This window comes from Pinus tabuliformis, chromosome 9, assembly GCF_031772625.1.
Source record: "Pinus tabuliformis cultivar Carrire ecotype Pingquan chromosome 9, CPIR1, whole genome shotgun sequence".
In the NCBI taxonomy this organism is placed as follows: Eukaryota; Viridiplantae; Streptophyta; class Pinopsida; order Pinales; family Pinaceae; genus Pinus; species Pinus tabuliformis.
In genome coordinates, this window is record NC_142307.1 from 1995719360 (window position 1) to 1995791448 (window position 72089).

The following is a 72089-nucleotide window of genomic DNA, read 5'->3' on the forward strand; positions in this document are numbered from 1 at the left end:
ATTACTGTAAAATACTGAACTGTGCTTACAAACAGAAATAGAAATAAATAAGCCAGGGCGATGGTAGCTTATCTCTGAGAAGAGATGTGGCAGCTACATGCCTCTGAACTGTTCTCCACTGTGTTACAATGAGGCTCGAAGGCCTATTTATTGTTGAGAAACAATGGAAAACCCTTCACATCCCGAAACCTAACCCTAGAAGATGAAACGCCAAATTGTGGGTCCCGTTTGGGTAAATTGGTACATCAATTTCCCGGGGTCGTAACTTTGGCATACGATCTCCGTTTGATGCGTACGATAGCTCGTTAGAAAGATCTATCCGAGTACTACCACTTTGGGAGGAAACATGTTGCCCCATATTCCCAAAAAAACGTCGTTTAGGGCCTCAAAACGGCTCCGGAAGTTCAGGACCCGAAAAACTGCTAAAAATAGTAAATTGTGCTACACTTTAGGAAACTAAAAAAGCTAAAAGAGACAGTTGTGGGGGTCCAAATGGGATAGGTGGGTGGCCACCAACATCCACCTGGATCAGTGCTAAGAATGAACTGTTGGGTATCCTTAGGTAACCTGTCAAACACAGAGCTCGCGACTAAATCTGCAAAAACCCGAGGATTCATAAACATTGGACATCACAACTAAAAAATTCTAAGGATGAAAAGTGTTCTCTGCTAGACGGCCACGTGTAATTTATAGGTGAATTCAAATTCAAATTCGACCATTCCCCCCAAAATCCGTCCATAAATGCTGATTTGGCGGAAGATCTCCAAATATTTCAGCCTTAAATGCCACCCCCCCTCCTCTTAACCATCTCCTCATTGTCAAATCATCAACAGTGACTGTAACGGTCATTTTCTGGCTGTGCTGCGTGATACCTCCCTCCGTAATGCGGCTCCCTTTGTACCTCTTCTGGTACTATGACATCTCCCTTTTTCGCATAGCCCCCTTGTCGCTTAGCTCTACAAATCGGGTAGTGTAGTTTATAGTCCCACGTTCCCTTGTAGCTGCCTAAAGTGCTAAGAATATCCTACCATCATGCAGTCATTGGGCTGGATCCCCTGTGTATGGCTTCAACCAGCTTCCATTTACCCTTCCCAGAAATGGATCTCCATTCAACTTTGCAAGTTAAACTATGTCACCATATGTAATTTCTTTGACGATATATGGCCCCAGCCAGTGCATCTAAAACTTTCCTGGAAATTTATCATACTTGCTATCATATACTAAAACTAAGTTATTTACCTTGAAGGTGTGCAATTTGATGTGTCAATCATGCCAAGATTTTTCATGTTCCTTCTGAACCTGCTGATGGAATCCAACCAGAAACCTATCTTCTTCGAGCTCCGTTAGCTGTGCGAGCCGTTCTTCTAAGGCTCCGCAGTTCACCAGTCCTGTGAAAGCCGCTATGTATAGACTAGGCACGATATACTCCATAGGCATTATAGCTTCCACGCCATAAACCAACCTAAAAGGTGTCTAACCTGTGAGATTTTTGCAAGTAGTTCTGTATGCCCATAATACTGCTGGTACACGCACGTCCCAATCATTCCACTACGCGTTGCAAACCTTCGTCAGCACATTCTCCAATATCTTATTAAAAGCCTCAACTATTCCATTAGCCTGAGGATGATATGGCGTACTCTTCTGATGGTAAACCTGGAACTCTTCCGTTAGTGCGTTGATCGTCTCATTGAGAAAATGTGTACCGTGATCACTCATCAATACCTTTGGGCAACCAAACCTAGTCAACACATATTCAAACAAAATTTTTTCTATTGTTTCCCCTGTACAATCTTTCACAGGTTGTGCCTCCGCCCATCTGGTCAAATACTCTGTCGCGGTGATGATATAACGCGCACCAATTTTCTTGCTTGGGGGTTGAATTGGTCCTACAAAATCAATTGCCCATTTCTCAAATGGCTGCAATGACACCTGCGGATTCAGAGGCAGCTCATCCCTCCGCGATGGCCTGCCCGTTCTTTGACATGCATCACATGCCCTACAATATGCTTTAGAATCTTTATGCAATGTCAGCCACCACAACCCAGCGCGCAAAATATTTTGCGTTGTTTATTTTCTTGCATAATTCCCTCCCGCAGCTCCTCCATGAGCTTCAGCGAGGATACTATTTCATTCAAAATTGGGCACATAACGTCAAAGTATCTCATCCGATCCCATTTTATACAAATGGCCTGCAATTACTGAAAAATATACCACGCACACCACCAATTCTTTCTTCTACTGAATGGTATATCCCTCTGGAGCTGTTCCTATAGTTAGGAAGTGGATAATATCCACAAAGTGATTATCTGCTACACGCACTGCGAAGAGCTGCGTGTTAGGCAACCCTTCCTCCAAATTAGTAGGCTCTTCTCCTGTTTCAATGTGTGACAGATGGTCTGGCCCTGCATTCAACCTTCCTGGCTTCACAATTACCTCAAAATCATATTCTTGAAACAACAACAACCATCTGCATATCCCCCCCCCCCAAACACAAGCTTATTGACTAGATACTTCAATGCAGAATGGTCTGTGTACATCTTGAAATGTCCACCCAATAGGTAATGTCTGAATTTTTGGAGCGCGTACACCATAGCCAATCCTTCGCGCTCTATCGTTGAATAATTCTTTTCAGCGTTTTACAACTTCCTGCTTGCAAATGCTATAGGGTGATCCAATTCTCCTTTGCTAGCCTGTGTTAGTACTATTCCTAGCGCAATAAATGAGGCGTCCACATGCACGTGGAATTCATTATTCCAGTCCGGGAAGACCAAGATCGACATGGTAACCATTTTCTCCTTCAAGACATCTAGACTATGCTAACATTCTTCATTCCAACAGAATGTAGCATCCTCCTTTAGCAACTTTTCCATTGGCGCGGTAATCTGAGCATAAACCTTGATGAACTTTTGATAATACCTGGTATGGCCCAGTGTTGCGAGCCGCTGTTTAACACTCCTTGGGGATTCCAAATTGATTATTACCACGATCTTGGCAGGATCCACCATGAGTCCTTTTGTTGCATACCACATGACCCAGCAAAATCCCAAAGGGGTCACAAAACAAACACTTTTTTCTGGTTCAACGCAATCTGATACCTTCGGAACGTATCCAACATTAAGCGTAGACTGTCTACATGGCGCTTGACTAGCCCAAACACTGTCCAGTCATCGAAATATACCTCCAAGAATTTGTGAATGAACTCCTTGAACACCGCGATGACTACACGAGAGAATATTGTCGACGCATTCTTGAGTCCAAACGGCATTACTGTATACTAGAAACAACCCCATTCTGTCGCAAAGGTTGTCTTACTCCTATCCTCTGGTGCGATCTTAATCTGATGGTACCCAGAGAACCCATTAGTGAAGGAATATGCTTCCTGTCCTCCCACATTGTCCAGTACTTCATCAATAAATGGTGTTAGAAAGGGATCATGGACACAGGCATCGTTAAGCTTTCTGAGATCTACACAAATCCTTATTTCGTCCTTCTGCTTCTTTTCCTAAACTACCATTGGACTCACCCAATCAGACTCCTCCACAGGTTCAATAATACCTGCTTCAAGCATCTTGTCCAACTCCAAGCAGACCTTTTCCTTGTATTTGGGATTAAGGCGATATGGCCTCTACTTAACAAGCTTCGTGTTCGATTTCAGAGTTATTTTCATCACTCCCAAATTGCCTATGATGCCTTTCAAGTCTGAAAATTTTGTAGGGAACAAATCCTGATATTCGCGGAGCAACTCAATGAATTTATCTACTCCATTAATCCCCAATCTTTGCAAACTACGACTCTGCCTTTGTGCCAATGTTTACTTGCCTAGTTTTCAATGGCGCGGTGATTTCTGGATTCTCTATTTGCGGTCCCTCTACCTTGCGGTGGCCTTCTGTTCTAGAATGTTAATATTCCTTGGATCCTCATCCTCTCCTTTAGCAGTCACATTATAGCACTCCAGGGCATGGCGTAGCTGGGTGCTCCAATCTGGTTGAATCAATTCCAAAGGATCCTGCAGTATTTTGAAGATCGCTACCTTAACCTCCTGCAGTGCCTCATTAATGCTTTCGAACCCATCTTCAAAGCTGAATGTCCTCACAAACCCTTCTCTTAAGACATCCCATTCCACGGTGCCATGGCAGAGCTCCGTCTCCAAATACCAGTTCATAGGGATTACGTCTAGAGTGTGACAGAATAGATGCACCCATTCTGGCTACAGCTCCGTTCCATATACCTTAGTCCATTTAGCCAAGTGATCACGCGGATCATTCCTCCCATCATACTTCTCAGTTACCCATACTTTAGGCCGACCAAACTGTGTTCTCATCATTCTTCTGTAATCGCGCCACTCATCAAAGCTGTCTTTGTGCGTACCCCACCACCGAGCGAGCGTAGCACGCAGTGCCCAGTCCAATGCCTAAAAACAGTAATCCTATGGAACTTCTCTTTCAAAAGCATCCAAAAATTTATCCACGTTAGTTAAACCATCATAATAAGGCAAATTTCTTACCTCCGACGACACACAATGCAGCGATTTGGTCATCATGTTGCAGTGCAATGTGGATACTTCATGCAGCCTGTTTTTCCAATGTTCCAACTCTTCGTCTGAATCCAAAGTACAGGAACTTTCACGGTCCCATGCAATTCATCCATCGGTTGTTATATTAACCTAGTCTTGGTCTCGCGCTGTTATCTTATAGATCTGGTCCAAATCATCATCGCTTTCATAGTCGCGGACCGGTTCAGTATAGCACGTCCTTCTGCAGGGTCCAATGGGACTACAATGCGGAGTGATTTTCTTTCAAATGACATTGTTGCTTCTTCAAATTGATTACCCCATTCATGTCAATAGCCCAATCAATTCCCAGGAGTGCGGGGTATGGATTGTTGTCATCAACAATCTCTATCACTTCAAAATCAGCCAGCGCGCTCGCACCTTCTATATCTACGGTTACCCCATGTAATCACCCCATAGGGATAATATTTTGCTAGTTTGCCATCCTCAATTAAATCAGAGACCATTGCAGCGCAGGTCTCCCCATCCTTTCCCATGTTTGTTTAGGCAAAACGTTTGCATCCGACCCCAGATCTAAAATAACCTGGTCCATCTCATAGTCTTCTATTTGCGCAGTGAGCCTCATTTTGCGCCCTATTCTCATCTTGTGTTTGCCTATCTTTCTGAATGCACGGTGTCCTTTAGGAGCAATGTCCTTACCAACACACTTTTTTATCAATTCTTGTAGCCCTTTCACGACCTTTCTATCACGCAGAAGCTTCATACAAGTCTCCAAAAAGGTGGTAAGCACAGAGGGGTCAACCTCTGTAAACATCTTAGCTTGAATTCCTAAGGTGGAGGCTTCAACGAAGCTTTTCTTTGCTTCCATGAATGTTTCCTTTGCGCACTCCAGATCAAACCCAACCTCCTTTTTTGGAGCCTTGCAGATCCACTCAATTTATTTAGGTCGTTTCCATTTATCATCACCAGTCATCACTCCACTTCGCAACACAATATTCACATTGGGATCCGCTTCGCGAGGCTCAACCCTCATCATTTGTAAATTTTGGATAGGCTGCTGAGGCTGCACCTTCTTCTCCTACATTTTAGCTATCAATGTAGGGCATTCTTCTATTGCATGGTCAAACTGAGTGCAGTATCGACATGACAGGCATGTCTAGTTTGTACACTCCCGTGCATAGTGTCTTGGCGTTCCGCAATTATAGAAAATAACTTGCCCTCGACCTCTCCCAGGTCCTCCTCCTCCTTGGCCTCGTCCGCGGCCCTGATATCCTCCACACACTCCCCCAACGCCCTGATCTGGAGGCCAAGTTTCTGCTTGCATTCAATACGTGGGCATTCTATCCATCATTAATTCGTAGTTGCTCAATGGCACTCATCATGGCCAATTGATTTACAGAAATCACTGAATAACTGTTGTGGTGTTTGCACGAATTCTTGCAGCAAGTGACAATTGTCTGTTACATGTTTTCTGGCTACCTGACAAATAATGCACCATAGCACGGGCCCTGTACTTGGTCTTACTGGAGTTTCCTGCCTCAGAGGCATTGGCCCTCCCCCTGTAATATAATTCACGAAGACAAGGTAGTGATCTTTATCATGCCCCTGGCTTTTACACTTGAGGTACCAAACTTCTTCGTGCGCCTCCGACTGAGGCGCTTTTTCCTTTTTCAAGCTCTACAACTCTAAGTAGAGGTTCTGAAACTCTGCGTGGATCTGTTGAACCCCCAAAAAAGCGTCTTGAATAGGTGTTTCATGCAATCTTATAGCAATTTCTAGGGCTTCCGCTTGAGTTCCTATCTTTTTCTGTGATAAAGCAACCCTTAGGTGGGGCAGGAGTGAGGCTACAAACCATTCACGATGCTGAATATCTGAGAGATTCATATTATCTTTGCGGATCTGACGCTTCAATCTTTGATCTAATTCCTAGGGCTTTTTACCGAATTCTTTGTTCAGAGCGGTTTGAGTGTCTGCTAATGATGCCAGTGGGTTATCGGTGCAGTCCTTAATTTACCATGTCAGTGTGCGATCCTACAGAGCAGTAACCAACTGCACATGATTTATATTATCATATGTAATTTATTGTGTTTTACACACAACCTTCGCAACGAACCAAAACTGATCTGGGTCCTCACTTCCCAAGCCTTTGAAAACGGACAACTTCATCGTATTCGACATGTTGAATGGCGGTGGAGGTGGTGGGGAGAAGGTGTATGTTGTGGAGGTGAATGTGGAGGTGGTGTGGGCAGATGAGGTATCTGTGGAAAACCCTACCTTATCAACTGGACAACGCTTTGCGGTGAGGCCTGGGATGCTCCCTCGTCGTCACTTAAAGGAGGTCCAATCAATGGACTATATTCAGGACCTATTCTCCCTTGATTTCTAAAACTTCTTCTGCTTTGCGTAGATCCAAACATCAAGGTAATGGCATAACCCAATTTTCAGACAAGAGCATCTTAATCCAAGTATTCAAAGACCTTAAATACTTACTTCACGGTCCTTTGAAGAAGTGACGTTCTGCTTCAGTGTAGCTGACTGAGGTATCGACCGCGAATTCTGTCATAAATCCTCCTATGACTCGATCAAGCCAGTGATCAACATCGCGCATGATCTTATCTTCAGAAGCTTCCAACCTTCACACTAGCTCAGGGGTCCACACTATTGGACCATCAAGCCTCCACCTACCTTGGCCGTCTGCCAATTCAGCGATCCACTCGTATAGTTCGATCTGGAAGGTGTAGAAGAAAATCGCGTGTATTTCAATGTACATATATCTGTCCAACCACTGTTCTTTTGTCAGGTGCAAATTTCTATTTTCTTGCGTCACGAATTCATGGATCTTTCTATCCCACTTCTCAATCTCTTTCCTTTTTGGATTCTAGTGATGCGACATCACACATCTCTTTATGCAGATCCTGGTCCCGACAACTGAACCATTTGTTGGCTTAGTGGGTCCTAAACCAGGTTCAGAGTTAGTTGTGCCAAACAAATACCTACACTACTGGCCCTTTCGGCATCAATCCACAGAGTGCGGACTGAAGTGTCACCCAAAGCAGTATAGGGGGATGCTGGAACCAAGTTTTCACACCTAGAGAGCAGTGTGATGTCTTTTTGTGATCTAGATCTGCCTTCGTGCAGATCGATAAGCCCTTATGGATTATCAACGTAACTTCCTTTAATCAGCCTCTAAACCTCCGCGAAGGTTTACGACTGGCTTTCACAGACCCTGAACAGGTGAATTAACTACTTATGTGCATCATAGATTACTCTTAACATAATATTTACTCATATCTACTTAAGTGTTCGATATTTTTAACATACAACGATATAAACTGCCTGTAAGCACTTAACATCAATTGCATTCAGATAAAAATATAGATCAAGTAAAGTCACGCATCGATACATCATTATTTCACAAAACCATCATTTATCATAGCATAAAGCACATTCATTCGTAACAGAAGTAAAGAGATAAAACACAGGAATTTCTGGAATAATCTTCTTTTATTGATATTCAGTTAAGCTTACAGACTCAAGACTTCCTGCACACTCAGCTACAGGGGTCCACACACTCAGCTGCAGACTCTACTCTAGGCCTCTGCGCACTCAGCTGCAGAGCCTTTCTTCTACCTTCTACGCTAACTTAGACTCCTTCTGTCGTACCCATAGACAACTTCTATTCTTCTATTCTCTTCTTTTCTTAGACTCTCTAAGACACACCTATTTATACAATCCCATGGTCTGTGGACCATGGGTAGATATTTAAAATCCAAACTTAACTTACATAAAAGAGGGTAAAAACCCTTTTTGACTCTTTACTTAACTACGCGCTCCACGACCACAATTTGCAGAGACTTTCCATCTTTTTACATAAAACTTGGGCTTTTGCCCCAAAATTGACCCAGGGGACCCCATCCCAATATTTGGTAGCTTTGAAAGAATGGTTGAGATTGTAGAGGATACTGAGGCTGTGGTAGATAAGGATATGGGGGCATGGGTCCATAACTTTATCCCCACCAACCTTGCTACAAATGTTGGTTCTGAAGTGGTTGTTGTGGCCACATCAACCATGGTGTGGTGAAATTCCATGGTGCATATTGTGGATTAAGAAACTGAGAAAAAATCACAACATCAAAATCAAAATTCTTACCTTGAGGCCTAGGCTGCCATGAATTCTTCGTTTCTAACAAATACAACTTCTCCATTGTTGGATCATCCCCATGGTACACTGCTTTGAGTCCTGGTAAAGAAGGTCAACTATCCATGGAGTGATATTCTACATAGATGGCATAAACAATGATGTTATCAAGAGTGAAATATTCCCTAGGGTGCTTCTTCTGGCATCTAGGGAAGAAAATGGTGAGAGCATCATGTTCTTCTTCTTGTTTCTTCTTAAAACTCAAAATTTCAAGCTGTAAACCTAGATTACTTAATATATATCTGTTAAAGAGTTCTAAGAGATTCCCTAATTCTATTCTAGTCACCCTATTATAGGTTGCATTCTAATTTTTAGGGAGATCCTAAGAGCTCTTCACTATTTTCCCTTGTCCACGAGAGTATTTCATGCAAATATCAACCATGTTGTCAAAAGTAAATGCAGATATATCACCTCCTCCCATCAAATTAAGCATATTCATTGATTCTTCCATCACACCCTTCAAGAAAATGATTTTCTTCATGTTAGGATCCAACTTATGCTACCTGGCACGTTGAAGATTATATAAAAATCTCTCCAAATAATCCTCTAGACTTTCTTCTTCCCTCTGCACCATCCTAAAAATTTCCTTTGATTCTCAAGCCTTGCAGTAATCTTGAGACTTCTTGAGGAATTCCTTTCTCATGCCCTCTTAGGTTTTAATTCTATTTTCTTGTAATCCCATAAACCATCTGTTGTCGCTACGACAACGACCCTCTAAATTTTTTTCCTAAGTCAATTTTGGATCTTACATGAATTGTCGTTTCAAGCCCCCTAGTGTCGTCACATTGTTTGTTTAATTATTATTATGTTTTCTCCTAGTGTCGCATCCTCCTAAGTCAATGTTTCCTAAGTGTCATCATCTAAACTTTAGAAGCGCTTGTGTTATCTTGTTCATGGTTAGGTGGAATCATGAATTTTATTGACTTAGAAACTAGCCTTTTCACCATGCACACACTCAAAAAGCACACAAAAACAAACAAAAGTAAGAAAATCACCCTTAAAGGCAATAATGCACTTCAAGTTGACGAAGAATTGCTCTTGTATTGAGCGCACTCCTTCGGGCTAAAGAAGTGCACCCTCCTTGAGCACACTCCTTCATGTTTAGTAAGTGTGCCTTTGATGACCTAAGGCCTCTCCTAGGCCGCAACTACCAGGATCTCTGACAACCAAGCTTATGAAAGCTTGTTTTATAACCATGCTTGTTAACTCACAGCATTCTTCATGAAACTCTTAGAACAAACATATATAAAAAAAATGAGCTTGCGCACAATTACTTACGCACCTCTCTGCTCTCGGCACTCTTCATGCAATTCTCCAAAGAACATATTAATATGTGGATTTGCGCCTTATTTAAGAATGCGCCCTTACGGTTCTATCTGACCAGGGTTCAATTGCCAAATAACACCATATTGTAAATCTAATTTTACATGGCCGCCGGCCTATGCATATTAATTCACCACCATAAATATTCAATCCGATTCATATGATTTATATTCAACTCATATCATCGCTCTGATATATATATTTCCACGCGCTTAAAGGATACCACAGATTTACCATAGATTGCCAACATACCTCTGTCCCTATGCCGATTTCGGTTAATGAATATATGTGGTGACTGCTCAAATGACCACAGCTGTAACTGCTCGATCTTCTACGGCCGACATATTTGTATACGGTCTTTGATAGGTAGCCCGTTCTACTTCCGCTTTGGTTATACAGCTGGTATCTCGGTCCTGGTTACGCTTGAAAGATTTGGACAACAATGGCCAAATGGCTATGGAGTGCACCATATTCGAGTGTTTGGCTCCTTGTATTGTAATCTGATTTCATGATTTCAATATAAGAAAAGACAGTGCCCATTCACGATTTCAATTTGCATCACATGAAGTCCATATCAAATATTAGTCTTCGTTCCCTCTTTAAATCGCATCAGAGTCCGCATCGGTTGGAATTTTCCCACGGGATTTCGATGGACAGCTTCAAGCACAAATAATGGTGCGTTGGCAAAACGCCATTCCACTCAAATTGAAGACACAACGCCGTCAATAAAGCTTCCGCTGCGCAGGTAACATACGCAGGAAAAATCCACCAGACAGGAATTCTAATCAAACACACGACTGTAACACCAGATCTCCGCCATTCTCTATGTATCTATCCTCTGGACCGATATATATATATATATATATATATATATATATATATATATATATATATATATATATATATATATATATATATATATATATATATATATATCTTTGCTCACCATACTGTTTCGGTCAATGCGCATACATGACAGCTTCAAGCATAATTGAGATGGGATTTAAGAAATGCGAAGGCACCATTCAATTTCAAGGCGATCTATCATAACACAGCGTTTCCACATGAGGGAAGGTAGAACCATCAGCACCATGCAATTTCAATCATTATTAAGATATGCGTACAATACGCAGCCAATAGAAACATCTACTTACGCCCGGCGCAGGCTATCGGCAGGCTCTGAGACCGCCAGACAACTTCAGATCTTCTAGCAGTTCCACATTAAATAACATTCATATATATGCGCCCACCGATTTAATATACCGGCATATATATATACCATAAACACATATATCATTGCACTTCAATACGATTTCACAACACTGCCCAAACAAAGCCTTAAAATCGACCTCCGCACGCAGCCTTGTATTCCATCAGGAGTATAAGGAACATGCCACGCGCTCTTGTCCCGAATCTAAGCGATAGCACATGTGACAATGATAGTCATAACCGCCCTGAAGTTAATTCCTGTGCGCGCTAGCACTTATACACGATTTTAGTTCATGGTTAATGAATCCTCGGAATTTCAATTCCAACCACTAATACAGTTCCGCTGTAAATAGACATAGAAAACCCCGATTCTGCTTAACCAAGACTAGACACAAGTTTTATTGCATATGCATTTCATCAATTCGCCCATACACAAAACGCCAACCGGGATTAATACACAGTCAATTTTTCTGCACATTAACAATACAAAACTAGTTTTATACATATGGAAACTTGGCCAGATATTCAGGTCAATGGCCTTTTTACAATTGCCCAAAGCTCCCAAGCGGAACTTCTCACACTCACTCCTCACACTCCTTTTTCCTCTAAAACTTCTTCTGTTTATACAATTTAAAAATATCATTAAATTAAATGCTCAATCCCCTTAGTATCTCAACAAATCCCTAAATCTCTCAACATCCCTAAAAGATAGATTCTCATCCCTAAGACTTAGAAACTAATTCCAACTTAGGCTCCCTCATTAATTCTAACTCTATTTTCTCTCATATTCCTTAAAAGAATATTTACAAAATCCTCACTTTCTCCTATTTCATTAAAAATAACAAATTAATTCACAAAATATTAAAAATTGTCACACCCCCTTTAATCACATATTTACAATGAAAAGAAATGGTCTTGATGCTCCTGCATCAGCCTTCCTTGAGCACATTCCTTCAACACGAAGACATGCACCCTTCTTGAATGCATGCATGAGCTTCCTTGTTGCATATGGGTGCACTCTTAGAAAATAGGAGGCCAATTAACTTCCCTTAACTAACTCATTCACTTTTTGACAAGTGGCAAGCCTATATGAAACAATTTTGCATGTAATCTGTTTTAAATTAACCCAGGTAATCATTCATTCTCATAATAATTCTCATTTGGGTTGGGTGCACATCTTTGGATCAAGAAACTCTTCGTCAATATGCGTTACAAGTAAGTTTAGCATGTTGAATCTATTGATTTCCTTTCATGATTTTAGTGTCAACCTTGCTTTCCTTGTTGACATTTATTTGCTGGTGTTTTAGTTCATTCTTGCTTCTACAAGTGTTAATTTGCTATCGTAGGATGAAACTATGCATGTTCCTTGACCCTTCATATTCTAATCATGATTGTGACAACATCCATAAAAGCTTGTAGATCTTTCTTCTTCCCATTTCTATAATGAAATCTTACTACTAGACTTGTCCTTGAGCCATTCCCTGGCAGAGCGTACTTATAGGACCCGAAGCCCGATCAACTTAGAAAATTGTGCCCAGAAAAGACAAGTTTTCCTCTTGAGTGCACTCCTTCACCATGAAGAATTACACCCTTCTTGAGTGCATGAGTGCACCTCGAAGGCTTGAATGTGTTCCCTTAATCTCTTCGGCATGTGTCAATGCACCCTCCTTGTCCTTGAGTGCATGAGTGCACATTGAAGGCCTAAAGGCTTGAAGTTTCATTCCTTTGTCTATTCGGAGTGCACTAGTGTGCCCTCTCTGTCTCTTTGAGCGCATGAACACACCTTGAATGACTGAAGGCTTGAAACCTCACTCCTTCGTATCTTCGGATTGCGCCCTTGCGCCATTTAGGTTTTCCTTCTCTTGCTTGAGTACATGAGCACACTACAAAGCCCCGAATGACCTTTGAACCCCCTTCGTGCTTTGAAAGTGCACCCTCCTTGTTTGCATTCAGATTTTCTGCCCATGCATGTAGCTATGTGCTTCCATTGATAGATTTATATTCTCAGTTATATTTAATGGTTGTTTGAATATGATTTGCTAAGATATTGCTGCAATAGTTAGGAGATTTCATAAAGATAATCTTGTCACCATGAGTGTGCTTCCACAAATAGGTGTTCGAGCTACAAGTATTGTCACTCTTTCATCATCTATTGGAGCCATGCCTCCTGCTACATGTAAAGTGGCCTCCAAAGAAGCCTCAGAAGCAAGCACTGAGGAAGCAATTGAAGTGACAAAGCCAACCATTCCCATATATGTAGACACAGTGCTTCATAGATAAGTCTACTGAGGTCACATGGAGTGGCATAAAAGACACATTTATGCGTAAACATTTTCCTGAGAACTTGGAGGACTTGGAATTATATATCAATATCAAGCGGTCTAGGATACATAGGGTCACATGTAGATTCCTAGTCATCCCCTATGCGGAAGTGATTGAGTGGATTATTACACACATGGATGACTCTCATCTTGTGCTTCGTAGTGAAAGTGGCGATTAACTTGCCACCTATTATGGAGAAGACATGCAAACTTACTACAATATGCTTAGGCCCATAGAATATGAAAATAATGAATTCTATATTAGATGGGTCAACCTCGACACAAGTGACATCATCAAATCTTGGTGTCGAGATCCTGCTAAGTTTTGCCACCGCTGATTCGCAGTTTATCCAATTAGGATTCTCATAGATGTATATCAGTGCCTTATTTCCATGTGTTGTCAGTTGCATGGGCAGAAGAACACTGAGGTTTTTGAGGAAAAAATAAATATATATACTCAATATGGTGGTTACCCATGGTAAGATATTCAATTGGGAAGATATATTTTCATTTGAGTTGTAACGTCATGTTGCACATGTTATAACATCATTCATCACTCTTGTAGTTCTGATGCTCTGGTATGGCCTTGGGAAGCCCTTTCCCATACATACTTGATCATTTATTAAAAAACAATATTTTGAATTCCATACGTGACTCTTCCCTTTAAAAAGCACGTACACATGTGGGTACCATAATACAAAACCCGCGTATATTATTTAAAATATGAAAAAATAAAATAATATCCTATTTTTTGGGCGGGGTTTACGGGTTTCACTGAAAGCCCACCTATAAGAGCACGTGGACTAATTGAATCAACTAATTTCTGGAGGTATTTTACACACCTCATGGGAAGGCCTAACACATCAAGGAGATAGGATATCGACATTATAGTCTATTCGGTCCCCAGATCAAGTCTGATTTTCTTTGTGCCTCCTGCACTCCCAGTCATAGGAAACCTTTGTTTCCTTGCATATATGCTCATCCTTCATTATATGGCATCCTGTTACACTAAAAAATGTCACCATGGCTATTTACAGTTAGTATGGCTCTATCAACAGTCATGCTATCCTCCTGGGCAAGTCTTATGCCTCTGCTCTCCATGTCAAACTCCAAAAAGAGAGAAAGTCTTTGTAAATGTGTTTATCTCTGGGTACGCAGATTCTCTCGGCCTTACCTGCGTATTTGCACCTAATGTTCACAAAAACTGCGTACTTGTACGCTCTGTGTGTAAAGGGGCAGGTGCGTACCCCTGTAAAGGTCAAAAGGCGCGAGTTTCATCTTTAAAAAGTTACTTGTGGTCATTTCTAGAGCATTCTAGAAGGTTGTTCGACGTGTATTGAGTGCCTCCAGATGGTTCATGTATCCCTATGAAAGAGGAACTTATCCCATCAAGAGAGGAGCTATCCCATCCAAAGAGGGGATTATCCCATTGATGGTGGACCTGATTAACTTCCTCTTGAGCACTATAAATACAGGCATTGGGCCAGAAGGAGGGGAGGTTGAAAGCTAAACATTTCTAAGGGTAGATGCTGCTGGAATTAGGACTCCCATTTAGAAGCTTGTGAGGAGAGATTGCCATCTTTGCTTGTTCTATTTGGAAGTGGGTGAGCTTTGTCAAAGTAAAGGAGAACTCTTGATGGACCCTGGGAGGGACTTGCACAACACCAAGGCTCAGGTTGTAATTGTTCCTTTTGTTTCCTATTAATGCAAATGAGTCCATTCTTCTCAATAACTTGTTATTTATGAGTTGTTTCATGTACTCCTTGGTCTATATGTTAAATATGTTTTATTTTATGAGATTATCAAGTGCTATTTAATCATTTGATTGTTAGTGAATGCAGGTTTCGAAGTGAAGGAGGAGCTCATCCGGATCAGCGAGGCTGGACTACTACAACTGCGTTGGACTACAGGTAGGATCTGAACACTTGATTTCTCGTATGGTAAATGCATGTTTAGAGAAGGATTGCTCTTGTTTGTCTTGTTTGTCACTAGAGAGTCTTAGGCTCCTAGGGAGGTTGGTTGTGTCCGCACTATCAACTCTTTCCGCCTGACAAAATGGCGACTCCACTGGGGACTCCATTGGTGTGAAAGTTTTTTCCTTTGTATGCAACTTTGATCTGAGAAAAGTCATTTATTTTTTGGTTTTTGGCTCTGTGACTTTGTATTTGGGTGGGTTAGCTTAGGGTTAGATTGAATTTAGTTTTTCTTGGTTTTTCCAGTAGTACGCACCCTCTGAGTATTGCACAGTGCGTACCTGTACGCACTGTTGCTGTGTGCACAGAGCGGGCCCGCACCTGTCTTAACAGGTTGCCTGCGTACCCTGCTAAAAATTAAGAAATTTCCATTTTTTACATTTTTCCTCTTAGATTTTGCTTTTTCTTAGTTTTTACTACCCAGATCCATTAGTCTCCTATCAAAGATCTTCACCTGAACTTGTTTCGATAGCATTGAGTGTTTTAGTGGTTTTCATAGAAGTTTAAGCCCTAGGGTTTGGTTTTTGAGTAGGTCCTGTAGTGACTTTGGCAGTAGAAGTTGTCAAGCCTTAGATCTCTCTGGTTTTGTCAACCTTCTTAGGAGTCGGACCTGTCATAAAGTCTACCTGTGAGAGCAACTTACCTTTGAGTTGTCTCTTTGGCGAATTTCGAAGTGCTTGTTGATTGAGTATTGAATTCCATTTTACAAAAAGAACAAAAAGATTTGAGTTTTGTTTTGACTGGTTTTTCGATTCTGCATTAGCTGGTCCTTGACTTGATTGTGGTCAAGTAAAACAACCTAGAATCATCCTTGTAGGCTTTTGCCTCGTTAGGTTTGCTTTAGAGTAAATTTCCTTTTGATTTGCTTGTAAGTCAATTTTTCATAGCTTTTATAGATTTTGAGATTGATTTTCGTTAAAATAGATTTATATGCTTTATTAAATAAGAAAAATACAAAAACATCTCCTTTGAAAAGTTTTGTTTCAAGTAGCTTTGGAGTATTTTGAAAGAAAAAGAATTTTTCGTGCACGTAAGGAGTGGTCATGTTTGTATGCTTGGAAAGATAAAGAGAATTGTTTCTTTGATTGTCTTTACTAAGAAAGTTGTTTTCTATAAAATTTGCATTTTCCAACTCTCTTAGTTAGGAGTTTCATTGAAAGAGAAAAGTAGCGTAAATAATCTTAGGTGCATCTTTGTAGTGGTTTGAGTCGAGTCTACACACCATTGGTTTCATTTCCGCTACCTTTTGTCTTTAAGAAAAACCATAAAATTAACGCTTAAAGTAAAATCAACGTAGTAACTTTTATTTACTAGGGCTCTGAAACACCAATTTAGATCAGGCTAGTGTCTTGGAGTAGGAGAGTAATTAACTCTCCAAGACAACAAAACCAAACAAGTAGCTTATCTTGTGATAGAATAAATCCAATTGTCTCATTTGTACTCTGGGAAAGCTCCTCTTAAAGGAGAAGCACGAGCTCGTGTCCGAACCAGTGAGGGGATCAATCCTCCCTCGTTGGGAACGATGCCAGACACGCACGTATTACAAACGGTAAACCTCGGATTAACCATTGTCGAGGAACCAGGGGTCACTTGTCGGTAAACCTTGGATTATTGTCAAGGAACCGGCAAGGGGATTGAGCTTGATACTCTGCCCTTGCGTGCTGTTGGAGTGTAGACTGTTCCCCCAGGTGCATTTGTTGCGGTTGGTAACCTTAGTGACCAGTATCTTTAGGATTCTACCGAGGTGACGGTGGAGGGAAGATCCCACTGTACCTGGAGCAGACGTCGGCTAGACTCACTTGGATTTTCCGGGGGTTCACTTCACTCGAGACGGTTAAAGTGGAGGAACTTGTGCCGGTCTATTCATTAAGCAGGTTGCCGGGGTAACTGTTCCACCCGCCACTTCTGTACTGAATCCGGCGATGTTGGGTTTCATCTCCAACTAGCGTTTTCGGTCTGGAAGGCTATTGTTTGTACTTGGTTTGACGCCCTAGATTCTTTAGGCGTGTGATTCAAATTTGTTTGGTTCTTTAGCGACTTTAGGTGGTTTGATTTGAGATTTTACTTTGTTTTCGTGTGTAGTAGTTAAAAGTTTTTAGCTGTGGCGGAATTACCGAGACAGTCCCGTAGACTTCGGGGCAAGTCACCTGAGATTGTTACCGGAACCGATTTGTTAAGGAAACTCCGTAGATCGCAGGGTGGATCTCCTGAAGACGTACCGGGTCAGTACGAAGGATTGAAGGTCCTTGTAACTCCTCCTAGTGGCAGTAGAGTAGGTTCACCTGAAGAAGGAGAATCTTCCTTGGTAGTCCATCCAGATTACCAAAGTCTAGAGACAGGTTATAATCCCGAAGCTGTTACAGTTTCCGAGCTTGCTGGTAGTTTTTCATCTACTAGTGATATAGGCGAAGAACCTGAAATATCTGAACCTGTTACTCCAACTTCTAGTGTTCCAGATTCACCAAGAGTAGAACGAGTTATCACCGAAAATCTTCCTACTGGTTTGATTGCTATTGAAGAACTTGCTCCAGAGGAAGAAATAGGCGTCTCTAACCTTGAAGATCAACTTACTATTGAGCTCAGGGAGCGTGAATCTATCTTTTACAGTCCTCCTAGAAGTACTACTTGGTACCTTTCGTTAACCAATTATTTAGACAACTCAGGGATAGGTTTTTCTACACCTCGTACTCCTTATCCACCTGGAGGTATTTATACTCCTGTAAATATGTCTGGTCAGTCGTCTGTGTTCACTCAATCTCCTGAATCTTTCTTACACGGCGGTCCTTCTGTTCCCACCGGGTATCAGTCACTTTCTGGTATCTTTGCGGGGGCATCTCCTCAACCCGTCGATCATGGGTTATTAGCTGGAAACAATGGTAATAAACCGTTGGGTGTAGGAGACATTTACATGATGTCAGGTTCAGTTCCCGTTTCTCAACCTCAAGGTGGCCAATTACCGCCTGGGGGGCAGCCTCAATTAACGCCTGGGGGGCAACCTCAAGGTACACAAATTGTGTTTGGGGGGCAGCCTCAAGGTCAGTATGTACCTATGGTGCAATACATGCCTCAAGGTCAACCCCAACCTCAATATGTACCCCAAGGTCAACCTCAGTATCAATATTTACCTCAAGGGTATCAACCCCAAGGGTATCAACCTCAAGGGTATCAACCTCAAGGTCAAGGTCAACCCCAGTATCAGTATTTACCCCAAGGTTATCAACCTCAAGGTCAATACTCGAGTCAAGGTTATCAACCACCTCAAGGTCAGTCATATGTTCAAGGTATGGGAACTGTACCTTTCAGTTATCAATCCTATCCTCAATCCGGTTATGGATCTCAGTATTCTCAACCTGTTACGGGTCAATACCCTGGAATGATAGTGTGGGATCCATCACAGGGTCAACAGGTGTTGCAACCAAGTATACAGTTGGTACCTCAAACTGGACAACCCGTAGTTTCTGGTCCACCCCAGCAACCGCAACCTGTCCAGTCAAATGTTCAAACTTCTGTAACTTCGGTAGTTACTCAGCCGCCAATTGCACCTAGTACTCCATCTCAAATGGCTGCTGCAACTACCACAACATCTGCCGCACTTACTTCTGGAGTATCGACAGCTCCAGTTTCTACTGTCTCTGCAACCACTCCTCAGACATCTTTACCGTTGTCTGGATCTACGATTCAAACCACGGTCCAGATGCCTATAGGCCAGCCTGGTATAAGTACGGTTGTCACTACTCAACCTCAATTTGTTCATCAACCGTACCAGGGACAGTACCAATATGGGCAAGCTGTCCAGCAGCCGGTTTACCAGTATCAACCGTATCCTGGGTACACTTATCAACAACCTCAACAACCCCAGTACGGTCCGGTTAATCCTGGTTTTCCAGGAGGATATAATATCCCTAATGCGATTCCTGTTCCTAGTTATCCTGGATATCCTCCTCCTGGGACTGGTCTTGTGACCCAGAGTTTTAGAGATCCTAACCGGCAATTACCGTTTATCGCAACTTTGGATTTACCAGACTTGACGTGCCTAACGAACGATCCAATTCAATATCTTCCGTTCTGGCCGCCAATGCCAAATAAGTTGCCCAGTGATATACCCAAGTTCGAAGGTAAGTCTGGAGAGGATCCGTCCAATCATGTGATGACTTACCACCTCTGGTGTGCTTCAAATTCTATCTCGGATGATTCAATCCGCTTACGTCTTTTCCAGCGTACACTCATTGGTCTCGCGACCAAGTGGTACATTGAGTTGCCACGGGCTTCTTTTTACAATTTTAGCCAGTTAGCTACCTCGTTCTTAACTCACTTTCAGTTGCCGGTCAGATACGATAACGACATGGAGTTATTAACTTCACTAAAACAATCGACGTCCACGTATATTTCTGATCACATTCATGAGTGGAGACGTTGAAGAAGGTTAGTGAAAGTTTTTATTCTGGACCAAATCTTAGCTGAATGGTTTGTTAAATCATTATTACCGAAGATTACTGAAGATGTAGCTAAGGCCGGAGTAGTTACTGAGGAGCAAGTCATTGCTCAGGCGCAGTACCTTGACTTAGTTTATACTCAGTCAGGTACGTTACACGAGAAGATCCCAGATCTTCCAAAATCGAATCAAATCGCTGCTGCTCCTTCGGGATCCCATGCCGCTGATGGTATGATTGGTACGGTGAACACAAAGAGTAAGAAGAAGTCTTCCAAGAATTGTACTACTCCTATAATCACCTTGCCTGATTCCCCGACAGGAGAGTCTTCTCCTGAACTTTCCGCCGATATTCACGCTGTAGAGTCATCTACGGCCAAATCAAAAAACGGTGGAAAGAAGAAAGGAAAGAAGAAGACTAAAGCAGACAAGGCTCCGAAGGAGAAAACAGAAAAGTCGGAAACCAATGACGAAAAGCGCAAACCTCGATATCCTTGTCTTATTTGTGAAGAGGATCATTTTACAAGAGATTGCCCTCATCAGGCCGAGGTTGTGAAAATAGTCAAAGGTTCTCCCACTCCTGCTGTGTTGAAAGATCCATTTCCAAAGCAGGAGAGTAAGATGATAGGTTCTTCCTCGACTGCCAGTGAAGAACCCATTTTGATGATGTCTCATGTGAGGATTGCGACTCGGTCGCAAGATTATGGTAGTAAGAATCCTGTTGATGGTAAGGAAGCAGAATCTTCTCATTCTAATCCATCAACCTCAGCTCTTGGTTCCGATCCACTACAGATCGAAAAACCTAACCCGGACTTAGTAATCAAACCGCCTGCTAAGGGTGTACTTCGAAGGTCTGCTTTTAATCCACATGCGAGAGCGGCCCAGAATTACAACATTGTTGAGGAATTAGCTGTTTCACCCTCAGCAATGTCGGCTTTAGAAGTGCTGCAATCATGCCCAGCACAACGAAAATTACTTTTGTCGGCTATCGGAGCTGTTGATGTTCAGGACTCGAATCTGATAATCTTCGATCTAGAAAATAGTACACCGCGCCTTCCCCATCAAATGGCTTTCCAGATTCCAGTGATAGTAAAAAACAGGCCTATTCATCGGACTATAATTGACGAGGGAGCTTCCACGTGTATTATGTCGATTCAGTGTTGGAGATCGCTTGGTTCTCCTTCGCTGAACCAATCCCCGACCATCCTTAAGGCCTTTGATGGCCGTGGGTTCCGTCCGTTTGGTATTCTACAGGAATTGCCTATAGGGGTAGAAGGGAAAACCGTTAGTCTGGATGTGGAGGTGGTTGATGCCCCTCTAGACTACAACCTTCTTTTGGGTCGAAGTTGGTCATATGCTATGACAGCGGTCGTTTCGTCGGTCTTCAGAGTAATAAAGTTTCCACATAACGGCAAGATCGTGACAATTGATCAGCTGACATACTTTTCATCCGACCCAGCCTCTTCAGAGAGTATCCAGCATGTCGGTAAGACGACAATCCCTTATAAGGACGTTGGCGTAGGTTTAGTTAAAGATTCCGGTTTACTGGGAACTTTTCCTTTCCCTCCAATCAACGTAGACCCTTCATTTGCATCAATTCATATGATTACATCAGACACCATTATTTATGACGATCCTTGGATTTTCCCACCTGAATCTGAGATAGACTCATTTGGCGATGCTATGCCTTTGAGTCCATATGAAATTGCTTATGAAGCCGTCATGTCTTTTACCGACTCGCGTTCAACCCAAATCGACCAAATGAATGTGGTCAGTGAGGAATCACTTTTCACATCAACCTCAGAACGGATAACGTTTCCTGAAGTCGTGTCATCTGACGAACAACTTCGCGAAATCCTAAGTGTAGACGATCTACCATGGGAAGATCTCCATCATAGATCTTCGTTTTTACCTGAGGAGGATGCTTTTGAAAACGATTTTTCATCTATTTTTACCACTGAATATGTCAAAGACGCTCAGAATCCAACGAAACATTCTGATTCAGAGTTGAATTTAGGGAATATTTCTCGCACTATTCCCATTGACATTTCAGTGAAGTCCGGAATTGAGGAAAACATTCATATAGGTGCCTCATGTACAGAAGATGAAATTCAAACTTACAAGGCCCTATTCCAAGAATTCCGCGATGTGTTTGCCTGGTCTTACGAGGAAATGCCAGGAATCGATCCTGCCATTGTTGTTCATGAAATAAAGACCTACCCGGACGCTAAACCCGTCCGGCAATGGTTGCGTCAGATTCACCCTAGAAAAGCGGCCGCGATTAAAGCAGAAGTCGAGAAGTTGTTGAAAGCAGGTTTCATTTATCCAATCCCGTTAACGAATTGGGTATCGAATATTGTTCCGGTTAACAAGAAACAAGGAACAATAAGAATCTGTATCGACTATAGGGATATAAATCGAGCTTGTCCAAAAGACAACTATCCTACGCCTTATATCGATCAAATCATTGATGATTGTGCCGGAAGTGAAATGTTTTCCTTTATGGATGGTTTTTCGGGCTATAATCAAATCGATATTCTACCTGCCGATCAACCAAAAACGGCATTCATTTGTCCATGGGGGACATTTGCTTACTGCAAATTACCTTTTGGGCTTAAGAATGCCAGAGCCACTTTTCAACGGGCGATGTCTTATGCATTTCATGACATCAAGCACATTGTGCAACCGTACCTCGATGATTTACCTGCTCATTCTTTACATCGAGCTGATCACCTTGTCCACTTACGAGCAATCTTTATGAGGTGTAGGCATTATCGTATTCGGTTGAATCCCCACAAGTGTGTTTTCTGTATAGAAACAGGTCGATTGCTGGGATTTGTTGTTTCAAAAGCCGGCATTCGCGTCGATCCCTCGAAGGTCGAAGCTATCATCAAATTGCCTCCTCCTTCGAGTTTGCGCCAACTCCAAAGTTTGCAAGGGAAAGCAAACTTTTTACGCCGATTCATTCCAAACTACGCCGAGGTCACTAAAGGTTTTACACGGTTGTTGAAACAGAACGCTCAATTCTTTTGGGACGAGATTGCCCAACAATCTTTTGATGCACTTAAGCACGCGTTGACCCATGCACCGTTGTTGCATCCTCCCAACTACAACCAGGACTACTTCTTATACCTCGCAGCTTCGCATTCCACTATTGGAATGGTGTTAGTCCAAGAAGATGAATTCGGAACGGAACATGTGATATATTATCTTAGTAGGACGTTAAACCCCACTGAGCTAAAATATTCGCATGTGGAGAAATTGGCCCTGGCAGCCGTTCAAGCTGTCCAGCGTTTTCGTCACTACATTCTTCTCCGTAAAACTACAGTTATTTCGGATTGCAATCCTATGATTTATATTTTGACTAAACAACTGCTAGGGGGCAAGTACTCTAAATGGATCGTTATCCTGCAAGAGTTCGACTTGGAGTTCGAGAAGTCCAAGTCTAAGAAATCCTTAGTTTTTGTGGAATTGATGTGTGATTTCCCGCATGTTGACACAGAAACTGTGGCAGAGGAGTCCATTGCGGACGAATCTTTGTTTCTTATCAGTACTTTAGATCCGTGGTTCGGGGATATAATCATCTATCTCCAAACCCAAACCTTTCGGCCTGAAGCTTCAAAGTCGGAACGTCGAAAAATTCGGTTTCAATCCCAGCAATACAGAATTATTGGAGATACACTTTATCGCCGGGGGGCAGACTTAGTTTTTCGACGTTGTTTAACTCACGACGAGGCTGAGAGGGTTTTGAATGATTGTCACTCTGGAGCATGTGGCGGTCATATGTCTGGGTATGCCACAGCTCAGAAGGTGTTGCGCGCTGGCTATTTCTGGCCGTCCATGTTTAAAGATTGTATCCTTGCGGTCCTAAAGTGACACAACTGTCAAGTGTTTGATCGCAAGATGCGCGCACCACCTGCTCCTCTCCATCCTATAATTGCCGTTGGTCCTTTCGCCAAATGGGGTATCGATTTTATTACTTGTAACCCTCACTCGGCCGGGGGGCATGCGTATATCATCCTCGCGGTTGATTATTTTACTAAATGGGCCGAGGCGATGCCTACATTCGACGCAAGCGGCAAAACAGCTGCATTTTTCGTATTCAATCACATTATAACTAGGTTTGGTGTCCCACAAGCGATCATCACTGACCATGGGAGCCATTTTCGAAACATCATGATGACTGAGCTTACAAGCCAGCTTGGTTTGCGCCATGATAGCTCTACTCCTTATTATCCGCAAGCCAACGGTTTGGTTGAGTCTATCAACAAAGTTCTGGTTATCATGATCCGACGAATCATTGGTATTCATCGGTCAAATTGGCACAACATGTTATTTTCAGCGCTATGGGCATACCGAACTTCAGTGAAAACTTCAACAGGGTTCACTCCTTTCCAGCTAGTTTATGGCTTGGAAGCTGTGTTACCCATTGAATGCGAAATCCCATCACTTCAAATGGCTGTCGAATTACTCCCAGCTACTTCCGAAGAGGAGAAACGTTTATTATACTTAGCTCAATTAGATGAGACTCGACGTGATGCTGCATTGGCAATCGAGACTCACGCGAAGCGAATGAAAGCTCAGTATGATAGAAATGTGACCCCTCGAAATTTTTCGGAGGGAGACCTAGTGCTATTATATGATCAAGCTAACGATAAGCTAGGTGCTGGAAAATTCGTCCCTATGTGGCATGGACCCTACATTGTAAAGTGAAAGCTAGCAAAAGGGGCCTATGAGCTGGTAGATTTTGATGGGGACTCTTTGGGTAAACCCAGAAATGGACTTTACCTAAAGAGGTATTATGCTTAGATGGTGGGTATGGAGAATTTTAGTTAGGTTAGGTTTTCTTTCTAGCTAGTATGTTTGTTAGTTTAGATAGTGTGCTTAGCTTAGAAAGTGTGTTTTTCGTCGTTATTCTGGCTTATCTTGGTTTTACTCTTGATATTGCAGATGTCGACGCCTCTCCAAATGTACATTGGATTTGCCGATGGTGCTTGTCGTAGTACACGGAATATCTCTTCCGCAGCTTGGGTTATCTATTCGCCCTCTGACGAGTTAGTTTCTATGCATGGGGTGAGCCTCGGTCAAACGACGAACAACATTGCAGAATACAATGCAGTGGTTGAATTATTGTCTGAATCTATTTCATTTGGAATTCGACGTTTGATAGTGAGGTTAGATTCTGAACTCATTGTATTACAGCTTAATAGAGTATATGCCATTAGAAATCCTGTGTTATTAAGGTTGTTTTTGAGAGTGCACCTCTTGGAACGTGAATTTGATTACATTGAATATCAGCATATTCCAAGGTCTTTAAATACATTAGCAGATGCAATTGCTTCTCGAATGTTGGACAGACATTTACGATAATCATGCAAGTAAATTTAAAAACATTTCATCACATATGTTAAACAAGATAAGCCGGTAATAATGATATATATATATAGATAGGAGTGTGTCAAAAATATACATCGTCTTCGATCATAGGTTGAAAAACACCTTATGATCGGCAAAAATGATAAGTACAAAAAACCAAAAATGTCATATGTGTCTACAAAAGTGACTAGCCAATCACTGGTGGTGCTCTCTATACGAGACCACTGCCCGCGCTACCCTACATAGGAACCTCCTAAAAGGTCCTAGGACTGCGACCACATAGTGCTGAAGTTGAATGGGAATGTCATCTATGGTGGTCTCTGGTATACCCGCCGTCAGACGCTCTAGATCCTGTTCCAGCTCGGTTAAGGTCTCTGCGGCCGCATCCTGTGGGGCTGGTGCTGGTACAACTGGTACTCTCCTCTCAAAAGCCCGAAGGTTGGCCGGATGCCGTGGACCTACATCTGCATTTTGAAAATTTGTGCTGTCAGTTTTGAGGCGATATATATAAAAACAAAAAAAAATATACATAATTTAAAAACTTGTGAAAAATGAAATACCTCTGTCATCCCACTGTTCTCCCTGTGGAAGAACCATGTCCGGATCATTCCGAAAATCCATTCCGGCATAAGGAAAATCCGGAATAGCAAAGACCTGGCTTTCTAGCCAGTGAAAGTAACCATCAGGAAATCGAACAACTGTCGCGCCCTCATCAGGATGCCGGGCCATTACAACAACCCATCTCATCAACTTAGGCTCCCGAGGAGCCCCAACTGGAACAGTAAGATGCTGGGGGATCAGCATTGGAACTCTCTCTAAGGCAAAGCTCACAACTAAAGGTCCATATCCAAAGGTCTTCAGTTGTCCGTTCTTTGCCCTGGTTAGTTGGCCCTTCATATTGGCCAACACAGCATCGCACCAGTTGAAAATGGTGCCTCGGTAGCAATCTATCGCCATCCGCATTTGGGACTCGGTGGCAATGTGCAAGGTGGCTGCGCCGCAGAGTCTGGTAACAGTAAAGGCTATCACCATAAGTTCGGGCAGGGATATGTACTTGATTTCTATCCCTTTCTCCTGGTTCTGATTGTTGCACCACTCTAGCCGGAGGCTAGCAAGGGATTGGCCACCCGGCCTAGTCCCGGACAGAGTCAGTTGCTCGCCCCTATTTGGCAAGCCAGAGAGAAAATATATGTCGGAGGGCTCTATCTCGAGCTGGTTCTCTCCGATGTAGAAGCATTGATCCTGAATGTTCCACCTTTCAACTAGCCACTCAAGGAATGGCACCTGGCCCCTCATGCCAGGTATGGCCCAGTATTTGTACAGTCCGCATGCTTTTAACGCATCAATGGAAGGTTGATGACCAATTGCGGCCAAATCAACGTCCTCGTGTTCTCTTTCTCTCCAATCTAGCATGGTGAATTCCCTACACACCAAAAAACAATAGTTAGAATTCATTTGAAAAAATTTGGTTGGTTGAATTTGGAGTTTGGGGTTTCAAAATGCGTGTTTCACGGGGTACGCACCCGGCGTTCAGAACACAGAGCGGCGGTACGCAGCTGGTCTGAAGGCGGGCTGCGTACCTCGACCTTTTTCCTATATACAAAAAGGTCGGGGGACGCAGGTCGCCCATGGGGCACCTGCGTACCTCGAGAAACATATCCTAAAACCCTAAACCCCCTAAAAAATCAAACTAATACCTAAAAATGAATTTTAAATGGATGAAATTGAAGAGGAGGATGTTGTGGAATACCTGAAAGAGACGGCGCTCGATTCTGACGGTCGGATTCTCCGCAATGTCCACAGGAAGTTTTCTTGTCAAAAGCCCTTTTCTCAACCTCAACAGTAAAATGGTAAAAATGACATGGTAAAAAGTCTTTTTATAGGTTTTTTGGATGAATGAATGCTAAGTTTGTTTATTTTTCACCATGGAAAGATGTTTTTCAATGTATTTTTACCCATCTTAAACAGGTATGAGTAATGTGTCGTTTTTGTACAGGACAAAAGGACTTTAGAGTAAAATCATCATTTTTCATGAACCAAAACATCAGAGTCATCTTTTAAGCTCTTTTCTGACTCCTAAAATATGAAAAGATTGCCGAGCGTTTCTTTTACACTCGTTAAAACGGAATTAGAAGACGGTCCCCTTATAGCCCTTTTCTGATCGTAAAAACAGGAAAAGATTGCCGGGTTTTTGTCGTTTCAAACTCGATACGGAAATAAAACGACGTGTCCTTGATCGCTTTTTACTTTTCAGGTCAGTGGCACTAATCATGAAATTACTCCTTGGTCGCAAGATCAAGCGGTTCTCCCAGGTATTATTTTATACTTTTTCGGGCTTGGGGGACACAAATTTACGAAAAAGTTCAACCTGGAGTCCTCTTAAGTTTTTCAGACTCTCTAAAATTGAAAAACGCCGAGTTTCTCCTATACCGGGCTCGTTAAAATTTCACAGTAAAGGACCTGTTCAATTACAAACAGGAACGAACCACTCCTTCCTAGGGTTCGAATCAAAACTAGGTTGGACTCATCCGAAGGATGAGCTTATAATCAAGCATATGTTATCCTCCTCAAGCTTGTTAAAAATAAAGAGGTACTTGCCAGAAATGGTGGGGGAAAAGAGAGAAGAATGAACCTATTTGTTATCCTTTGTTACAGAAGAACCTTATCACCGCTCTTGAACACGACACTTTCCGTTCACCTGGGTTGGGAAATCCTTTGCCTTAAAAGTTGATCAAACCACTTTGAAAGTCTTCAACCGTTTCCGGGTATTAACTTTGGGTCAATCGTAACCAAACCATCTGTTGTGTCGTTATGTGTTCAAGAGGTCTCTGCAAATAAACTTTCATCTGCAAAATACTTGTCATCCATTTGACCATCCCTGAGTCAGTCCTTACAACAACATTTCTTCAACTTGAACAATGATTTCGTGTTGTGGGCTTGCCTGCAACGGGTCGCTTTCTATCGACATCAACACATTATCTAGAGAGATGACTTAGAAATCATCAGTACCTTGAAGTCTGCATGCATCAATGGTGGGTTTCTCGCCTTTGACATCAGTTTACATCATTGACTTTCGATCGAAGGATTCCGTGAAATGTTCGACATCAACTCATTCATGCACATCTCATGGATTGTACTGGGTACTTTGAGAACCATTGACATTACTGGTTTTTTCTCTCACACTTGTTAACAGTTTACATCATCGACTGGTAATCAAGTGGTTTCTACCATGTTCGACATCAACTCATTTATTCGCATGGCTAGAATCGTACCAATTCGGAAGTAGCAATGAAGACCCTGGATCTAGTTCCCACCATCCAGGCTGCGAGAAGTTTTGTATTCATTATATAGTAGACCAATTATAAACAGATGGCTGCGTCCATACTGTGTCTATGCAAGTCTATGATTATGATGTACTGCAAGATCATTCCTGTATCAGAGTAGTTAGTCTGCTAGTTAAAGTTTTGATCTGAGTATGGGAATGCCTACCTCAGCGATGATATAATCTTATACATGTATTTTGTGTTGAAAATTGCAGGTTCTGACCAGGCTCTCCACGAGATAATCCTTGAAATGATAAAGCGCTTCACCCTTCCTAGATAAAACAAAACCCTAATCTACTACAGGCTTCGCACTTTAGGGGGCAATCTGTTACACTAAAAAATGTCACCATGGCTATTTACAGTTAGTATGGCTCTATCAACAGTCATGCTATCCTCCTGGGCAAGTCTTATGCCTCTGCTCTCCATGTCAAACTCCAAAAAGAGAGAAAGTCTTTGTAAATGTGTTTATCTCTGGGTACGCAGATTCTCTCGGCCTTACCTGCGTATACGCACCTAATGTTCACAAAAACTGCGTACTTGTACGCTCTGTGTGTAAAGGGGCAGGTGCGTACCCCTGTAAAGGTCAAAAGGCGCGAGTTTCATCTTTAAAAAGTTACTTGTGGTCATTTCTAGAGCATTCTAGAAGGTTGTTCGACGTGTATTGAGCGCCTCCAGATGGTTCATGTACCCCTATGAAAGAGGAACTTATCCCATCAAGAGAGGAGCTATCCCATCCAAAGAGGGGATTATCCCATTGATGGTGGACCTGATTAACTTCCTCTTGAGCACTATAAATACATGCATTAGGCCAGAAGGAGGGGAGGTTGAAAGCTAAACATTTCTAAGGGTAGATGCTGCTGGAATTAGGACTCCCATTTAGAAGCTTGTGAGGAGAGATTGCCATCTTTGCTTGTTCTATTTGGAAGTGGGTGAGCTTTGTCAAAGTAAAGGAGAACTCTTGATGGACCCTGGGAGGGACTTGCACAACACCAAGGCTCAGGTTGTAATTGTTCCTTTTGTTTCCTATTAATGCAAATGAGTCCATTCTTCTCAATAACTTGTTATTTATGAGTTGTTTCATGTACTCCTTGGTCTATATGTTAAATATGTTTTATTTTATGAGATTATCAAGTGCTATTTAATCGTTTGATTGTTAGTGATTGCAGGTTTCGAAGTGAAGGAGGAGCTCATCCGGATCAGCGAGGCTGGACTGCTACAACTGCGTTGGACTACAGGTAGGATCTGAACACTTGATTTCTCGTATGGTAAATGCATGTTTAGAGAAGGATTGCTCTTGTTTGTCTTGTTTGTCACTAGAGAGTCTTAGGCTCCTAGGGAGGTTGGTTGTGTCCGCACTATCAACTCTTTCCGCCTGACACATCCTTTTGTACATGCTTGAGAGGTGATCTTTGAGGCTTGGGCTAGACGGATCCGGAGGAAGGTTTCGTTGGTGTCATGGTCGGATGAGGTTGTATCTCTCCAGTACTCTGCTGATATCAATAAAGAAGCTATGTCTAGTTTGCGATATGTTATGATCCCATTTTTTTATGATTCATTTGTAATATGTCATGATTTATATGTTTATGCTTGATGATATGACATGTTTATTATGTATGCACTTTGAACTACTTGCTATGTATATGCTTCCCTGAATTGTGTTGCAGATCTGCTCGCTTGGGAGGAAGCATAGGGTTTGGACCATACGAGATCGACATCAAATGTAGGACCTATGGGTACTCCTCTCAAACCCAACTTTGGCAGTTGGTATAGTGTACTTGCTTGAACGTATGCTTCTTTTTGACTGTCTTCCTTCAATCTGTTGAGGTTGTCAACCCTTACCTTAGGGAAGTTTTCCTCACCAATAGAACTGACGACTCCATTGGGGAATACAATCATGTATTTCCTAGAAGGGTTTTTTCCCCCTGATCTAGGATTTTCTTTCTTGTTTCTTCGTTTTTCTAGTATTGTTGACTCATTTTCAGTATGGGAAACCAGTCTGATCTTATAGATTTGGTATTTTTTTTTATTTTTCCTTGTTTTTCTATATATACGCCCCTTTTGTTGTACACAAATGCGTACATACATGGTTTCTGCCAAAGAAACCAACGTATACGCTAGTTTCTTCGGAAATAGTCGCGTGTATACGCGGGTCTGTTATTACAAAATCATAAATATTTGGAAAAAAATGATTTTTTAAAGTTTTGCCTTCAGTCAGGGGTGTAGCCTGGTTTTTTATGCTTTCTTAAAGTCATCTATAATCTGGAATGGTCTTGTTTCTTGTTGGTGTCAGTTTATTTATCTCCTTTTGCAAAAATATTTTTTCAACCTAGGGTTTGCATTTTTTCGAAGTTTTTGCATTTGAAGTTTGGGTTTCAGACCTTCTTTGTGAAGTGTCTGACTGTTCTATGCTTTTGGGACAGTGAGTTGGTTCTCAACTTGCTTATAATCCAATCTTTTCATTACTTCGCTTTGCATTCTTGAAGTTGACTCATTTGGTTTCTTTTTTATTATTTGAGAAGGGTCCTTGCAATTTTGGTTCAGTGAAGGATTTTGGTTCTCTGAAATCTTTCTGTCTTTTTGAATCTTTTATGTATCTTTCAGGTCAAGTTGTTCAAGTGTTTTGGTCTCTTATTCACTTTAGTCTGATCATCTTGGTGATTGTTTATGGCTTGTGAAGTTTGGAGTCTTTTCGCTTGATTTTGATCTTGAAGTGATTGCTTTATTTGCCTTCTTGAAACTATTCTCATAAGTCCTTAAAAAGAAAAAGAGAAAAAACATTTGTTTTTTGCCTTTCTTTTCTTTGGTTTTTGGTTTTTTGGTCTTTTTTGCTTTTCAACAAAGTGTGCAAATCTTTGCTTGAGGTTGAAATTTGATTCGTTTGGGAGATCTTTTCTTGGATATTTGTTTCTCCTTGTTTGTCAAATTTTGGCTTTTGGTCTTTGAAAGAACACATTTTTTTGTTTAAAGCATTCCATAGAATCTTGCATTTAGGCATTTTAGTATGCATTAAGGTAGTTTTCATTTTAGGCATTTTAGTCTCTTTCGATAGATGTTGAATGTGTGAATGCAAAAAAAATAAAAAAATACTTTATCAAGTTCCTCGTAGAACCTTTGTAGAAACTAAGAAAATTATAGGTCTGATAGACCAATTTGGTCTCAGTGGACGTTAACCACCACCACCACCACCATCATCATCAGAAATCACTTTTCATTGAAGAAAATGAGTTGCATTTTCATGTAGCTAGGTTTCCTATTGATTTCTTTTGCGTCTAAATGTTGAAATATGGCAACAAGAATATTCCAATTTAATTTGTCCTTGAATTAAATTGTGAATTAAAATCAAATTTAGTCTTAACAACTACTTGGAAATAATTAATTAATTAATTTTAAATTAATTAGTTGGAGAAATTCAAGTTAGAAGTCTTTCTGAAGTTATGCAAGAGTTATCCCTTAAATTAAGGAGATAAGATTGAGTTATATTTGAGTTGTAATTAGTTAACTCAGTTTACTGAGTTAAGTGCAGTTAAATTAGTTCCAAACTGTTTGAGGAACTAATAGTGAGTTAATAGTCAGTTGATGCATTAATGCACTCAACTAGTGCTACTCCAGTTAACTGAAGATTCCGTCATTAGAAACTCATGCATGTCTATTATGAGAAAGACCCAGTTGAGATTAATGTTCAAGGACAATGTACTATCAGTTGCATGTGTCTTCTCATGGCGAAAACTCATGCATGAAGTCAAGGATTCATCCTTGAGGATTGTGCAGTTTTGAAGGCTTGTTTTTCCATTTGGTAATAGGTTAATCATCCACAAGGAATAACGCAAGGAAATAGGAGCTTGGAGGGCAGAGAGGAAGGTTGGAGAGAAGCCAAGATTGCCTGTGAGCATCTGTGAGGATTGTACTGAGAGTTGGCTAGCTGTGAGAGCTAAGGATTTGTATAATTCCTATGTATTCCCTGTTGGCATTATGATACATATGTTGTACTTGATGGCACCCACTCATCTCAGATAATAAATTATAGTGTAGAGAAAAGTTCATGCACTTATATGCAGAGAAAAGTTTATTTCATGTAGAGAAAAGTTCACGCACTTTCATGCAAGGAAAAGCGCGTATATGTTGGAGAACTTACCTTTGGTCCATGGTAGTTAGTCCTTGGTATTTGAACCATGAGGAAAAGCGCGTATATGTTGGAGAACTTACCTTTGGTCCATGGTAGTTAGTCCTTGGTATTTGAACCTATGAGGAAAAGCGTGTATATGTTGGAGAACTTACCTTTGGTCCATGGTAGTTAGTCCTTGGTATTTGAACCTATGAGGAAAAGCGCGTATATGTTGGAGAACTTACCTTTGGTCCATGGTAGTTAGTCCTTGGTATTTGAACCTATGAGGAAAAGCGTGTATATGTTGGAGAACTTACCTTTGGTCCATGGTAGTTAGTCCTTGGTATTTGAACCTATGGTTTTGGACCATGGTATTTCGTCAAAAGTGTTGATCTCACGTACTTTCATGGTTGGTTCATGGTATTAGTCGAACAGTTTTTTGATCCTATGGTTTTGGCCCGTGGTATTGTGAAAGGCCTAAGCCTATATAAAGCAAAGGAGATCACTTGGCTAATTCATTCTTGCAAATCGAATATCTTAAGATCTGAAATATTGGGTTATTGTTTTAAAAGTTTGATCTATGAAAGGGAAGTTGAAAGCGAATCTGTGAAGGGTGATCTCTCGAGCGCTGCAGCTGCGGAAGTGCGGAGACGCCACAGAGGCGCCACAGAAGGCGCAGTGCAGAGGCGCCACAGAAGGCGCAGTGCGGAGACACCACAGAGGCGGCACAGAAGGTGCAGTGCGGAGACGCCACAGAGGCGCCACAGAAGGCGCAGTGCGGAGGCGCCACAGAAGGCGCAGTGCGGAGACGCCACAGAGGCACCACAGAAGGCGCAGTGCGGAGACGCCACAAAGGCACCACAGAAGGCGCAGTGCGGAGACGCCACAGAAGGCGCAGTGCGGAGGCGCCACAGAAGGCACAGTGCGGAGACGCCACAGAGGCGCCACAGAAGGCGCAGTGCGGAGGCGCCACAGAAGGCGCAGTGCGGAGGCGCCACAGAAGGCGCAGTGCAGAGGCGCAACAGAAGACGCAGTGCGGAGGCGCCACAGAAGGCGCAGGTGCGGTGGTCGCGGCGCCACAGAAGGCGCAGTTTGAAAATTTATGAAAAGTGGTCCTTGAAAGAAAAGAAGTAGGGGGTTGTAGCTCCCTTCCAGAAGAGACTGGAAAACGAGAGAGAGTTGTAGCTCTCTGCAGGTTGCAGCCTGCGTACTGGTAAAGGACTGCACCAGTACAAAACCATTGTAAAAGGAGTTTCTAATTTGAAAGAAGATAGAGACATATTGCAGCAGGTGGTTTTCACCCACATTGGGTTTCCACCTTACATCTTGTGTTCTTTGGTGTGACTATCTGTTTTCTTTGTTCATGCTCATTATTTTATGGTACTGACATGCAAAAATAATTCAAAGAATAAATAAGGAAGATTTATTAAAAGAACTTGATAATACTGATTCACCCCCCCTCTCAGTATTATTTCCAACAATTGGTATCGGAGCAGGTCCTTCGGAGAAGCTTGATCGCTTGAAGGAAGATAATTCATCATGAGCAACTACGAGAGGGAAGCATCAATCAGGCCACCAATTTTTGATGGGACAAACTTCAATTATTGGAAGGTAAGAGTTACTTCCTATCTTCATTCTCTTGGTACAGAAGTTTGGGATATCATAGATACAGGCTACACTTTTCCTTCAGCTACTCCTACAGATGTTGCCGAAAAGAAGAAATATGAAACAAATGCTAAAGCAGTCAATACTTTACTGGGATGCTTATCGCAAACAGAATTTGTAAAGGTTATGCAATATAAATCCGCAAAAGAAATATGGGACAAGATTGTCTTGAGCTACGAAGGAGATGAACAGGTAAAACGTGCTAAACTTCAAACTCTCAGGATTCAGTATGAGAATCTCAGGATGTATAATGATGAAAGTGTGGCTAACTATTTTCTTCGAGTAGATGAGATTGTAAATTGCATGAAAAACTTGGGTGAAGAAATAAAAGAGGCTATTGTGGTTGAAAAAGTTCTAAGATCATTGTCCCCCAAATTTGAATCTAAAGTGTCTGCAATAGAAGAAAAGGAAAATCTACGAATTCTTACCATGTCTCAGCTACACGGAATTCTAACTGCTTATGAAATGAGAAAGGGAGGTCCATCAGACATAAGAGAAGCTGCTTTCAAGGCTTCAGGCAAAGGAGATTATTATGAAACAAGTCACGTGCCAGAAGAAGAAGAAGAAGAATCAAATTTTGTCAGAAATATTCAAAGGGGTTCTGGAAGGTTCAGAGGTAAGTTACCTTTTAAATGCTTTGCTTGTGGAAGAGTAGGTCATTATGCTGCAAAATGCCCTTATAAGGATAAAGGAAAGGAACCTGCTAGATGGAACAAGAAACAAAGTGCAAATAAGAAAAGCTACTACACTCATGAAGACAGTGATGGTCTATCAAATAGTGATGAAGATGAACGAGGTAATGACTATAAACTGTTAATGGCATTTGAAGATGATGATTATATGGATGCTATAGATGTGGATAACCTTTATGAAGAAATTACTAAACTCAAGAGATGTATAGAAGAAAAGAATATGATCATTGATACTCTACAATTTCAAATTGATGAAAAGGAAAAACGTCTTGAAAAATTAGAAGGTGAAATTGTTGGTCTTAGAAAAGAGATTGAGAAAACAAAAGCTATTAATCTTAAGTTTGTCAAAGGATTTGAAACTTTGGATGAGATTATCAATGTACAGTTTTCTCCACTAAACAAGACAGGTCTGGGCTATAATGGAGAAACTTCTCAAGCATCCACCTCAAAAAGTTATCTTGATGCAGCAAGAAGGAATGAACAAAAGCACAATGGAGACCATCAGGTAAAGCAGGGACGAATTGCAAACAGAGACTATCAAGGGCAATCCGCCTTAAGGGTAAACAAAAGCTACAACCAGCCACAGGTAAAATCTTCTCAATTTGGTTCAAGAATGGATGACAATAGAAATTACAATCATTTGGCTGGTAGATTTGATAACCGCAGAAGTTACTTCAATGGACAATGTTTCTCTTGCCATAACTTTGGTCACAAAGCAGCTCAATGTGTTGCATATAGAACAATCATGACTAGAGAAGCTCAAAAACAAAGAAGTATCACCGGGATTACAAAAAGGACCTATAACAACTTTTCGGCTCTTGAAAATGAAGTTGAATGTTCTATTTGCAATAACTTTGGTCATAAAGATTCTAAATGCAGGAGCAGGTTTCAGCAGACAAAGGAACAAGCCTCAAGCACCAAAACATGGAGAATCAAGGAGCCACAAACAGAAAGATGTGGGATAGCATTTTATGCAGAAGGACAAGAAAATCTATGGTACATTGACAGTGGATGTTCAAAGCATATGACAGGTGATAAAGACAAACTTGAGTCATATTTTTCTCTAGAAAAAGGAAAGAAAGTTTCTGTTGGAAATGATACTCCTGCAACTATAAAAGGGAAAGGCATTGCTCAGTTGAAAGAAAAGGTCAAGGCTGGAAATGTTTTGTATGTCGATGGATTGAAGCATAATCTTCTAAGTGTCAGCCAGATGTGTGATCAAAGAACCGAGGTGATATTCAGATCAAATGGATGTCTTGTTCGTGATCTTGATACAGGTAAAACAATGATCAAAGGTAAAAGAACTCCAAATAATCTATACATATTTGAAGAAGGACAACAACAATGCTATCTGAGCAAGGATGATGAGCACTGGTTATGGCATCGGAGGTTGGGGCATCTAAGCTTTTCACAAATAAGGAAAGCATGCAAATATCAGGTGGTTCGCGATCTTCCAGATATCAAAATTACAGACAATACCATATGCAAATCATGTCAGTTTGGAAAGAAAACCAGAACTAACTTTCCAGAGAAGGAAGGATCAGCTAGCATGCCTCTTGAGCTAGTACATACAAATACATGTGGTCCATTCAGAAAAAGAACACCTCGAGGAGAAGAATACTTGATATTATTCATTGACGATTTCTCCAGGTTTGTCTGGTTAGGACTTATGAAGCACAAAGATGAAGCATTCGAAAAATTCAAATCCTTCAAAGCCTTGGTTGAAAATGAATCAGGACACAAAATTAAGTGCCTCAGATCCGACAGAGGTGGGGAGTTTACCTCAAATGAATTTTTCGATTTCTGTGAAGAACATGGGATAAGAAGAGAATTCTCTACAGCTAGAACTCCTCAGCAAAATGGAGTTGTGGAAAGAATGAACAGAACAGACCAACAAATGGCTCGTGCTATGCTTGATGAGTCAGGAACTCCCACAACCTTCTGGGGTGAAGCTGCACATGCTGCGGTTGTTATTCTCAACAAAACAAATGTCCGGGTGAACAGCACTCAAACCCCTCATGAGCTCTGGTGTGGTGAGACTCCTTCGGTAAAGCACTTCAAAATATTTGGGAGCAAATGTTATATTAAGAACACTGATGAGAAACTTGGCAAACTTGAACCTAGAGCAGATGAAGGCATTCTTCTTGGTTACCCTCCACATAGCAAAGCATACAAGTGCTACAATAAAAGACTTGGCAGAATTGTTGACAACATTGATGTAGTGGTTGATGAGAAGGGATACATTCCTAGGCAAGTACATCATGAAGACATCGAAGAAGATGAAGGCTACCCTCAAAGACAGAATGATGAAGAAGAAGAACCTCAAGAAGAACCAGAGGAGAAGACAAGAATAGAAGAAAAGACTCCATCCAGATATGTTCAGAAGAATCATCCAGAATCTCAGATTTTGGGACAGAAAGAAGCAGGTGTACAAACAAGAAGAACAATTGCAGAAGCTTCAAGCTATTTGGCATTACTCTCTTCCACTGAACCAAAAAATGTGAAAGAGGCATGCAAAGATGAATGTTGGGTCAAAGCAATGGATGAAGAACTTGAGCAGATCGAAAAGAACAACACTTGGGAGCTGGTTCCTAGACCAAAGGATAAGAATGTTATAGGAACAAAATGGGTCTTCAAAAATAAATTGAATGAAAATGGAGAAGTAATTAGAAACAAGGTCAGACTTGTTTGTAAAGGGTATGCACAGCAAGAAGGAATAGATTTTGAAGAAACTTTTGCTCCTGTTGCAAGACTTGAGGCCATCTGAATGTTCCTTGCTCTCTCAAGCTTTCAAAACTTCAAAGTATTTCAAATGGACGTGAAATCAACCTTTCCTGAATGGAGACTTGGAAGAAGAAGTATACATTGAGCAGCCAGATGGTTTTATTCTTGGAAATGATCCAAACCTTGTATGCAGATTGAAAAAGGCTCTCTATGGCCTCAAACAAGCTCCAAGGGCTTGGTACTATCGTTTGGACAAATATCTTCATCAACAAGGTTTTTCAAAAGGATCAGCAGACAGCAATCTTTATATAAAAGTTGAAAATGACAAATTGCTGATACTTGTTGTGTATGTAGATGACATTATCTTTGGCAGCAATGAAGAAGCTATGAGTCAAAGCTTTGCCTTGGTGATGCAGAAAGAATTCGAAATGTCCTTGTTGGGAGAACTGACATATTTTCTTGGTTTGCAAATCCAACAAAATGAAGGAGGGATCTTCTTGTCTCAAACCAAGTATCTCAAGCAGATTTTGAAGAAATATGGTATGGAAGAAGCAAAACCAGTATGTACACCCATGGTCACAGGATGTAACCTCAGTGCAAATGATGAATCAGCAGCAGTGCATCAACCAACTTATAGATCTATGATTGGAAGTATACTAATTTGACAGGTACCCAACCAGACATCATGCATGCAGTGGGAATAGTTGGAAGATTTCAGGCAAATCCAAAGGAAACTCATCTTCAGGCAGTAAAGAGGATCTTCAAATATCTTCAAGGGACTCAAAACTATGGCTTATGGTATCCTAGAGATACAGATCTCACACTTCATGCTTATACAGATGCAGATTGGGCTGGAGGCGTGGATGACAGGAAAAGCACAAGTGGTGCTGCATTCTTTATGGGTTCCAGATTAGTATCTTGGTTCAGCAAGAAACAGAGTTCGGTTGCCTTGTCTACAGCTGAAGCAAAATATGTTGCTGCTGCATCTTGCTGCACTCAACTCCTTTGGATGATGCATACCTTGCAGGATTTTCAAATCACTTGTACACCACCCATCTCCATCTTATGTGATAATACAAGTGCAATCAACATTTCAAAGAACCCAGTCATGCATTCAAAAACCAAGCACATACCAATTAGGTATCACTTTCTCCGGGAACAAGTGCTTGAACAAAAGGTCAAGTTGGAGAATGTTCCTTCTAAGGAACAGGTTGCTGATATACTCACCAAACCATTGCCTAGGGAGACCTTTGAATACCTCAGGAAAAAGCTCGGGGTTGTTGATGCATCATCTTGTTATTGAATCTCTTCTGATTGTTGGTTGTATGCAAGGTTCATCTGAAGTATATGCGTACATGTGCTGGGTTGCGGATTGGTCAAAGATCGAATGGCACAGGTTCAGGGGGAGCATATCATGCATTGTTGGCATTATGGAGGAAGTACAGAATGAGATCATGGATGCTGGTCTGAATATTGCTGCAATAAGTCTCTATCTCTTTCATGGTCATGGATTATGGTTCTTCTTTGCATATCTGGTTTATAGTCAGGGGGAGCATGTTCTTAGGGGGAGCATAACCCTTTGCCCTTGATGTCAAAGGGGGAGAGTGATTGGTTGTTGTTGCCATCAAGTCCAAAGGGGGAGATTGTTGGCATTATGATACATATGTTGTACTTGATGGCAACCCACTCATCTCAGATAATAAATTATAGTGTAGAGAAAAGTTCACACACTTATATGCAGAGAAAAGTTTATTTCATGTAGAGAAACGTTCACGCACTTTCATGCAAGGAAAAGCACGTATATGTTGGAGAACTTACCTTTGGTCCATGGTAGTTAGTCCTTGGTATTTGAACCTATGAGGAAAAGCGCGTATATGTTGGAGAACTTACCTTTGGTCCATGGTAGTTAGTCCTTGGTATTTGAACCTATGGTTTTGGACCATGGTATTTCGTCAAGAGTGTTGATCTCACGTACTTTCATGGTTGGTTCATGGTATTAGTCCAACAGTTTTTTGATCCTATGGTTTTGGCCCGTGGTATTGTGAAAGGCCTAAGCCTATATAAAGCAAAGGAGATCACTTGGCTAATTCATTCTTGCAAATCGAATATCTTAAGATCTGAAATATTGGGTTATTGTTTTAAAAGTTTGATCTATGAAAGGGAAGTTGAAAGCGAATCTGTGAAGGGTGATCTCTCGAGCGCTGCAGCTGCGGAAGTGCGGAGATGCCACAGAGGCGCCACAGAAGGCGCAGTGCGGAGGCGCCACAGAAGGCGCAGTGCGGAGACGCCACAGAGGCGGCACAGAAGGTGCAGTGCGGAGATGCCACAGAGGCGCCACAGAAGGCGCAGTGCGGAGGTGCCACAGAAGGAGTAGTGCGGAGACGCCATAGAGGCGCCACAGAAGGCGCAGTGCGGAGACGCCACAAAGGCGCAGTGCGAAGACGCCACAGAGGCGCCACAGAAGGCGCAGTGCGGAGGCGCCACAGAAGGCGCAGTGCGGAGACGCCACAGAAGGCGCAGTGCGGAGGCGCCACAGAAGGCGCAGTGCGGAGGCGCCACAGAAGGCGCAGTGCAGAGGCGCAACAGAAGACGCAGTGCGGAGGCGCCACAGAAGGCGCAGGTGCGGTGGTCGTGGCGCCACAGAAGGCACAGTTTGAAAATTTATGAAAAGTGGTCCTTGAAAGAAAAGAAGTAGGGGGTTGTAGCTCCCTTCCATAAGAGACTGGAAAACGAGAGAGAGTTGTAGCTCTTTGCAGGTTGCAGCCTGCGTACTGGTAAAGGACTGCACCAGTACAAAACCATTGTAAAAGGAGTTTCTAATTTGAAAGAAGATAGAGACATATTGCAGCAGGTGGTTTTCACCCACATTAGGTTTCCACCTTACATCTTGTGTTCTTTGGTGTGACTATCTGTTTTCTTTGTTCATGCTCATTATTTTATGGTACTAACATGCAAAAATAATTCAAAGAATAAATAAGGAAGATTTATTAAAAGAACTTGATAATACTGATTCACCCCCCCTCTCAGTATTATTTCCAACATTTCCACCATGTATGATAATACAATAGTGTGGGGTTTTTAGCCGAGGCTTTCCCCAAAGTATTTTCATGTGTATTGTGCCATTTATTCTTCTTCTTCTGGTTATATTGTTCAAATCGATCTTAAGCTTCCACAAAATTTATATTAGAAGTAGGCTATAATATTCTGCTTTGATATATATTGCATTATCGGGTTAACCTATCACATACTTTCTACATGGTATCGGAGTTGTGAACAGTATACTGAGAAGATAATTCAAAGTTTGAAGTTCAGGGTTGCAGGTGAAAATCGAATTCATATCATACTTCAAGGTTGGCCAATGGCGTTCTATGGCTTGAGACTTGAGTATGCCTTGGAAGCTAGCTCGAATTACATAGCATGGAAAGATAAAATGGAGGCTGTATTAGAAGACAATGGCTTAAAGGAATTAATTAATCAAGAAATCCCAAAGCCAGCTTCAACTAATGCACAAGAGTTGGCTGAGTAGAAGAAGTGTGTGGCAAAGGTGAGATGGATCATCCTTGAGGGAGTTAGAGACCATATTGTCTCGAGTCTCCATGGGAAGGATACTCCATTTTCAATGTGGAAGACATTGAAGGACCTCTACCAGAATAGTAGTGACCAGAGGAAATTGGCGCTCAAGGATAAGCTTTGAAGAATCAAGATGGAGAAGGGCGATACTATTTCCACATATCTGAACAAGCTCACCACCTGTAGAGATGAGCTTGGTAGTGTGGGAATAACTACTGTTGATGATGATATGGTGAGCCTCTCTCTCCTTGGCCTTCCAAAGAGTTGGAATAGCTACCAGGACTCTGTGAATGGAAGGGAGAAACTGCCGGATTGGGAACGACTGTGGTCAGATCTTATGCAGGAGGAGATCAGGAGGAGCACACGAGATGGTTCTTCATCCAAGAATGATGATGAAGAAAATATGGCCTTAGAAAGTAAGGAAAGGAAAGGGAAGGGGAAGGCTTCCCATTTCAAATCGAATTCTTCTCATGGAGGGAAGAAGGGTGACATGTCTAAAGTAGGATCCTTTAATTGTCACAAGATGGGACATTATGTGATTAATTTCCCATTGAAGAAGTCCAAGAAGGGATCCTCAGAAGGATTAGAAGGTGAGCCATTAGCCTCTCAGTTCGAAATGGACTTTAGCCTCATCGCATGCATGGTGTCATCGATGATGGGTTGTGTCTGGTATCTTGATAGTGGAGCCTCATTCCACATGACCGATGATAAAAAATTATTCAGTGCCTTGGAGGAGAAAGACCTCAAGATGCGCATAGAGATGGGTGACGACGGAATGTATAGTGTTTCAGGAGTGGGCACGGTTGCTTTTTAGAGGGAGCATGGAGCTCCTCTCACCTTGACAGATGTGATGTATGTTCCTGGACTGAAGAAGAACTTGGTATCAGTCGCGATGTTGGAGGACAAAGGCTACGATGTTGTCTTCAGTAAAGGAAAGGCATTCGTAAGACACATAGCCATGTGTCAGACCTAGAGGATAAGGATTCAGGTGAAGAATCTCTATAAACTAGAGGTAGATGATTGTGCAGCATTGAGTATGAAAGCAGAATTGGTGCAAAGCCAAGACATTGGCGAGTTGTGGCACAGGCGGTTGGGTCATTTGCATCATGGGGCTTTGAAGATAATGCAATAGATATCTATAGGACTTCCCAAAGGTAAACTTGAGCAAGTTGACACATGCAAAGGTTATACCTTGGGAAAGTACACCAAGTCTTCCTTTCATGATCGAGATAGTCGAGCAGAGGCTATCTTAGAGCGAGTTCATACTGATTTGTGTGGACCATTCTCGATGACATCCACAGTGAAGCAAAGGTATTATGTGATTTTCATTGATGACTATTCTTGTAAATGCTGGATTTATTTCATGCAGAAGAAGGACCAAACTTTCACAAAGTTTTGTGAGTTCAAAGCTTTGGTCAAGAAAGAGTCAGGGAAGAAGATCAAGGCCTTGAGAAGCAACAACGATGGAGAATATGTCTCTCAAGAGTTTAAGGACTTCTGTGCAGCAGAAGGAATTAAACGAGAGTTGATGGAACCTCATAAACCACAGCAGAATGGGGTGGCCGAGAGGAAGAACAGAACTATTGTAGGGGCAACACGGGCAATGCTACATGACCAAGGCCTACCACTTCACTTGTGGGCTGAGGCATGCAACATAGTGGTCTATTTGCATAATAGAAGCCTGCATCACATACTTGGGATGAAGACACTAATGGAAGCTTTCTCCGGTAAGAGACCAGATGTGGGTCACCTCAGGATCTTTGGCTCATAGATATATTGCCATGTGACAAAGGATGCATAGAAGAAACTTAAGCCAACAGCAGAGTTGGAGATATTTGTGGGGTACAATGATACACCTCACAACTATCGGGTGTACTTGCCTACCAATCGGAGGACAGTGGTTCGAAGAGATCTCAAGTTTGATGAGCAGAAGTCCATGCAAGTTTCCCTTGAGAGGGAGCTCCAACTACAGGCTGTGGAGGAACTGTTGGTTCCTAAGGAGGAGGAGCCTCAGACTGATGCAGAGCAGCCGCATGCAGAGGTTCCAGGAGTGGAGACATCCACTCAAGTAGAGTATTCTAGAGATGGATGGAAGCGCACAAGAGAAGTTGACAGATTGTTGGAGGCCAGAGAGGGATTTTCAACCTTGGGTCAGCGACAGTTTCTTGGTACAGCAGGAAACAGAGGTCGGTTGCACTCAACTTGGTAGAGGCAGAATACATGGCTGCAAGTCAGGCAGCATGTGAGGCCATCTGGATGCGGAAAATCCTAGTTAGTTTGCTTGATCAGAGGATGGATCCAACTGTGATCTATTGTGATAATCAGAGTTGTATCAAACTATCTGAGAATGTAGTATTTCATGATAGGTCCAAGCACATCAACATCTGGTATCATCATCTAAGAGATTGTGTAGCGAGGAGGATCATGTTGCTGCAGTATATTTTGACAGAGGAGCAAGATGCTGACATTTTGACAAAGGCATTGTCAAAGTGTAAATTCGAGTTCCATAGAGACAGGATCGGGGTGGCATATAATCCATTTCTTGTTGAGAGGGAGTGTTGAAATATGGTAACAAGAATATTCCAATTTAATTTGTCCTTGAATTAAATTGTGAATTAAAATCGAATTTAGTCTTAACAACTACTTGGAAATAAATAATTAATTTATTTTAAATTAATTAATTGGAGAACTTCAATTTAGAAGTCTTTCTGAAGTCATGCAAGAGTTATCCCTTAAATTAAGGAGATAAGATTGAGTTATATTTGAGTTGTAATTAGTTAACTCAGTTTACTGAGTTAAGTCCAGTTAAATTAGTTCCAAACTGTTTGAGGAACTAATAGTGAGTTAATAGTCAGTTGATGCATTAATGCACTCAACTAGTGCTACTCCAGTTAACTGAAGATTCCCTCATCAGAAACTCATGCATGTCTATTCTGAGAAAGACCCAGTTGAGATTAATGTTCAAGGACAATGTACTATCAGTTGCATGTGTTTTCTCATGGAGAAAACTCATGCATGCAGTCAAGGATTCATCCTTGAGGATTGCGCAGTTTTGAAGGCTTGTTTTTCCACTTGGTAATAGGTTAATCATCCACAAGGAACATCGCAAGGAAATAGGAACTTGGAGGGCAAAGAGGAAGGCTGGAGAGAAGCCAAGATTGCCTATGAGCATCTATGAGGATTATACTGAGAATTGGCTAGCTGTGAGAGCTAAGGCTTTGTATAATTCCTATGTATTTCCACCATGTATGATAATACAATAGTGTGGGGTTTTTAGCTGAGGCTTTCCCCAAAGTATTTTCATGTGTATTGTACCATTGATTCTTCTTCTTCTGGTTATATTGTTCAGCTCGATCTTTAAGCTTCCGCAAAATTGATAGTAGAAGTAGGTTATAGTATTCTTCCTTGATTTATATTGCATTATCAGGTTAGCCTATCATAGATTTTCGACACCAAACACCATCAGTTGCACTTCTGTTTCCCTATGTCCTAAATAACAACCACTTAAAATAAATGCTTAATTAAAATGAACTAGACTTTTATTTTTGTCATAGATACATCAACTAGTCTAGGACATTAGGGCCTTGTAATAGGTGTGTGGAGAGTAAAATATCCAAGGCTACTTGAACATAAAGTATAGAAGTTTATTAAAGAGTGGAAATACAATCTCGTTAAGCTGTTTGGGAAAGCTCTTCCAACACATGAGTTAAGCACAAGGACGTGTGAAGATAAGGAAAGACAGATACCCCCTCTCCTACTTGTTGGATCACGCGCCCACGACTGTTCCACCCGACTTCTAATTATGAACTGGTGACCTTAGTTTCCTTTCCTAGGGACCACACAGGTGACTGCGGGGGGGAATGCCTGTGGTACTTGAGATAGATATTGCATCACTTTCATAGTACTTCTGGAGGGTGCCCTTGCGAAGCTTGGGTACTTGCACGGGAAAAGGTTATTGTTTGGAGTTTAGTGTAATTGTTTCTGATACCTTCGCTGGTAGGCTTGGGATGTAAGTATCCCAAACTACCTTCGAGAGGTCCTTTACTTCACTTGCTTGTAGTTTGGTGTTTGGTCTTAACCACCCAGAGCAAAAATAATTGGAAGTTGCTTGTTTGGTTGTATCTTTAGGACTTTATAGTGGAGTGCTCTTTTCTCTTTGTATTTAGTTGGCTTTAGGTGGACTTGTGTTGTCACTTTTGGACCTTTGATTCTGAGTAACTGACCAACCACTCCACTGGTATTGAAAGGTTTTTGATCTTTCTTTTGAAATTGTGGAGTTTCCTCCTTAAGGGAAAACATTGGATTATGCATCTCACTTCCTTGAAAAGTCACTTGAACAATCTCGTAAGGGAAGGATCTGCGTATAAGTTGGGTATGGACAATATTCCTTTGGAGGCCAACCAAGGGACCCCTCAAAAAGGGGATCCTTGTGCTTTTCCTTTATTTGGAAACGTTGGTATCCCCTTGATGGCCACCTTGAATATTCCTGGATTGAATGCTAGACTACAAGTTTGGTTGTGGTCCACTCCGAATATTTCAAATGTTCTTGAAGCTTCTCAGATGAATTCTTTATTTCAAGGGCATCAAATTATTGTTCATCTTCTTCACAAGAGAAATCTAGGCTTCCTCTTTCTTCTCCATCTTGTAATAAGAAATCTAAAAAGAAGAGAAAGAGGAAGAATAGTTATCTCCATGAATCACCTCTGCAAGTCATGTTGGAGATGAGCCTTCAGCCGCTGCAAGTCACACTGGGGGCATAAGTTTAGTTGCCGCAAGTCATACTAGAAATGGTTCACCTACCTATGTGAGTCATATTTTTGTTGACTCACCTGATTTTATGAGTAGGAATGGGGGCACAAGTCCTATCTCTCTCGGGAAAGAGTCACTAACCTATACAAGTCATGTTGGAGACTCTCCACCAACCACTGCTAGTCATGTTGGGGGAATGGATGTTGATTAGAAACCTAGGCATAGAAGATTTAAACCTAAGTTCCCTTATAAGATATGTAAGGGATACCATCTTACTCATTTATTCCCTGGTATTTTAGTGGTACAAAAGTTATGGTCCGAGTCTGAAGGTTCTTCTACTTCTAAATCTGTTTTGGTTTCTCAATAATCTAGTTAGCCATTGGTTGATGAAGTGGCCGAGCCAATGAAATATTTGGCCGATTCTACTCCTCTTTTGGGGGGTGAAGTGCCTAACAACAGAGTATGATTGATTTCCAGTTTAGAGTCTTCTAGTCTAGGGGGCATGCCGGTCTCTTTGAGTGTACCTCCTCCAAGTTCTAGGAGTCTCTTCTTTGATTGGGATAACCTTATTGAGCCTCGTCTTCCTTCTGCTACACCTTTTCAAATAATGGTTAGAGTTAATTCCACAAATGTATATCAATGTATGGTGGATGAAGGATCCTTTGCAAGTATTATATCCTCCTCGACTTGGAAATATTTGGGTTCTCCAAAGTTTTTGGCAGCTGATAGTCAGTTGCTAGCCTATGATAGAAGTCCTGGTGAATCTATGAGTGTTCTTCCTCAAATTCCTATTAATTTAGGTGGGAAGACTATCTTAATCGATACGCTGGTGGTTGATCACCATTTATACTTTAATATGCTACTTGGGCATGATTATGTCTATGCCATGAATGTTGTGGTGTCTTCACTCTTTCAAGTGATGTATTTTCCTCATAACAGAAGTATTGTCACTGTTGATCAACTTGCATCAAAATACCCCTTGGTATGTTCCAAGGGTTCAAATAGGCTCTGCCCTGCCACGGGTAAACTATGTGGCATTGTATCCTCAATTCTCAATTTCTTCTGAGAAGGATCCTTTGAATTATTGTTTTCCTTCTCAGGACTTGATCCCAATAGTTGATTGAGTGATTTATCCTATGGGGGAATGGGACCCCTTAATTCCCTCTTTTTATCCTTCTAGTTCTCATGATTTCTTGGAAGTTGAGTTTCCTTTGTAGGAGGAATTTTTTGAAGCCATGAGTTTCAGCTACCAAAGGAGTCCTTGCTTGAGTCACACAAGGGGCTTGCCTTGAAGAACTATTATGTGAAAGCCGTAAGGCTCCGTGGTTCCCTGTACCATATTGTATATATAAGGTACGTATTTTCAAGTTTTGTATTCTATAACACAAGATTTTATCTGAAGTTTATAAATGGGATGTATTAACTTCTTGCCTAGTGTTCCTATTTATGTTTACAGAACTTTGAAGGCTTCTCCTATGGGAATTTTCATGGTTGATCCGTTCTGACAGGTATTGGTTCTCGAAACTGGCATATAGGTTAGGTTTCCCACCTGCATTATGCATTTATCGGTTTCCTTTTCCATTTTGGCCCTAGGATCGACCCCACAAAGATGTGATACAAAACCTTCTCGTTGCTTAGAAGTGTCATAACTTGTGTGGTAGGAGCCTACCTTATCATGGGCACCCTAGATAGTACCTTATTGTCACTTGGCGCCCATGCTGAACATTTGTTCTTAGGCTTGGGAGTCTTCTTTAGTCCCGCCATGACTTTGCAATGAAGCCTCATTCCTCTTCTTCTTCGCTATCATTATGGCTTTATACCCTAGAGGCTCCCATGTGTTAAGTTGTATTTTTGTATTGCGTATTGACTACTTGTACCCTTTTGGCCTTAAGCTAGATTCACTTGAACTCGTGTATAAGCCACTTTTGACCATGACCTTTCTGCAAGTTCAAACCATGCATTCATTAGCCTCTGCGACTTGCCACCTTTTATATGTGGAAAGAACATTCCTTTGAGTGTTGAAGACCAGTATTCACCACCTTGCATTTACCATATGAATGTTCCAATCCAAGGAACTAGTGCATCTACCCTTAACACTTGTTCTTTCCACTATACTATAGGCATTATTTTATTCCTTTTTAGGCTTTAAATATGAAAAGAAAAGAAAAATTATATATTCCAAAAAAGAGCGGGAACAAGACATTTACTTCTGTATTTGATGGCAGCAAGAGTCAGTTGTGTCGCCCTTGAAAAAAGCACTTAAAAATGATTCTTTCCTCCATTGGAATGGGACTTAGTTTGACTTTAGGAGATCAATAACCTTGTTCTTGAGTCAGTTCTCCTCCGGTTGGTTATCTCTTCCAATCATATGGAGAGTTTGTTGATGCCTCCTGCATTGCAAACTTATACAAAGTTATTGTATGCTACCATAGAGTCACATTTGAGTCATTCTTTTGTTTAAGGGAAGTCAACCTGTGTCGACCATTATGCAGTGTCTCTTGACTCATTTTCATTTGGCCATACCTATTCTGTCAAATTATCTTCAATATCACATCAGTTATTTGGTCCTTCGTTCGTGCTAGTTAAGAAGGTCTCCATTGACTTCTTACTGATGGGTCTACTCTTATCGACTCCAACAAATTTCACTTTGAGTAGGACTAGAGCTGCACCCTGGCCCTATTTACATCATTGATAGGTGACCTTGTGCTCAACATTGATCAATATCATGGGTCTTTGACTCAGTGGTTTCCCTTGTGTTCGACGTCAACTTACATTATCACACATTGGGATTCATGCAGTACCTCGGTTTCCATTTGACCCTATTGGTGGATTCCTCGCCCATCTTGTGTACGTAAAAAATGTACTTTGGAGTCGTTACTTCATCTATTTTCATCCTAGTTCTTCAAATTATTGGCCTGCGAGTTACACTCATGCTAGTTTATGTGGGATGCCTTAATGCCTTCCTTCCAACATATCTTTTCCCATCGACTCCAACTCATTAATCTGGGAACAAGATATGGAGTCCTTTTTTCAATACCTTAGGGTTTGCAGTCATTAGTGGCAGAGTCCTTCACTATCAATAGTGAGAATACATCAATGTCTCCTGATTGATAGATTCTCTCAAGTGTTCGACTTCAACACATTTATTCGCACTTATTAGATTGTACTGGGGTACCTTGACTCTCATCATCATTATCGGTGAGTTGTCTTGCGTTTGTTAATGGTATACATCAATGACTGGTAATCAAATGATTTCTCACATGGTCGAATTTAACTCATTTATTCCCATAGTGTAGAAATGTACCATCTGCGGTCAGTGAAGACCTCGAGTTGTGTCAGCATCTTGGTTCACTTGTCATCTCCTTCAGTTTTCTACCAGTGTTACCAACCACCCTTATATGTTGTAGTTCATCACAACAACATCCTGTATGTTGACACCTGAGTTTATGCAGTACCACTATTCCACCTATATGACTTGGTACTATTATGAGGATTAGTTATGCAACATCAATGATCACACATTCTTCGAGCATCATTGATCATATTTTCTTCTATATGTGATATTGAGACATAGCTCCACTGTGTTCCTTTGCGGCTATGATAAGATGATCCACTATGTATTCTTTAGTCTTTTCTGTACAATTATGTATACATGTTGGATCCTCTCTATACTTGATCAACGAACATGCTTTACTATCTTTGAGCATGGGTATGGCTGCCTCAGACATGATTCTTCTTTATGATTCCTTCCACAGGTGGTCAGTGGGTTGGAATCTGGTGATATCCTCTCAGGTCCTCAAATGATCTCTCTTTGTACTTCATACATTTCAGCCATCATGTACCCCTTCTGACCTCATATATTAGGGGGCATCTGTTATAACATCATTTAGCACTCCTGTAGTTCCAATGATATGGTATTACCTCGGGCAACCCTTTCCCATACAGACATGATCATTTATTAAAAAACAATATTTTGAATTCCATACGCTACTCTGCCCTTTAAAAAATGCGTACACATGCAGGTACCATAATACAAAACCCGTGTATATTATTTAAAATATGAAAAAATAAAATAATATCTAATTTTTTGGGCGGGCTTTATGGGTTTCACCGAAATCCCACCTACAGGAGCTCGTGGCCTAATTGAATCAACTGATTTTTGGAGGTATTTGTACACCTCATGGGAAGGCCTAACACATCAAGGAGATATGATATCGACATTATAGTCTTTTCGGTCCCGAAATCAAGTCTGATTTTCCCTGTGCCTCCTGCACTCCTAGTCATAGGGAAACTTTGTTTCCTTGCATAGGTGATCATCCTTCATTATATGACATCCTTTTTCACATGCTTGAGAGGTGATATTTGAGGCTTGGGATGGATAGATCTGGAGGAAGGGTTCATTGGTGGCGTGGTCAGATTAGGTTGCAGCTCTCCACTACTCTTTGCTAATATCAATAAAGAAGCTTTATCTAATTTCCGATATGTTATGATCTCATGCTTTTATGATTCATGTGTAATATGTCATGATTTATATGTTTATGCTTGATGATCTAACATATTATGCACACACTTATACATATGTCCCGGAGAACAATCAATCAACACTATTGTCGCTTATAATCGACTGCACAATGGTTTCAAGTCTTTAGCACAAAAACAAGGGATTCCTTCAAGAAGATCATTTGAAGAAATAATAGGCATGGAAATCATCTTCCAGGAGATCAGGCAATGCATAGAAAATATCAAGCAATCATAAAAACATGAAGGCTTGGAGATCACCAAAGAGATTATTCTACAATATGCCATTGCTCTAGTCAAAGCTCACATGAAACTCTCATGGTTATTGAATAATGTACAACCAAGCTCCAAGACCATATTGACGGGGGCCACTAGAGGTGAAGATGAATCATACAAGGGACTTTCCAGTTCGGGTCAAAGTCATCTCAATGGAGTTTAGAGCATGACACACATACATCACCAATGATCTCCATGAGGAAGCAAACGATTTGTCGATTTGATAAGAATTTGTCCTATTATCAATTTTGTGTTATATAGCCATCATCTCATATGTTATTTTGGCTTTTGTAATAAATGATATGTAATGAAGTTCAAGAGACACATGTGGAATGTGAATAGCCACATATGGAATGTAAAGAGTCATGTATAGAATATCCACAGTCATAGGAGCCGAAGAGTCATGAGGAAGCTCAAAGGTCATTGTCATTAGCTATAAATAGCTCCTCATAACTCAAGCTAAGGGCTTGGATTCTTGGAGTTACTTGCCTTGGCTTCTCTTCTTGTGCATAGGAGATAGATCATTCTTTGGAGAAGCAAGTTGTGGCTTCATGTTCCACTACTGGATCTAGTGTTTCATCTATGTAACAATGTACTTGGGATCTTTCATTCATAATCAGAAGCTCTATGAGCCGACACTTCTTCATACATGTATTATAGATATAGTAGGACTATTCTTGTTATGTTTGTGGTATATGTTAGTTTAATTACATACTAAGTTTAATGAACTATTTCATTGCTTAGCTATGGTTATTGTTGAATAAGTGTTGTTATGCTTTCATGATTGTTGTTTATTATGTGGACTAATCTATAGGTAATCAACAAACCTTTCTATTTTTTCTCGGGTTCCCCTTTAGGATAATACTATTACTTTTCTAATCAAAGGCTCCTTTTCCTTTACCAGCCGTGGAAGTTCCCCGTTGTAACAATCCTTGGTTAAAAATTTCATGTAAAAGTTAATAAAGGAAAACTAAGACCATGGTTAAGGGACACTTATTCCAAATTGAATGTTGGGCAATACATCCTAGTGTGGTTACTCATTTAGTTTATTATGGCTAAGGAAATTGGCAATGGCAATGGAAAAGGCATTAAAAATGCAAAAATGTATGTTGGCACATTTATTTATGAAAGTAAAGGAAAATAAGAGAAAAGGAAGGTGAAAGGTCACATATTACATGTGAGGAGGAAATTGAAGGAAAGTAATAGAACATGTAGAAAATAGAAGCCTTATTGATAAAAAGGCTTCTAAGGATCAATTGGGAATATTTTTGCTCAGAGTTTTCTTGGAGCATTCTAGCTTTGGACTAAGGAAGGGAAAAACAAGCAAAGGAAGGACAAGGAAAAGGAAGGAAAGAAAAGATAAAGAAAGGAGGAGCAGGATCAAGCAACTTCAGCAGGAATACTTGCAGGTAACATATTGCATGTTTGATTTCCTAGCTAGTTTTGACATGCATGGATTTGCATTTTGGTATATGGTTCTCTTGTTGTCAGTGGCATCGTTTTGTTGGGTTATGATAATGGTTTTTCAGCCTCTCCTTTTTCCGGATAGCCATGGCGTGATGGGATTTTTTTCTTGGTTTTGGGCTTTGGAATTGCTGGATAGTTTCAGAATCCGGGGCAGAGGTGATCTCAGGAAAATTCCCAAAGGCCTAGGAATACCTGGACCATTTTTGGCGAGATACACGGTAAATCCTGAGGGTGGAGTCTCGATTAGGGCCTAGTGATCCGGTGTGGATTGTGGTAAAGCCCAGAGATCGGCGTCTTGGTTTAGGGCCTATTGATTCGGTGTGGATTGTAGTAAATCCTAAGAGATAAGGATATGGAAAATTACTCAAGGATAGTGATGGAGTTTGGAGGCATTCCAAGCTCGGTTTGGTTTTGTGATGTCGGTGCTGGTTTTGGTGAGATCACAGTTTGGTAAGGGTGGAGGTGGTTTAAACTCTTGATTCCCTCAGTTGTTTTTGGATTGGTTTATCCATGAAATCCCACATTCATGCTTGGAATATGGCACGAGGGTGACTGACCGAAAGAAAGATTTGGTTCAACCATGTCTATGGTCGGGCGGTACGTGGAAGTCCAAAACTTGGTCGGCTCTTGCATATGTTTAATAAAAGCTAATTTCTCTTGCTTTTGTACTTATTATTATGTGGGCTTGATGGATGTTATCTCATTGCTATCTACATGGTTTAATGCTGGTTATAAGCATGGTTATATGATTGGTTATAGTCATGGTTGTTTCATGTATTTACTTAACTGAAAAGATAATGGATGCATGACCTAATTGATATCAAACCAATTAAGGGAAGAGGGTGTTGATCCTTCTTTTCAAGTCTCATATGAGTTATCAATCATTTATTCTCTATCTTGTATTCATTTCTTGTATATTGCATTGATGCCAAGTGTTTGATAGAATGTCAGTCCTGGTTGGGGATGGTCAAGCCTAGTTTTGGAGTTAGTTTTTGATTTGCAAGTCTTGTCATTATGTAAATTATGGATTCTGAAAGCTACAGGGGTTTCTTGGCAATGACCTAGATTTTGGGCTTGAAAAGTGGCACAAATCGCGGAGTCGCAGGCACAGGTCTAAGGAGAAAAGTTTCCAAATGCACACATGCCTTGTTGTGCAAGCGTCTAGAGCCTCCCAGATGCACCCTTATTCATATCAAGGGAGAATCCAGGGGTTTAATGGTCTAAAACCCAGTGGGACCCAAGGAATGGCTAGGGGAATGACTGAGATGCATTATGGGAGCCATGTAGTAGGTGCAGAAGGTCTGGCATGGTGTGTTTTCGTCAATTCCACTTCCTTAACTGACACATAGGGAGACAAGTCATATCATAGTAACTCCTCGTCACATGTTTACCCCGTTTGGCCGGTTACTTGGGTAGATGTGGGAGGAGGGCATTACACCTGTGCACCTTACATTTGGTGTCTCACAAATCTTACATACTTGCTTCCTGTTGTCATTCACCACATTATGAGTTTTCAGTTGATCAAAGTTTCCAAAGAGAAGTGAAGTTTGAATACATATTATAGGCCACAGAAACACTTAAAGTGAAATTGGAACCTTTCCATTGCATAGTGCCTAGAAAGAGCTTTCCAACGGTATATGGAAGTCCAAAATGGACTTCTGGATCAAAAGATATGGCTTGTTAAAGATCAGGAGTGTTGTTGCCCCTGAAATGAAGAGGAAGAGCTTATCGGAGGGCCTCGGGCACAGTAAATCGATGATCGATAGACCCCGCAGTCCTGCAATATCACACCCCACAGTCTTGCACCAAGCGAGTTCATCGAAAATTGGGCATATCAGCCATATCCCGCATCCGCAGGTCTCGCAAATCGGAAAATCGACGATTGGCAGGTGTTGAGCCCCAAACTTGCATCTTCCCTATACACCTTTCTAGCCTTTTTCCATTTACCTGGACTTCCTAAGCTGTCAAATCATTGCATATTAGTTTAAGAAGAGCATATAAAGTGGTTTCCTAACCATGTCTTGTGTCTGCTACTTGAATTAGATTTTTACTCATTCAGCTGCGGAATCTTGTCATTTTCCGTAGCCAGCTCAACTTTCCGCAGCCTTTTTGTTAAAGTCTATGTTACAGGTGTCTTCACACAAATTCGACCAGATGAGCAAGTTGCAGGTGACGTGGACATGGACCGTGTCCTATTGGCTTAATCGAATCCATTAAAGAAGGCCATGGTCAAAGATAGTCAAGCGGTGGTCAACCTAAGAGTCCTACGGTGATAAAACTCTGTTTTTCACCACATGAAGACTTGCGTGGCCGTTCCTAGATTTCTGGGGACATATCAACACTTGTGGATTGCTCCATGAACCGAATCAAATAGCCACCCTCCTTAGATTTAATCTTCACGGCTACCATAATGCTAGATTTCTGGACGTGGTTGTTCACGTGTCTCTTATCAACGCATATTTTAGGAAAGTAGTTATGTCATCCTCTGTTATAAATAAAGTGTTCTCATACACATAGTAACTAGCTTTTGGTAATGTAATTTTGACTGTCAACGAGCCCACTGTGCCGTGACTTTATTTCTGTGTTATGACTGCATTTTAATACATGAGAAGACTCTGTTTATAAGCTCAATTCGTGGTTGATTGCTGATTGCCAAGGATTGTCTAGAGGGCCCCTGCACAGGCCGAGGTTTTGTTTATTGCTGTATAGTTTCATGCTTTAGTTCTTTACGTTCCTTATGCCATAATCATTTACTTGTATATATTGCACTGCTTATGGTATTCACGTTGATTGCTGTCCATAGTTTTTATGCTTTCTAATGTTGTTAACTGATCAATATATTTGTTTCAGATTACAGTAGGCAGCCTGGGCAATTGCACATAGTTTTATAATGACTACTGACATGGAATTATTCTTGTCCTTCTGCTGAATCATTTTTCTCAGTTCTTAGTTCCAGCACTGTTTTATTTATTTCAGTTTTGCTCATTTACTTTTCTGCAAGGTAGATATTAAATTGCTCATGTCATTTTCAGTTACCTCCTAAAGCCAGAGTGAGTCGAATGGTGAGGGATTGAAGTATGAGTGTGTAGTTTGATATTAGTTTACTTTAATGCAACATAGATATTAAATTTATCATGTCATTTTCAGTTACCTCCTAAAGCCAGAGCGAGTCGAATGGTGAGGGATTGAAGTATGAGTGTGTAGTTTGATATTAGTTTATTTTTCTGCAAGTTAGTTATTGAATTGCTCATGTCATTTTCAGTTACCTCCGAAAGCCAGAGCGAGTAGAATGGTGAGGGATTGAAGTATGAGTGTGTAGTTTAATATTAGTTTTATTTTCTGCAAATTAGATATCAGATTGCTCAATTTGTTTATGATTACCTTCGAAAGCCAGAGCGAGTTGAATGGTGAGGGGTCAGAATACGAGTTGATGTAATGTGATTTTAGTTTACTTTGCTTGCAATTTTTGGATTTCTTTGAGTTTAGTTTGGGAGAAATTCCTCCTCATTCGCCGTTAGTAGAAGAACCAGAGGATTCTGAAATCTCTGAGGAAACTATCATGACAGAGGAAGTATTAAACGGATTTGGAGGAGGAGGTAGAGGTAGAGGTAGAGGTAGAGGAGGAGGAAATAATGGAGGAGGCAGAGGTAACAATGGGGGAAATAGAGATGGAGATAATTCATTTGGATTTCCTATAGTTGATGAGGAAACTCATATGTGGAGTACTAAAAAGGTATGTTTTTAATGATCATTTCAGTGGCTTTTCAGTAGGACTTATGAATCTTTTACATCATGAATGTGGAAAACAATAGAGAATTGTGATAAAATATGTGGAATTAGTATGCAAGACTTATCCGCTGATAGTTGTCATTCTCCTGTGCAGGAAAGGGTAAAAACGAGGAGCTACTAGTCCAAAGAAGAAGATAAGAACAGGGTAACTGTTGTCCCTTTGACGAAGGACCGAGTGCAAACGAGGAAAAGCAGGCTGAAGAAAACTGGTCTAGAAAAGGAGGAGAAGGCACCAGCTCGGCGGAGGAGAAAATAAGTGATTAGGGATTAACAGTTTGGCGAATCCCTCAGGATCTTCGATCCTGAGGGATCGCTGCTTTATTTATCTTATCGCTTAGACATCTCCGCCGTTACTCTTATATAAAGGGACGACACTGTTAGTCTGGGGAGATGCTTTTTATGTAACTTTTTGTTAAAGACTAAACTTTGATCATCGAGTCTCGTTGAACTTGGCTCATTGTACTTTCTGTTTTATGCATTAATATAAACTTGGTGATCATCTTATCTTTGCGGCTGGATTAACTTAAAGCGGTGTACCCTTGAGGCTAAGGGCCCGACCCCAGAGGACACTTGCTTCTGTATCACTACGATTTTATTTCTGCGTGGTTTGCTTATTGTCACTAGTTGGTAATCTGATATGTTTTACAAGTTACATCACATGCTCTGTTAAGATTCGTTCGTTAATGTTCTTTCTATTGACTCTGCATTATATTATCAATACTTTCAGAGTGGATGTCATCTTATTAGACTTAATCGAACATTGTTGCTGAGTGTGTGTGTTAAGGTAATTATCTGAAAGGTGTGTTCTTTATGATTCATGATTCATGCTGTTCCATTTTGAAACACAATTATAATTCCTGTTGATGATTTGTGTTAAATCAGATTACTTCTTCAGAGTGTTATGTGTGTATGATTTTTACATGCTGTTCCATAATTAGTAGTTATTGCTGTTCCATTAGTTGGTTGCGTGATTTTCTTAGAGAATGAAAGATTGGAGTTTTGGATTACAATGAGTGCATTTGGGTTGATAAGATAAAGTTTGATTATTACTCGCGAGGTTTAGTTATAGCGATTGCTGTTCCATTTTAAGCATTGCTGTTCCATTCTAGATTTGCTGTTCAATTTCCTGTTTGCCGTTCCATTTTTATCTGCTGTTTCATTTACTCGCATTTGGTGTGAGAGACGATCTGTGGCTGTAGTGAGCCTCCGCATTTACTGCCTTTCTCCCAGACTCGTGATCCATGCTCTAGTTTCCTTTCCATCAGTTTCCAAAGGGATGGAATATTGTTGTCGAACCCTTGACTGATAAAGTTGCTTAACTTTAAGAGTGTGTGCTTTAGTCATTTGAAGGAACTTAGTCATAAACAAGCATTAGTTTACTCTTGTGTTTTTGTAGGACGCTGTACTACTAGCATTACTCTGACAAATAGCCTCAGATTGAGTCACTCTTTGAAATAACCAAACGTTCCCAGATTGACATATTAATGTGAGGTAATTAGAGGTGAAAGAGACCCTTTTTATAGCTCTACATTTTGGCGCCGTTGCCGGGGAAAGAGTGTAGCCATTTGTCTTTTTCAGAGTAGTGTACGAACCTGCTAGGGAAGAGTTGGATCTTAAAAACGAAAGGTAAGAACCTGCGTGCAGAGCATGTAAAAGCCCTGCTCCATTGTCCGCTTTCCTAACATATTTGCTCTTGCTTTAATTGAATAGAATTTAGCAGTTTATTTGAGTGCATGACTAAGCAGAAAAAACCAGAAAAGAATATCAAGCTTCCATCCAAACCTGAAAAAGCTAAGGGGCTGGTGACCCTTGGCCGAACAACTTTCATAGACGAAATCTATAAGAAAACAGAATCTCAGCCATTAGTAGGTTTCAGGAAAATCGTTTCTAAGCAGCCTACTAGTTCCCTTCAGGCCACAGGATCACCATCTGTAGCCTTTGCTGAGGTGCATAGTCAAACTGAAGAGTAGGACTTTCAGGAAATTGAAAATTCTACTCCAGAACTATTGCAGGAAGGGAATTTCAGTAACTTTTGTGAAGGAGAAGGAGAAACAGGGGAAACAGAGGAACCAAAATCTCCCATTGGAACAGATCAGCCATTGAACAGCCCAGATAAGGGGAGTGCTACGAAAATCATTGTTGAGGGAATTCAATCTCCTCAGACGTCAGGTATTCCTCTCATCCCAGATAAAGGAAGTGCCATTAAAACTATCCCTGCTAAAATCGTTCCCTCTCAACGTAGGAATACCCTCCTAGATATCCCAGAAGGTTATTGGCATATATTCGATCCTATGGCTCAGAATCAACCAAATACTCAAACCTCTACATTACAATATCCCATAGTGGATTCTGCAGCAAATGCGCCCATGAAAGCTATCCCTCTTCAACATATTCCAACCTTTCACGGTCTCACATCAGAAGATCCGGATGCATTTTTATTCGAATTTGATGTGTTGTGTAGGGGATATGATTACACCACCGATCCCCAGAAATTGAAATTATTTCCCTCGACATTAAAGGGGGTTGCTATAAGATGGTTTATGGGACTAGGTGGTGGGGTCATCAACAATTGGGATCAGATGAAAGAATCCTTCTTAAAAAAATATCAGGATTATTGTAGGTCTAGAGAATTGAAAGATGAAATATTTCAAATGACAGCCAAACCAAACGAAACATTAGAAGAATATGTGGAACATTTTCAATATAATTTACAAAGATCTCCTTATGCATCACTACCTTTACCTGATAATGTGTTAAAAACTGCATTGATAAGGGGCATGAAGGAATAGTGGATCGAAACATTAAGCATCATGGGAAAAGGGGACATTTATCAAGAGAATTTTGCTGACATTATTGATTTATGCATCAGGAGTTCGAGAGGCAGCACAAGAATAAAACCGGCGGAATATGATCGGTTTGCAAGAGACAATAAGATAGCAACAGAAGGAGTAACGTGTGTGGAGATTGGAAATTTATTAGAAAATTTTAAAACTGATATCTAGGGACATTAACTACACAACTTGATATTATGCAGGCCAAACAGAAGCAGATGGAGGCAGAACAGAATTTGGCAATCTTCTGCCCCTGATGCAGAAAAAACATAGTCACAAGGAGTGTCCACTGGATACGGTCCAAACATGTGCCATCTATACAAACGATCATCTTACAGAAAGCTGCCCCTCACTTCCTGGATTAAAAGCAGTATACAAGGAAGCAGAGGAAGAACCAGAATCGGTGTACTTGATCAACCAGCGCCGCTAGTGGCAGCAAAGACAATCTGGTATGTTTTTAGACCCAACCTCTTCTTTTCAGCCTCCACAATATAATGCTCAACAATATAATATGTGGCAAAATCAGCCCCCACCCCCATTCTCAAATTGGTCACCACCACCGTTTCCTTCTTCAAACCCATGGCTGAATCATCCAAATCAATCTAGTTGGCCTAATTTCCCTTATAATGCACCATATTGGCAAAATAGCCCATATCCTCCGCAATGGACTCCCCCTACTTCACAAGGTTCATCCTGGCAGACAAACTGGCAAAGACCGATGCAACAGCCAGTAGGAACTATTCCGCTCCCTCAACCTACTCTGCCAGCTCTACAACAAAATCCCCAGTCTAATTTGAGACCGTAACTCCCAGCCCAACCCAACCCCAATCCAAATAACAGACCGGTCCAATCTCTTCAAATCATTGAATCACCAGAAATAGGACCTCACCTGCGGGAGTGTAACGATCTTCAATTATGATCTGGACGTATCATCGAAAATGAGGGAGATAAAACAGTTCATAATGAAGATCATTTAGTAAGAGAACATCAGTTGCAACGAGAGGATGCAAATAATCAGCAGTCTCATAATCAAGCAACCACATCCTCTCCCCCGTTCCCAGAACGATTAGTCATACCTCGACCTTTACAATATCCTGACTTTGACATTCTGGGGGAATTACAAAATTTGTACATAAAAATCCCGTTCCTCCAAGCCATTCAAGATATTCCTATATATGCAAAAACTATCAAAGAATTGTGCATAAAGAAACCAAGGAGGAATATAACAACTAATCCAAGAGTCCAAGTAGTCGGTACTTTATCTGATCTCTTATCTGGGAAAGAAACACCCATCAAATATGAAGACCCAGGAAATCCAATTGTCACTGTTCAAATTTACGGTCAGACCTTGTCTAATGCCTTAGTTGATCTAGGAGCTGCAATCAATATTTTAACAACCACCACCTGTCAAAAACTCGGAATTACATCTGTAGAACCCACCTCTACTTTGTTAGAATTGGCTGATCGATCTGTGATTAGACAAGAAGGTACTCTACACGATGTCATGGTCTCTGTAGATTCCTGGGAATATCCGACCGATTTCCTGATAATTAATCCAAAAACCCAACTTGATGGACACCCGCTAATCCTAGGAAGGCCTTGGCTTGCCACCGCCGATGCCTACATTGGTTTTCGGCAAGGAAATATGACCATAACTAAAGGACCTAATATTAAGAATTTGGTTCTATACCCTCCAGCGCAGCCAAGTCTCACAATAATTAAAACTAACAAGTATCTTGTATCATATCTTACTGATAACATTAGATCTCCATTGACTTTACAAGAGGCACTTGATTTTAAAGACCAAACATAAGACGATGCCATTAACAATTTCATTAGTCAAACTGAAGCTGAATCCTACACACAATGTCACATGATAGAAGCAGCATTTGATAATGAATTAGAAGAAGATCCTCTGAAAGACACACATGATCAAACAATACCTGTTACTTCTGTTGCACATAGTAAAATTGTGGAAATTGAACCGGGAAAAACTTTAAATATCAATGCCAATCTCACATCCAAACAAGAAACTAATCTCATCCATCTGTTAAGAAAATATCAACAGGCATTTGCATGGGATTACCTTGATATGAAAGGAATCAACCCACATTTGTGTACACACCACATTTATATAGAAAAAGATGCTAGACCTGTCCGTCAACCGCAGAGAAGACTTAATCCTCATTTAAAGGATGTGGTGAAAGCGAAACTCCAAAAACTGTTAGATGTTAATTTTATTTATCCTATTTCTGACAGTAAATGGGTCTCTCCACTTGTGGTCGTACCAAAAAAGAATGGGAAATGGAGAATTTATGTGGATTACAGGGAACTCAATAAAGCAACACAAAAATACCACTTTCCACTCCCATTCATAGACCAAGTGCTAGATACTTTGGCAGGAAAAAAACTCTTTTCCTTCCTGGATGGCTTCAGTGGGTACAATCAGATTCATATTGCCCCTGAAGACCAGGACAAAACAACTTTCACTTGTCCTTGGGGGACATTTGCCTACCGAGTTCTACCATTTGGCCTATGTAATGCTCCCGCCACATTCCAAAGGGCTATCCTTAGCATTTTTGCAGATTTAATAAATGATGGACTTGAAGTGTATATGGATGACTTTACACCCTATGGAGATGATTTTGATCCAGCACTAAATACCCTAGAAAAAGTCCTACAACGCTGTATAGCTACCAGGCTTTGCTTAAGTCACGAAAAATGTTACATGATGATGACTGAAGGACTTATTCTAGGACACTATGTTTCAGCAACCAGCATTCAGGTAGACCCGGCCAAAATCCAAATACTTTTGCTTATTCCCACTCCTACTACTCAAACAGAGGTACGCAACTTTCTTGGATTTTCTGGATATTATAGACGATTTATAGAACATTATTCACACATTGCTGCACCTTTATATGCACTAACTGGTAACGTTGATTTTCTTTGGACAGAAAAATGTGAATGTGCTTTCAAGGATTTAAAGAAGCTTGTATCCACAGCCCCAGTCCTGCGAGGACCAAACTGGGATCTGCCATTTCAGATATCAGCTGATGCCTCAGATACAGCCATTGGCGCAGTCCTTGGGCAGGAAGAGGATAAAAAACCATATGCTATCTATTACATCAGCAAAAATTTATCCCCTGCTGAATTAAATTACACTGTTACTAAAAAGGAATTCCTAGCTGTAATACATGCTGTCAATAAATTTATACATTATATTACAGGCTATCCTATTATTTTGTATACGGATCATTCCGCCATAAAATGCTTAGCAAATAAGCCTGTCACAAATGCCAGAATAACTAGATGGTTGATTTTATTGCAAGATTTCGATATCACAATCAAGGACCGGCCTGGTAAAGAGAATCCTGTAGCCGATTTTCTCTCAAGAATGCCAAAGCCAATTGATGCAGCAACAGTTGAAGATCAATTTCCCGACGAACATCTGTTTGCTGTTGCTGTTCGAACACCTTGGTATGCCGATGTTGCCAATTACCTTGTAGTAGGTAAATTACCAAAACAAAACCCCTAATGAGCGAAAACAGATTGTTCAGAAGAGTACTCGATTCTCCTGGATTGGGGGCTATTTGTTTCATACAGGGGCAGACATGCATATCAGAAGATGTGTTCGAGAAGATGAAATCTTTGACATCCTAAAAGCCTGTCACGATGGACCATGTGGGGGACATTTCGCTGAGCGTAGAACTGGACACAAAGTATTACAGATAGGATATTACTGGCCCACGATTTTTAGAGCTGCGAAGAAATTTGTCCAAGCCTGTGACAGTTGCCAGCGAGCAGGACGTCCTGGTCAAGCTGACGAGATGCCTCTCAAACCTCAGTTAGTCATCGAACCATTCGAGCGATGGGCTCTTGATTTCGTTGTACCCATCAACCCCTCATCAAACCAAAGAACATATATCTCGGTGGCAACAGAATATGTCACCAAGTGGGTTGAAGCAGAAGCATTGCCAAGAGCCACAGAGGACTCTGTCATACAGTTCCTCTTCCATCTATTTGTACGTTATGGCCTTCCAAGGGAAATAATCACAGACGGAGGACCAAAATTTGCTGGCAATAGATTAGTAGCAACACTTAATAATTATCATGTCCAACACAAAATTACTACTCCATATCACCCACAGGCGAACGGACAAGTAGAAAGCAACAATAAGATAATAGAATCGATCCTAACAAAAACCCTTGCGTCACATAGGCGTGATTGGGCTGCCCGACTACCTGAAGCACTTTGGGCCTATAGAACAACATGGAGAAGCACCATTGGTTACTCACCTTATCAATTAGTGTTTGGAAAATAACCCATTTTCCCTATAGAGTTTGAAATCCAAACATTACGAACAACACAGGAAGTTGGCTTAGATCTAACTGAGGCACAGACTAATCGAATACAACAGATCAATGAATTGGACGAAATTAGGCTCTCCGCACGACAAAATACAACATTGATTCAACAACAGCGAGCTAAATGGCATGATGCCCTCATCAAAAACAAAGTCTTCCATGAGGGAGACTGGGCCTTATTATATGACTCTCGGTTTCAGGATTTCCCTGGGAAACTCCAAACTCGTTGGTTGGGACCATACGAAATCCAGAAGGTACATGACAATGGGACCATTACTTTAATCACCATTGACGGGTCTGGATATACCTTCAAAGTGAATGGCCACTGAGTTTGTCTCTATCGTAAACCACTCACTCGGGAATCCTTCTGCCAACAGCTACGCAGAGACGCTGATATGGAGATTTTAGGAGAGGAAGAAAAATCTTCCTCACCTGTAATTCATTAAGGAATTCATTTCTTTTCACAATTTGTACATAATTTCTTTTCTTCAAACTTGTTTGTGCACATAGATTTCAATTCTTTTGCCGTTCCTGGAACGAATGGCATTCACATGTTTCTGCTGTTCCTTTTCAAAAGGAACAACACTTTTTGAATTTTTGCTGTTCCTTTTCAAAAGGAACAACACTTTTGATTTTTGCTGTTCCTTTTCAAAAGGAACAACACTTTTTGATTTTCTGCTGTTCCTTTTCAGAAGGAACAACACTTTTTGATTTTCTGCTGTTCCTCTTCAAAAGGAACAACACTTTTTGATTTTCTGCTGTTCCTCTTCAAAAGGAACAACACTTTTTGATTTTTTGTTGTTCTTCTTCAAAAGGAACAACACTTTTTGATTTTCTGCTGTTCCTCTTCAAAAGGAACAACACTTTTTGATTTTCTGTTGTTCCTCTTCAAAAGGAACAACACTTTTTGATTTTCTGCTGTTCCTCTTCAAAAGGAACAACACTTTTTGATTTTCTACTGTTCCTTTTCAAAAGGAACAACACTTTTGATTTTCGCTGTTCCTTTTTCAAAGGAACGACATTTTCTTGTTTTGCTGTTCCTTTTTTGAAAGGAACAACATTTTGATTTTTGCTGTTCCTTTTTCAAAAGGAACGCCATTGGTATGTTCTGCTGTTCCTTTTTCAAAAGGAACGACATTGCTGTGTTCTGCTATTCCTTTTTCAAAAGGAACGACATTTGCACTTTTGAAACCTATGCTCCTTTATTGTTCTCTCTTTTGTGAAACAGCTAGGATGCTTCTTGGCCCTATTCTTTCAAATTCTGTTAGAGACAAGCGATGCACTTATGCAATGAATACAAAATCACAACATACTGAAATCAAGCAATTATAAATCGCTATATTTATAAGGATATATATTGGTAAGAGGACAGAAGGAAGGATATACTTATCTTTTGTTGTCATTGTCTTATTAAATTTGCCCTGATTGGTTATCTTTATCATGCCATTTTTTTTTCCTTTTGATTTTTGTTTAGGAATAAGAGCAAAGGGTTTATATCCTCCTATTGAGATGATAAGACTTCTTCCACCATTCCTACTCTTAAGGAGTGTTGAACCACCCTTTGTGGATATATAAGGAAAAGTGCTTTATGAAAAAAAAGAGAAAGAAAAAGCAAATGAATTATAAATTGTCAAATGCAGGATAGGGGGTCTCATCAAGAGCCAGCCTACCATGATCATGAGGATGGAAGCGAAGTGGCATTCCCACTATGGCCACCACACCAGGGATATGGTCCAAAAGGTATAGCAAATAAACAAACCTTGGAACAGGAGGTCTCATCACGAGCCAGCCTGCCCACTCTTCGCCCCCTCCTTGTGAATGGCATTATGGCTAACTGGTTACCAAGCCAGCATAATGGCCTACACTTTGACATCACATTCCTTAATATGCACATAAAGGATCATGGTTTCGGGGGTGAAATAAACAACTCTGATCTGCCTTCGATACCATTAACAGTTAAGGTGTCATGGCCTTACCACGTCTTTTCTCCCTAGGCACTAATTACACGTCTTTTGTTTCTTATATCCTAGGCACTAATCATGCATTACTTCTCGACTTATATACCGCATGGACATTTATTACACCAATCATGGCAAAGGAGGTGACAATGACCACTTGAGATTTGGCAATTACGACAGACGTCCTATCCCCCGCCCTCGCATCATATCACAGCAGCCTCTTACGTAATACGCGATCCAACTTTACGCCTCGATTTTAGCAATACGTTGTTTTTCTAAACATGGCATATTTTCATACGTTGTTCCTTTATGACTTGGTTACAGATCGGGTGCCACTCCTTTCTTTGATGGCTGGGGCAACCTATCACATTGTGGGGGGGAGGTTCACCTCATGATTCCCCGGGTTATGTGTCAGCTCACTATTCGGGAAAGATAGCGTACCAGGAAATGGCACGGTTTAACGGCATGACATTTCTATTTTTTTCTATACAAGTTGCTGTTCATAAGTCATTTCTGTTGCATACTCTGTGTTTTTCTAAATCCGACGATTATTACCCTCTCTGTGTTTCAAACAGCACAAGCAGTTGCTGTTCCATTGAGAATCCACAGTGAAACCATGGGAGGTAGGGCAGTTCGAAGCGAACCATCGGAGTTGACAGTCTCCGCTGCTGCTCGGGAGATCCTGGAAAGAGCAGGGTGGCTGACTTATCTCAGTCGCCTGAAGGAGTCCAATGAAACAGTGGCGATGGAATTTCTACAGAACCTGCAGGAGGATCACTCCACGGTGCGGGGGAAGCGGATAGCAGTCACCGACGATATAATTGCAGAAGTCTCGGGACTACCAGCCACCGGACCTGTATGGACATTAAAGAAGGAAAGACTCCAGAAGATCATGGAAACTTTCTAGGATGAAGGCCAGAGCTTAACAATCAAAGGGAAGGGAGTCCTGCCAGCAACGCTAGGAGAACCCTGGGCAGAATTAGCGAGAACAGTGCAAAGCTACATCACCTGCGAGGGGAGAAAAGACGTGGTAAGGCCACGACACCTTAAACTCTTAGCTGTTTTAAAGAAGAAATGCTCTATAAACCTTCCTGCACTTTTGAATTCTTTACTCCATGACGCCGCACGAAGCCTGAAAAAGGCACAACATGTAGAGTCAGTTGTCAGCCACCATGGATTAATCCGACTAATAGTTAGTCATAGCCTCACCCAGCAGCAAAGCAGCTAGAAAGAATTAATCGCAATAATTGAGGGGAGAGCGACAACACCTTCCCCAAAACGTAAACATACTCTAAGCACACCAGAACGACTAGAAAAATGCAGAGAATTAAGAAAACAAAAACATGTTGCAAGCACATCCGAACGACCAGAAACCCGCTGAAAATCAGCAAAGCGTAAGCATGACACTGATACACCGGAACAGCCAGAGAAACGCAGAAAATCAGTCCGGTTAGCCTAGATAAGAGGAAGGCTGGAAAAACTCCAGGAAAGCACTAGCCAGCCAGTGGTAATTGAGGATGAACAACCTTCACGACCAGAAATAGAAGAAGAACAAGTTGAAGGAGAAAAGGAAGGAGAGGTCGAGGAGGCTAAGCGATCCGAAGAGGAAAACAATGAAGGAGCTGAGCATTCGGAAACAGAAGTCAAGCCTCCTGAGACAAAAGCCGAACCCCCTGAGATAGAAGTTGAGCATCCTGAGATAGAAGCTGAACATCCTGAAATGGAAATTGAGCATCCTGAGGCAGAAGATGGACAATCCAGGCATAGGAGGAAATCGGACAGCAGGTAGGTAGCCCACCACAGGACCCAGTGGGAGAAGAGGAATTGGCCGCAATCTTGGCCAATATGGGTGAGTATGGCCAACCTTCCACTCCATCATACCTCCGCGACAAACCCCAGGAAGAAGATGCACCTGAAAAACCACATGCAGAAGAGGTAGAAGAAGGAACTCTGCTCGTTCATGATGAAAAGGAGATAGGATATACTGAGAGGGAACAATCTGTTCCCACGGCACCAGAGGAAATTCCAGAGGAAGTGAGGATAGAAAGCGAAGCCACGGAACCAGTTAGGGTTCTTACCCCAGAACAGCTAGCACAAAACAGTGAAGAAGCACCCCAGGAGAAAGATCAAGGGACTAGTCACGGCCCAGAACGCAGCAAAAAGCCTGCTGTTACTTCTAATAAAACATTGGAAATTAGAGAATTACGAAAGGAAGAGTGGAGGTTATTAAGCATAATAGCCGAGCTCCACCAGCAGATCAGGATCCTGAAAGCAAGGCAGAGGACAAGGAAGACCGCCAGTAAGAAAAAGATGACCACTGCAGTAAGAAACCCCAGGATAAAATGACGGAGGACTAAAAATCGCTCTGTTGATCAAAACCCTGCTGAAAATCCAGCTACTGTTCCAAATGAAGCTGAGGGCCCAACTGCTGCTCCAAATGAAGCTGAAGGCCCAGATGTTGTTCCAAGGGAAGCTGAAGGACCAGCTGCCGTTCCAAATAATGCTGAGGGACAGACTGCTGTTCCATTTGAAAAGGAACAGCTGCCAGCTGGTATTCGAGTTAAAAAAGAAAAGGTCAACAAGGAAATTCAAACAGAGGCACCACCCTCAGGGGTGATAAGGGTTCTGAACTAGAAACAACACAATAAGAAAGTTTAGGTAAAACTCCTGGCCTCTACTGATGCATGGAAAAGAGATCCAAAGACAAGGATCTTGCACAAAGGATTGAGATAGGCTCAGCAAGAAATGGAGAAGATTAGAGAGCAAACAGTTCCTCGTGAGAAGTATGAAGAACTCCAACAGCAACTAAGGAACGTCAATAATTCTGAAAGCCAGGCCTTTGAAGGGTGGCAAAAGGAACAGGAGAAAGTTGCAAAGGTAACCCGTAGGCTAGATACTGTTATCAAACAGATGGATACCTTGTGTTCTTTATACAATGATGTTTTAGCATGTAGGGCCCCTGCCAAAAACTATGCTTTGTTTTTATTGGAACGATACTTACAATTAAAAATAAAGGCTGTTAAAGCAGGCGCCCCGATACAAATTAATACTGTCAATGATTTTATAGATTGTTGTAAACATTATGGAGTGAAGGTCCAGAGATTGCTATGTGAATTTTATTTGCATAACCTCATGCTAGACCAGGAGACTGAGTTGAACCCTAGCCCTTTTGTTGGGGACATCCAATTGCAAGCATTCATCTCATTCGGGGTTAATCAGATTAAATGGCTCAAAGCCTATAACACTTTCCAGAGACAGGAAAATGGCATAGACTTGTGGGTAAGGGCTGAGCCTAGGGACCCAGTACGGCTATGGAAAGCACATAGAAACCTTATGAGAACTCGGGGTGTCATCGAAACGTTAGGACCCATGCACGAGGCACTCATTCGACAAAGTCTCTAATATTTTCTTTCTATCAAAGACCTCGCCATTGATGCAGCCAAATTCCGGTACCGCACCTCCAATCCAAACATCCAGCTTAGGGAGCCATTTAAGTATGAGAATTTTCAATTAGCTGCCAATCGTTTGAACCTCTATGGCGAAAGCATTTAGAGGGCAGGGCCATCCTGGCTAGGATATAGATTCCGCAGTCCAATTATCTGGCACCCTACACCCGGGTATCAAGCCCTATATGAGATGCCTGAGGGTCAAACAGGCCAGTTCTTTGACTACCCAGTCACTCACCATGGTTGTAGGCCTCCGCATGAGATTCCTTCTCCAACCTATTCTCTCACTGCTTTGCATGTCAACTACAACGTTTTCATGAGGGCATGAAACAGGGTAAGCAGGGGGGTGTGTGGAGTACTAAAAAGGTATGTTTTTAATGATCATTTCAGTGGCTTTTCAATAGGACTTATGAATCTTTTACATCATGAATGTGGAAAACAATAGAGAATTGTGATAAAATATGTGGAATTAGTATGCAAGACTTATCCGTTGATAGTTGTCATTCTCCTGTGCAGGAAAGGGTAAAAACGAGGAGCTGCCCTTCCAAAGAAGAAGATAAGAACAGGGTAACTACTGTCCCTTTGACGAAGGACTGAGTGCAAACGAGGCAAAGAAGGCTGAAGCAAACCGATCCGGAAAAGGAGGAGAAGGCACTAGCTCGGCGGAGGAGAAAAGAAGTGATTAGGGATTAACAGTTTGGTGAATCCCTCAGGATCTTCGATCCTGAGGGATCGCTGCTTTATTTATCTTATCGCTTAGACATCTCCGCCGTTACTCGTATATAGAGGGACGACACTGTTAGTCTGGGGAGATGCTTTTTCTCTAACTTTTTGTTAAAGACTGAACTTTGATCATCGAGTCCCGTTGAACTTGGCTCATTATACTTTCTGTTTTATGCATTAATATAAACTTGGTGATTATCTTATCTTTGCGGCTGGATTAACTTAAAGCGGTGTACCCTTGAAGCTAAGGGCCCGGCCCCGGAGGACACTTGCTTCTGTATCACTACGATTTGATTTCTGCGTGGTTTGCTTATCGTCACTAGTTGGTAATCTGATATGTTTTACAAGTTACATCACATGCTCTATTAAGATTCGTTTGTTAATGTTCTTTCTATTGACTCTGCATTATATTATCAATACTTTCAGAGTGGATGTCATCTTATTAGACTTAATCGAAAATTGTTGCTGAGTGTGTGTGTTAAGGTAATTATCTGAAAGGTGTGTTCTTTATGATTCAGGATTCATGCTGTTCCATTTTGAAACACAGTTATAATTCATGTTGATGATTGGTGTTAAATCACATTACTTCTTCAGAGTGTTATGTGTGTATGATTTTTACATGCTGTTCCATAATTAGTAGTTATTGCTGTTCCATTAGTTGGTTGCGTGATTTGCTTAGAGAATGAAAGATTGGAGTTTTGGATTACAATGAGTGCATTTGGGTTGATAATATAAAGTTTGATTATTACTCGCGAGGTTTAGTTATAGCGATTGCTGTTCCATTTTAAGCATTGCTGTTCCATTCTAGATTTGCTGTTCAATTTCCTGTTTGCCGTTCCATTTTTATCTGCTGTTTCATTTACTCGCATTTGGTGTGAGAGACGATCTATGGCTGTAGTGAGCCTCTGCATTTACTGCCTTGCTCCCAGACCCGTGATCCATGCTCTAGTTTCCTTTCCATCAGTTTCCAAAGGGATGGACTATTGCTGTCGAACCCTTGAATGATAAAGTTGCTTAACTTTAAGAGTGTGTGCTTTAGTCATTTGAAGGAACTTAGTCATAAACAAGCATTAGTTTACTCTTGTGTTTTTTGTAGGACGCTTTACTACTAGCATTACTCTGACAAATAGCCTCAGATTGAGTCACTCTTTGAAATAACCAAATGTTCCCGGATTGACATATTAATGTGAGGTAATTAGAGGTGAAAGAGACCCTTTTTATAGCTCTACATCATACAAAAATGAAAAACATTTCACCATCTGTCCTCCCAAACTTTCATGGGTTGAGAAGTGAGGATCCCGAAACATTTCTATTTGTGTTTGAAGTCTTGTGTCGAACCTATGATTATATGGAAGACTCTCAAAAACTCAAATTGTTTCCTTCAACATTGAAAGGAGTTGCTTTGAAATGGTTCATGGGATTAGCCACTCAGTCTATTGGTACTTGGAATGATATGAAACAAACATTTTTGGATAGATACCTGGACTATTGCATGCCCACCAATCATAAGGATGAGGTATTCAAGATGATGCAAAAAGAAGATGAAAACTTGGAGGATTTACTTGAAAGATTTCAATACAACTTAAAGAAAGCAAAAATGAGTAATCTAGATGAGGAAACCTTAAAAGCCCTTCTATTGAAAGCCATTAGAGATGAATGGATAGACATTTTAAACATGATGGGAAAGGGAGACATCTCTCAACTTCCACTTCGTGACATATCAGAACTATGTGTCCATCTCTCAAGAGGAAAATCTAAAACTACAAAAGGGCCTAGAGATCCCTCTCTGATTAGAGCAAACAAATCTGCAACTAGTTCAGTAAGTAGGGCAGAGATTGGCAATATGCTTAATGAGTTCAAAACTGATATTCTAGGGGGCCTTAGTGAACAACTAGACACCCTTAAAATACAAAACAAGCAGAAAGCAGAAGCTGACGCTTTGGCCATCTTTTGTCCAAAATGTAGGAAGAAACATGCTCTGAGGGAATGTCCCTTGGATGCAAAAGTTGTAGAGACATGTGTGATTTGCTCGGAAAACCATGAGACCAAGGACTGTCCTTCAATTCCTGGGTTCAAAGCTATCTTTCAAGAAGATCCAAATTCAGTAGAGTCTCTCTGTTTTGTTTCAAGGAGGCCTTGGCAGGGGCAACAAAATCAAGGGTTTAACAACCCTATGAACTTTCAACCCCCACCAAATTGGAATCCTTGGCAACAACCTTGGTCCCAACCTCAAAATCCATATCAATCATGGGTACAAGGTATGCAAAATCCTTATGGGAGATTTGCTCAATTTGATCAATATCCTCCATCTTTTCAAAATCAACAAGCTCCACAACTTCCAAATCAAAATCCACAACTTTCATTGCCATTTCCACAACAACAACAACCCCCTCAACAAAATTCTCAACTCTTGCTTCCATTCCAACAAAAGCCAAATCAACTACCATCCCAGCCATTGCCAAATCCCAATAATAAAAATCCTCAGAATGCTTACATGGTAGAAGGACTACAATTTCCTACCTACATGATTGTTCCTCTCAACGATGTAC